Source organism: Mustela erminea, chromosome 2, assembly GCF_009829155.1.
Source record: "Mustela erminea isolate mMusErm1 chromosome 2, mMusErm1.Pri, whole genome shotgun sequence".
Classification (NCBI taxonomy): Eukaryota; Metazoa; Chordata; class Mammalia; order Carnivora; family Mustelidae; genus Mustela; species Mustela erminea.
The window spans coordinates 779,938-852,026 of record NC_045615.1 but is presented as its reverse complement, the minus strand read 5'-3'; the positions used below and the strand labels follow the sequence as shown (position 1 = coordinate 852,026).

The following is a 72,089-nucleotide window of genomic DNA, read 5'->3' as shown; positions in this document are numbered from 1 at the left end:
CACAGGTGTGCAGTAAGAGCCCTCTCTGGGACCAGGCAAACCAGAGACCAGGACTTTTAAGTCCTAAGACAGCCGACAGTGCAAAGCGCAGGCAGGCAGGTTGTGTTCTGTGGTAGGTGCTGGTGCTGAGGTCCACAAACCTCTTCCTTTTCCCCAAGGACTGGAAAATGAGGCAGTGTTCTTGGTCTTGAGATATTATGAAGGCATCTTCCAGTCTTCAGGTTAAACCATCTAATTTAATTATTTCCTTTGTTGGAATACACACACACACACACACACACAATGTATATGTGTATATATAAAACCAACTCCAAAAGTACTTACCTTCAAATGGATTAAACAATAAATATATTGTCTCAGCAAATGCTATTTACAAATACATGGTAACTGACATGCAGGAATTTACCTCTTAATAGGAGCTTTTCCACTTTCCCCCAAGCATTTACTTAGCTCTTACTGTCAAGCACCTTTTACACAGTATAAAAATATGTCATCTTAAAACTCCTAGAAGTCAGTACTGTGATTCTCCTCATCACACATACAAGGAAATTGAGCAGTTAAACAATCTGCCCAAGGTCAACAGCAGCTGGGTGGTAGAACTGGGATTTGAACTCATGCAGTTTGCTTTCAGTCTGTGTGTTTACTGTTCTATGTATACTGCATGTAACCATTTTCATAAACTGATGAAACCCAAATGATCATTCCTTCCCTTCCTCACTTTGCGTAGTGAGCTTTATCCCCAGTTTTTCTCCCACCTCAGAGTATGTGAGAGCCTCGCTGAACTGCCGAGGGTATATAAGACCACACAGGTCTTTCTAAGCTGTAAAGTGCTAAAAAAAAAAAAAAAAAAAAAAAAAAAAGCATTCATCACTACTTGTCAACTTGCACATTTCAGCATTGTTCTGAAGCAGAAAGGCTTTATCACAAAAAAAAGGGGGGGGGATTCCTTATTCCCCTCTCCTACCTGTTTATAATCTAAAATCCTGTATGTCTTTTCTTTGTAACTGGAGTATATCCACTTTTTCTTTTCCCTAATCTCTGACAAATGGCTCCAAAAGTGATTCTCTAGGGAGTGTTTAGAGCTCTCCAAAGGCACTACATCCCCTTCTCTCCATGCCCTTTTCCCGGGCAGACACAGTTTCTTGTACTCTGATACTTTTTATATCTCTCGCCAGAAGCTTGTTAAATATGCTCTGTGTGTATCTCTGCCTTGCCATTCACCTGCCACCCCCAGAAAATCAGTCTAAGAATCAGTATCCAAAAATTCTTCTTTTGTCTATTCTGCATCTCTCCATCTGCATTTTTAAAACTCTCTCTTCCTTTCCCGTCCCATATTTCTGGACTAGAGCAGCTTGGCGTCTTGCAGCACCACATGCAACAGGTAGGAGACAGGGGATTTGGTCATCACCTTTCCCCTACTGCTTCCCTGAGGACCTTGAGCAAAGCTTCTTCCCCTTAGCAGGTGGGGACAATTGGACTGACTGGGGTCTTTCCTAAGCCGAATATTCTATTCCTTTGGGCTCTATGATCTCATAGACCAGAAGTACTTGCTTTTCTTCTCCTCTGAAGTGCCATGAATCTAGTTTCCAGGATCCTTTCCAGAGGATTCATCAGACCTTTATCAGTGCTTCACAACTGATGTCCTATGGAGTTGCCATCTACAGCATGCTACAATATGTGCAGCGAGAAATGTGCTCCCTTTTGAAATAACTTTAGGAAATGCTGGTGAAGGAAAGGCAGTACTGGGGCCCCTAGTTGGTGCAGTCAGTTGAGTGTCTGAGTCTTGGTTTCAGCTCAGGTCCTGATCTCAGAGTCATGGGATGGAGCCCAGTGCTGGGCTTGACGCTCAGTGTAGAGTCTGTTTGAGATTCTCTCTCCTCATCCTTCTGTCCCTCCCACTCATTGCTCTCTCTCCTCTTTCTCTGAAATAAATAAATAGATCTTTTAAAAAATGGTAGTACTTCTAATTGTACAACCTAAAAGTGCTTCATCTATAAACAGATATCCTGGGACACTTGGGTGGCTCTGTTGGTTAAGCATCTAGCTTCAGCTCAGGTCTTTGTCCCAGGATCTTGGAATCGAGCCCTGCATCAGGCTCCCTGCTCAGTGGGAGTCTGTTTCTCCCTCCCCATTTGTCCATCCCCCACCACCACTTGTGCTCTCTCTCTCTCTATCTCTCTCTCTCAAATAAAATCTTAAAAAACAAAAACAAAAAACAGATAACCCAACACCCCGAAAGGGGCTGGAGGAGGGGTATGATCCCAGATTTTGTGACCATAACTTTGGAGAAATCCCTATTAACATCCATTAACAAGGAGAGCCTCTTAGACACAACAGTCTGAAAAATTGTTAGGCTCACACTACTACATCAGTGGTTATCTGTCTCCCCCTCCCCCGAAAACACTCTGGTTTCCCAACTGCACACTGTCCCATGAGCCCTTAGGTCAAAATCATATGACCATTTTAAGGAGTTAAGACCAGATACTTCCCCTGGATCAGGCAAACCCTACAATTTACCACTAAAGGAGGCAGATAATTCCAACAGAATAGGCACATGGATTGTTAACCACTGCACATTATCTCAAAAATATTTCCATAGATGTTACAGTTACTTTTTCTTCAAGGACTGCTGGAGAGAAAAGGTCAACATGAAGCTGTGGACAAACTTTTCTACTGTATAACGTGCACACGCACATGCGCGCGCGCACACACACACACACACACACACACACACGGGACTTTCAGAGTGCAGTTAGCTCCTTGAGAAAGGGAAAGAAAGGTTAAACAAGGCAGGTGACCACTCAGAACTTCCTGAAAACTAGAGGCCAGTTTCAAGTCTAGAAGAAAAAAAAAATGGCTTTGTGTTATGGAAATCTGCAGGTGGATATTGAGACATTTACTTAAAAACACCTGCTTTAAAAACATCTCTTGGGAAGAACCTCCATCTATACTAGAATTCATAAAACAAAGCACTTCTGAATGTGTTATTAAAATGTTAACATCAGAATCTGTGTGAGAGAAACCAGAGAGACTCTGGATACCCAAAGAGGCTTCAAAGGAGGGAAATCCCTGAACAATTACAAACCTCGATAAGCTTTATTTTTATGTATAAAAATACAGCAATAGTTGGAAGATCATAGATACCCAGTTTTAGATTGTTGAGAAGAATTATGGGCACAAGCAGCAGTAGTAGAAAGACAGGGAACGGCAGAAAGAAAATGAACATGAGCTGAAAAGTCCTGTACGATGTACCAGGAAACTTCAAGTCGTGGTGCTATGCCGCCCCAGCCGTAAGCCTGCACGGTAGGCAGGCCAGACCCCATTACTAGATGCAGAAACCCAGACTCTGAGAGGCTGAGTTGCCTATTTCCATGATGAGTGTCTGGCTCCAGAGGAAGCATGCTGTCTGCCTCGCCTGCACCGGCCAGCAGGACACGACTGTCTGAAGGCAAGTGGAACACGTTCTGCTCCAGCCTGGCTTCCTGAGTGGCATACTCAACATCATGAAGTCTTGGGATCAAGGCCACCTTCTTGAACAAGGGCCTACATGTGGGAACTACACAGTGAGTCTCGGGTTTCTTTAATCTGAGTTTGTGTTGACTCTGGATAAGTCAAAATCAAGGGGGAAGACAATTGTTCCAGACCCTCATCTCTGAAACATTTTAACATAGAAAAGAGAATATGAGCTCTGAAGCTGGATAAACTTGGGTATGAATCCTAGTTCTGCCACTTACTGGCTAGGTGAATCCAACATCTCTGGGACTCAGTTTCCATATTTGTGAAGGATATATGTGATTAAGAAAGAATATTAGTAATAATAGTTACCTTCTGTTTAGCACTTATTATGTGTCAATTTATTTTCTATCTTTTGCATGTATAAATATATTTAACATCTAACAATAACTTCATAATAGCAGTGTTCTTATATTCATTTTATAGATACAGAGACTGGGTTGCAGAGTTGTTAGATGACTTCGCCAATGCCATATGGATAATTAATATTGGAGCTAGAGTTTGAAGCCAGGCAGCTGGAACCCAGAGCCTGTGCACCTATGTCCTATGTGCCTCCAGATGAGATAATGCTGGGGCAGTACCAAGCACAGGGCCAGGCCCTTGGTGTTGGATATATCAGCAGCCCTTTACACTTTCCCTTAATTGTCCCTTTTCAGATTTGCCTGCCTTTACCTTGAGGAGCTAGGGCAGGAGTTAATTTCGATCTTTGAAAACCTGAATCAAGTGCTTGCAAGAAGAAATCTAGTCCAAGAATCTTTATTGCAATTCTATTAGAATCTGGCCACAGATGTGTACATCTGTCTAAGAAGCATGACAGCTCATTAGGGGAAGAAAACTTGGAGATTATCTAGTCCTTTCTGACAGTCATCAGTTAGGGAAACAAAGGCCCGGAGAGAACAAGTAACCCACCTCGCTCCTCACAGCTTATCTAGCATTGAAGCAAATCATAACAGGACAGAGTGCTAGAGGGTTCATAAGAGGGACCCTATGAAGGATGTGACTTATCTGGGATTTTAGTAGCTAAACTAATAGGCATGTGGCCAAACTACTGCAAGTACTTTGGAATGATCTTCATGAGAGACAGAATGAGCCTAAAATTCTCAGCCCAGCCTTCAGTTGTAAAGGACAGCTTCCTCTAGCAAGTTAACAAGGATGGCAGGTGTTTGGGTTCCAGATCCCCTGCTGGCCACTCCTTTTTTTTTTTTTTCCCCCTATCCCACATCATAGCTCCAAATTAGAGCCACATCTGTGATCTACTGTCCATGGTCTCAGAGTTATTTAAGGTAAACACTCCAGGATCTAAAAATGTTCTCACTTAGTACCAGCGTGTTCCAATAGATCTACAGTATATAAGTGAAGTTAAAATTATGAATGTCTGTTGAGGCCCTGAGACTCAAAAAATACATAATACACATATATACTTTCTATTTGAAATGAATTTAAAAGATGAGAAAATACAACTGCATCTAGAAATGCTTATTGGCTCAAGGGGACAAACAAAGGTCAGAGATAAAAACAAACAAACAAACAAACAAACAAAAATACTATAATTAATACCCCAGCCAAGGGCTTCAGAACATAAGAATTTTTTATATAAGTTTAATAAAAACATGATCATTTAAGGGAAAAAAACACTTAATGAGATAGTAATATCCATATAAATTGAAAAACAGAAGACCAACCGAAATAACTAAATCCACTAAATATTTAGTATTTCCTGGCTTTGTCTTCATCAGTCTTATTTTCTCTAATGAATCTGTGATGTTTTTTTCTCTTATGGCTCCACATTTTTCATATTAGACCTGTCCTTTCTACCTTGTACAAGTAGAGTAACAACTAACAGTGTTAGAGCCAAGCATGTTAAAAATAATATATATACTACCTTCTCTATATTATCCTTATATTATATTTCCCTATATATCTCCCTATAATAAGAGTTCAAGGGATAAGTGACTCATTCAAGATCACACAGCTTATGGCAGATCTAAACTGGAGTGGGTCTTTCTCCCCACTCTCTGCCCAACGTAATTACCCAAGTTATTGTTCTACTTTCCTGAATGTAGGTACTCACTTCTCCCTCTCTCTCTTTCTCTCTGACAGTCAGATGGATATAATGTCACTGGACAGGTTCCCAATTGACAGCTTGAGCTGGTCAGCCCCAGTAATTCATGTATCTGCAACACTGCAAATGCACAAACCAGATACGTGGTGAAGGGCCCCAGATTTTAATTATATCTTATTTCACAGCTGTAGTCAATTCCTGCTACAGCTTAATAACCAGGTTGCGCAAGCCGTGAACACTTTTTGTTGTTAATTTTGCTCAGGAAAATTGAGTTTTTACTATCATTTTGGCAGAAATGCTTATCATAACAATTATGATAAAGTGATGAGGATTGGAAACATCTGCAGGAATGAACTTGGAGACAGAAGGATGTCAGTTAGTCTGGATGTGCAGGAATATGTGCTATAGAAAATCTGGGTTATGGCTCTGTCACCTCCTAGCTAAGACCAACAGGATAGATAAGGATCTCAGGCCTCTCCCTACCTTACTGCTAGGATGCCAAGGAATGCCCTAAGGTTTTGGTGGCATGGACTGACTCCCTTGTAGCACCCATATTCTCCTACCACTTTGGGGGAGATTTGAAATTAGCAGGTGAAAGATCAGCCTGGGCTTAGATGTACAGATGAGAAAACCAAAACCACAGAAGGAGTGACCTTCCTAAGGTCATACCACTAATGAATGATATCCCAGCCTTCTGGCTCCTGTGTCACAGCTCCTTCTCTTATGTTTAAGATATACCCAACCAAGGCTTAAGTAAGGGAATGAATGGGATGCCTTAGGATCCCAACTATCAGATTGTCTGATAGGTGAGATACAGGATAAATGTGCAAATCAAAGAAATGTGTCACCATCTGTGGCATTGTTTGGGAATCAAGGCATAGTCTGTACCAGGGATGCAGGTTATTGGTGTCAAAGAGGAGTCTTTTGTGTCACCAACTTGGAGCAATAAAGGAGAAAAAAAACAAATGCAAGTATGCCAGATCCCATGGTTGCCTATGGTGGCTTCTTCCTGAACAAACCCTGGACACCCATGCACTTCACTATTGATGCTGTCGAAGAGGTTCATGAGAAGGGAATCTACTTTTCTCCTCCTAGAAGGCATATGATGGCTCTCACTAGAAGTTATTTAGTGCTATACAGTCAATTTTAAGACTGAACTATCAGTCCTCCTCAATTCTTAGACACTATCAATTGATAAGGTACATTATCAATTTAATAAGAGCTTTTGGCGGAGAAAATGAACACTACAATAAACATACACGTCCATCATGGGACATAACCCTATTTCAGAAATGTGAGCATAAGAAAAAGTACTCCCTGTGCTGTAGAATCAAGGATATACAATGCATAGTAGTCACATGTGTCAATCTGGAATAGATTGTCAGGAGATGAGGTAGAGAGAAGAAGAAAGACTGGCTCCAAGAAGGCCATGGAAAAGTCTAGATAAAAGAAGACACTTGAAATTTATTTGGTGGCTTTGGAAATGAATAAAGAAGGAATAAATGAGTGTGTTACTTTTCTATCATTGAACAACAGATGACCACAAAATTAGCAGCTTAATACAATACCTATTTATTGTCTTATATTTCTGTAAGTCAGAAGTCTGGACAGGACTTAGCTGGGGTCTCTGGTCAGGCTACCACAAGACTGAGATCAAGGTGTCAGCTGGGTCTGGGCTCTTATCTGAGGCTCAAGGTCTTCTTCCAGGCTCACTTGGTTGTTGGCAAAATTCATTTCCTTGCAGCTGTGAAACTCATGAAGATTGCATCTTTGAGGCCAGCAGGAGACTTTCCATCCAGGTTTGTTAAGATGGAGTGTTACATAAGCTAACATAATCACAGTAATAACTCTCTGATCGTAATGATAGTTCCTAAACATACTCAAGGGGAGAGGACCACTTAGGGCTGATGTACCAAGGGTAGGAATCTTGGGGGCCATCTCACAACTCTGATGAATGCAGTAGGGGAGTTATAAGAAGCAAAGAATTCACAGGACTTTGCTGATAAATGAAGGGAAGGCAACACTAGTCCCTATAATTAAAATATCTTATGGATATATAGGGACACTAATATTTTGAAGCAATTTCATGCATGTGAGTTCTTTTGATGCTTGAGATAATTCTATGTAAGAAGTAAATCAGGTATTATTATTTCTGTTTCACAGATCATTGTACAATAATATACATAGAAAATAGAGGTTCAGACAAGTTAATTCATTAGCCAAAGATCAACATGGTGCATTACTGGCCTAGCCAAAGCCAGGATTGTAAAGTTAATTTCCTGCCTATGAGTTCAAAACCTCTTCTTCTATACCATTCTGAAACACAGATGCTGATTTTACTGAGAAATGCTTCTATCCACGAAGGCTTTCTTTTCCTTTGACTGACTCTAGTCCAGGCATGGCTAGACCACAGAGACCATTACACCCCGCCCCCCTCCGCCGCAGGAAATCATGAGGAATCTGGGCTCTACCAAAGTGGCTTGGCTCTGCATTTCCCTATTACTCTCATGCTGGTTATGCTGGAAAGCACAATTCCCTTCCTGTGCTGGGAGTCCCTGGCTTGATGACACATAGCAAAAGCTTATCTCCAAATACCAGCTTTAGACAGGAAGTGCAAAGAGCATGACTTGACTCAAAAGATGTTATGACAGCAATGATGAGGCTGCAACCCTAGTATACTTTTGATAGAGTTACTGTTACCATTTCCAATAGAGAGAACCTCATTTGGGAATTTAGTGCATGATGCATGGACCACCAACTTCCTCAAGCTTCCTAGGATGTGCAGAGTGCTCTAGATGGCAGAAATCAATGGACAGACCAAAAAATAAATAAATAAATAAAATAAAATCACTTACGTTTGGTCTCTCACATTCATAGATACATATACACATACAGACACACAGGCACACACATACATGGGTCCCAGTCAAGTTCTCTGCATATTGACTTGTGAATAGTGAATTATTGGAGTTGTTACCCTCCATACCTTGTACAACCATACGGGCTCCAAATGGCAACAATTTTATCAACTCATTAAATGTACATCACTTAAAGAAATCTGTCATAAGGAAATTCAAACTATGTTAATGGTAAAATCTCTGAGGTGATCAAAACATATCATTGAAAACTTGATGGATAGAGGAAGAAGACAAAAGGATTGCCTTCTCCCTTTGGCTTCCTGCTGCTCTGGACTGAGAAATGAGAGAAAGACACTTTATTTTCCTGGGCTTAAGTGAGCTCACCTTTAAAATAAGAGTGTCTAATGTGGGAAGACAAAGATGGAATAGTGAAATGGGTTTTGGAATGAGACTAATTTATTCTACTGTGCATTAATAAGGATACTTAAAGAAAATTACTTAATTTGTCAGAACCTCAATTTCCTCAACTACGATGAATAAAAAGTGCTTAATTCATAAGACTGTGATAATTATTTATGTTAGTGTACATGTAAAAAAACAGCACAGAGCATGGCATATGGCAGCCATTCACTAGATGTTAGTTTCTCCTTTCTACCCTCGGGATCCATTCCTACCTCTTCCTTTTTTTCTTAATATTCTATAACCATCAATCTTTCTTTCAACACTTAAGTCATTCAAAGTATAAAACTCCACTTTAGTGGAGTAAACTTTTACTTTTTAAAGTAAAAAACTTTTAGTTTTTCTGACAGTCTGTATGTGACACCCTGACATTCTCCCATTCCCTATCCCCTCTCTTGGAATTATCTAAGAAAAAAATACAAATGTGTCTGTACTTATTTGTCAGCATCATGATCAGATGCTTCTTCTGGGAAGTTCTTTTCACTTTCTGGTGAAGACCATAGACATCCCTTCCCACTGGTGTCATTCACCAAGCAAGAGTAAACAGCATACTCTCATGCAAGGTTGAGGCAATGGCTTCTACCAGGATGAGCATTTAACAACTTAATTATACATAACTGTCTTGACTCTTGAGGATGATCTTGAAATGCTCTGAGTTACTCTATGAAGGCAGAGTTAAACTACTTCTTGGCCTGTGGGACAGGAATAAAGAAAAAGTATACATGTGGTCAAGGGTCCTGAGAAATGAGATTCCATGAAATGGAATTCCATGAAAAGGGATTCCATGAAATGAAACACAGAATTAGCATGTTTTATGAGCTATTTACTGCTGGCCTGATAGCAGAAGCTGTAGGGATGCTACAGGGTATCAGAGACATCTTTATAGGGGTCTGACAGTCCTGAGTTCTGGCATGTTTTCTCCATTCCCAAATTCCTCATGACCATAAAATTACAAAGGGACATTATTAAAGTGGGAATTCTTTCATTTTCTCTTCAGTTTAAAGATCCTTGATTAGTTTGTCTATCTATAACAACCACCACAAGTAAGAATGATGCTTATTGGGGCAAAATATCCTGAGAACCTGGGAACAAATTCCTCAGACTCAAAATTAATCCATTGTCAATTTTCTTATGATTTAAAACCTTTCTATAAGAGATTTATTCTTCAGACTTAAAAGATTAACATATATAAATTAGTAAGAGTCATTATCATTATAGCATGATTTGTTTATCAGATCACTTCCCAGAGTCAAGTAGCTGAAAATAGGACCTGTGTGTTCAGTATGAGACAAAGCATGTTTTATAGAAAATAATTAGCCCTGGAAACTGATCTGGAGCAAAAGGACAAAGGAAAAAGTCTGCAAGAAACAAGTTGGGATCCACAATTATGGAGGAGAAGAGGTGCTGAAAACATAGCCCTCAGGTCTACAGATGAAAAATGGCACTATACTCCAGGCTAAAAGGGGAAGGACCCTGTCCCAGAGCTAATCTTTTATTGGTGATTTGTCCTAGGGCTGCCTACCCTGGTGCTATCCAAGATTCTGAAGCTTTTTTGTTTGTTTTTGTCCCAAATGTTTACCCCCTCCTCTTCTTTTTCTCCCTTTATTCTACCGCTTGCACAGTAACTGTTAATATTTAATAACCACTCACAAAGTGAATGATATATACTGCATTATTAACTCACTGACCAATGCATACATACACTGAATTCAAAAACGTCTAGTCTGTGCTTTGTGGACTCACATATCATCATCGCGTCCTGAATTCAGTAACTCAGCGTTTCCTTTACCCTTTTATCCACTCTTCGATTCATCCATTTAATATTTATTAAACTCCCAGTATTAACCAAAATGCATGGAAAGGAGTAAGTGGCCCTTACCTCTGGCTCTATAACAGTCAGAAAACAGCAGAAAAATCATTTGGGAACTTCGTCCACATAGAGTTGGGAGAGATGTGGAAGAGAACTAAGGGCCCAAATATTACTGGGATAAAAATTCTAAATCAATTCAAGGATTTTTTAAGTGTTTAAAGTATTTAAAATTTAATTATGTAAAAAACAAAAAAGATCTGCCTGAGAAAGAAACACAATATACAAAGTTAAAAGACAACTGACAAACTCGGAAATATAATTGAAGCATGTATAAAAGATATATAAACAATACAATAGAAAAGAGAATAAAGTTCAAAAAAAATTTTTCTATAAAAGCTATTTTAATAACTCTTAAGCATGGAAATGAATGTTCAATCTTCCTCCTAATATAAGAGATGTGTGTTTAGATTACACTAAGATACCATTTTCTTCTGTCAGATTGGTAAAAGTCTGGGAGTTTTGAAAAGCATTAGGATGGAAAAGCTGTAGGGAAACAAGTGCTTTCATAAGATGTTTGGGGCAAGAGTAAATTACAATTTTTACAGAGGGTAATTTGGCAATATCTATCAACTTTAGAAATGCACAAAATATTTGACCCAGTAACCCAGTTTTAGAAATTTATCTTATGGATACTTCCACATACATGTGCAATGATATATGCATATGATTATTCACTACAGCATTTTTGCTGCTGGGAAAAAAGTTTAGAAATGAAATAAGTATCCTTCAATAGAGATTTAATAAATTATAATGCATGCATACAACAGAATATTAGACTAGTATAAAAATAAAAAAGAAGGGGCTATATATACTGATATATAATAATCCTTAAAATATATTTCAAGGGAAATAGCAATATAAATAACTGTCCAGAAAGAATGTAGAAATGATAAGAAAGATTATTTATGTATATTTGCTCATAAACACACAAAGTATTTCTGGAAGGATAAGAAGCTGATAATACTGGTGGCCCCTGTGTCAGGGATGTGGGGGAAACAACCCCTTATGAAACTTTAAGCTTTTTGGTATTTTTGGTATTTGGTATTTGGATATGTTGCTTACTAAAATAAAATAAAATAAAATAAATAAAAATAAATGTTATCTTACAAAGTGATTGTCATTCTTTCTGACTTCAGTATTGATCTTTCCCTCATCTAATTGTTCTTTCTTTTAGTGTTTGCACTACCTGTGTATTGCTGTAATGATAAGGTTCTCTGCTACAAGCTATACTATGCTATCTAAATATATATAATATCAATAAATAATGTTATGAAACTGAGTGATTTTATGCTTCCATTTTTTACATGAGTTTATCCTGTTTTTTCTTTTGAGATCTTTCCCTGAGTAGCATATGAAAATAAATAAATAAATAACAGTCATTGAGTAACTTTCCTGTACCCTGTTCTGTTATGATGTCTAATTTAATCTCATAATAATCCTAGTCCTGAACAGTATCCCTCTTCATATTATACAAAGGATAAATTTGTATAATTTATCACAGAGGATAAATTATACAAATTTATCCTCAGAGCACAGAGAGGATAAATGGATTTCCAATGGTGACTCAGCTAACAAGTGGCAGCTGAGCTAAGACCGGAATGCATTTTTCTTGGTTTGCTCAATACTGCCTCCTGTGCAAAAGGAAAGCAATGGTCTTTGTAGTTTCAGTCTGGACTACACATTGTAGGGAGGGATTAAGATTTAATGTAAATGCACGTAGCACATAACACGGCACCTGGGTGGTAATAGTTGTTTCATAAATGTTGGTTCCCCTTGCTTTTATATTCCTGTTACTATACATTTAGTTTTGCTCAAAAGTACAAGATAACTCTTTTTTTCCCCTGAATCAAAGAAATTGGAATAGTTCTATGGTAATAGAACTATCCCAGAGGAGGCATGCCAAAAGTAATCTCAAAATGTGTTACATCAAAGTCTCCTGGGATAGAAAGGGCAAGTTTGTTATGCTCTGGGATGTCCTCTTCCCCACCTGGTTTATGAGCTGAAAGGATCCCTTAAAGGGATCTGTCAAGACCGACTTGATAGTTTCATCCAGGTTGGGCATGAGCCATTTTATTAAGCCAAAGCAGCCGCTTATTGTGCCAGCTAAAATTGTACTGCTTCCATCCAGAAACAGGCAGGTCAAGTAATGTTTGAAATATAAATTCATTCCAGTCCACTGCTTCAGCAAAGGAGGTAAACGGTGACAGAGGGCACCACAGAACACCTGTAATTTCACATAATTGGCCAAAGGACTTCATTGTTCCATCATGCAAATGAAAGATCATTAATGGGCAGTAAAAAGGGGTGGAGGGTAGGAAGAATGAGGAACAGAAGATAGTTAATGTTTTCAGGGGAGATTGGCACATCAGAGCTCTGCTGGAGTATGCAGTTGGCTGATTTCACTGAGGTATTGAACAAATGATAGATGGGGATAGTTAACAGGCTCCATGACAGCAATAATGAAGATACTCCCTGCCGTGGAAGACCTCTGCTCCTGCTTCCCATTTAAATGACTTCTCATACCACTGAATACCCACTTGTCAGGAGTACTGGTTACCTATTCCCTCATGGCTCGGGATGAGATGCTCTTGCTCCAAAGGACTGTCTGGCTCTCTACCACCAATCTCCCCATTGCCCCCCTTCTCCTCTATTAATGTGATTTACCTAGGAAAGTGCAAAGCTAGGAAATTGAGCTACAAGGAAAATTGAACTTAAGAGCAGCACTCCAATTTCTACCCAGTTTGATGCTTTTCATTGCTTCTAAGTGGCTAGCGGTCTTCACTGTTTTCAGGGCACCACAATGTCAGGACAGACAGCCTTTATATTTAATTGACTGTCATTATGGTGCCGTGTTTATGCATCAGGAAGGTCAGATGAGATGTAGAAGGCCTGTGTAAGGTTTTCTAGAGACAAAGACCAAGGGAAACAGAACAGGCAATGGCATAGTATTGGGATGGAGGGGATTTCTGCTCGGATTTCAAGCCTTCAGAGACTGATTAGTAGGAAGGTGAATGACTTTCTAATGACAGGGAAGCAAGCCAAGACTACTTCATGAAATTTACACATACTATGAGTTTAGAATTATTTTAACCATCATTCCATTTGAGACCAGACCTAATAGGTGTAGTGTGTTTGTTAACCTTACAACCATTTTTATTTTCCCATTTCTCTCAAATAGGCAAGAATTCCACGATTTTGCTTAGATAGTAAATATGCAATATATATCTATAAATATATATGTTTGCATATTGCCATAGCACAAAATTATATTGCATAAAAATCCTTATATTATAAAAAGAAACCTGGAAATAGCAGTTTGATGCATGACAAGGAGAGTAAAGGTATATTTTAGACCTTTTCAAGCATAAGTAACTAAAAAAGACTCAAAAATGAAAGGAAATAAATGACCAAATGTATTATTAATGATATTAGTTTTCCATTTCGGAAACACAGAGTTCAGTGTTGATTTAAATCTGAATGAAATAGGGTTGCGAGGTCAACATTCAGATTTCAGGGGACTTACTTAATAATAGGGCGAGGAATACTAAAAATCATAGAGAAATCCTATTTTTTTTGGTCTTTGCTATCCCACCTGATCAAAGGAAAAGCATATCTATAAAACCTCTACTGTTTATGGAGTGTCTGTGATGAGCCAGGAGTTTGGGTCATTATTTGGAAACTCCAAAAGAACTTTGGGAGGTAAGTATTAGGATTCCTGCTTGGCCTTTGAGAATCCTAGAGTTTAGAGATGCAAGTTGACTTACCAAAGGTCATTCAATGAATTGATGTTTAAGCTTGGATTTGAGTCCAGTTCTATCTCCAAAATTTCTCCATTCACAGTGCTATACACACAGCAGTGTCAATATGACTCAGAGGGTCCAGATGTCTCTGATAATCTTGGTGACGTAACCTTCAAGGACTCTTAACAGAATAGCTTGTATTCCCGGCAGAGTATTCACAACAAGGTTTCCCTCTCGCTCTCACTGCTGCCACTCTTGTGATCTGGGGTTTCTCTTCCAAAACCACCTCCTGTCTAGCCCATCTCTCTGTTCTCTCCACTGTGCCCCTTCTAGCTCAATACAGTTAGTAAAATTTCATAAACGTATGCTCACAGTATGAAAACCAGGCATAGATTAGGTTTGCAGAGGTCAGTTACTCCCACTGTTAGAATATGGACCTGCATGGGGTGGTTTTCATACTCACTCCCACCTTCATTAGCAGTATCAGTGGGCCACATACCTACACAGTCCATCATTTGTTTGTGGACCTCCTCACTTTAGGGTTCATGCAGAGCCTCACAGGCAGACTTCTGGTGATGCAAGGGCCAAGTATAATCCTGTGAAGTGAGGGTTCTTGGAAGGAGTTTACTATCAGGAATCAGATCTTAATTCCCTTGGGTCCTAGGTCCTTCTTCCAGGCCCTTGTCAAAATCAGGCCTTTGTTAACTTTTCAGTATTGTTCCAGAATTTCACCTCTCCTGCTAATCTTTGCAGTTCTGCTTCCAGCTTTGGGCAAATGGGAGGTGTAACAGAGCAGAGGGGAAGAGTGCTTATTTTGCATATGTATTGGCCAAACTACCTGGGACAAGTTGCTTAAAACCTTCTGAAGCTTGGTTTTGGTTTTCCCTCCTTTTTTTTTTTTTTTTGAGAGAGAGGGGGAGACTGAGAGTGAGCACGGGACGGGCAGAGGGATAGAGAGAATCTTAAGCAGGCTCCATGCCTAGAGCAGAAATAAAAAGTCAGAAGTTTAACGAACTGCGCTACCCAGCTGCTCCTCTCTATTGTTTTTAGTAAGAAAAATAAAAGAGTGCCCACCTCATGAGTTTGTTATGAGGATAAAATGACATAAATTTAGAAAAGAAAGCACTTAATAAGGGAGAGTTGACACTATTCATATTACTATTATCATTTTTCAAAGAGATTTTTCTACATCTGCCTCTCCTTTGCTTCTCTCTCTTGCTTCTTGAAAACCTCCCAGTTCTTTACAACTTCCTGTCCCTCATCCCTACCTCCACCCACCCCAGCGGCTCCCGCAAGACTTCCAATCTCTTCTGCCTGGACTGCAAATTCTCCTGCCCCACCTCTCCTAGCTACTTATCTCTGGGACTATTGTCTCCTCTCAATAACAACATTAGCATAAAGGTTATTATCTCTAAAATCCAATTAATTTCAATTACTGAGGCCACAGACAAATTGCCAGTGCTCTCAATTCGTGGACGATTCTAAGAAAGTAAGTGTTGCCTCTCACTGCAATTTTACATGGCTATAAGGACCAGGAAAACAGATGTATAACCAGATACAGACCACCTCAAATCCCACTTACCCAATCACCCCAACTGTCTCAAGATGCAGGTTTTTCTAGATTGAAGACTTTTACAACATTGTCTGGCTTTAACTGGTGTCTGCTTGACATGGTCACACATGGCAAACAAATAAAATGGGCAAAAATGGTCAGCAAGAGGGATGGTAGGTGATGATCTAGCATGTACAACTGAAGAAGGGCTAACCAAGGGCTGACTGTATGTGTACCTGTCTTGAAGATCCTATAATTGCAATTTTACTCAACATATCCAATAGCAAACAATTGAATCTTGATTAGTCTTACTTGATCTATTTTATGAATTCCTTCAACATCTGCTGGGTGAATGTCCACTGTGCACCTACCATGGACAGGCATTCTGTTCTGGGCTAAGCAGGGGAGAGGACAGACAAGGTCTCTCTCAAGCTTTTATTTGGTGTAGAAGATAGATAGTCACAAGATATTTTGGTTATTATTTTAAATTACTAATATTTCTGTTAGGTCTCACCAACATCATACATGAGAAGATATGGTAGAAAAAGAATCTTTCGGTCTCGTTGATAATTTAGTATGTCAAGGCTATGTAGCCTCTGGGGCTGAGGAGGGCTTAGACTTTCTGTTGGTAGCTCTAACTCACAAGTTTACATTATGTTAAAGATAAGACAATAGGCTCCAAAGGGAGTCACTTATGCTAAGCTCTATATTACCAAACCAAGACTCAGTTACAGTTTCAGCTTTTACCAAAAATGGAATCTTAGGTGAGTCAATCAGGAATTACTGTTGGCACTAGTGAGACAGTCTGCCTGATAGAGCCCTGCCATCCCTTAAAGGAAAGAGACCTTGCCACAACCAGCCCATTCTTTGGCAGTCTAACTTCCTTGTCCCTCTCCCTTCTGCCTATAGAAGCCATTCATTTTGTAGATCTCCTCAGAGTTCTTTTCTTTTCCTTTTTTAAAGAACTTTTTATTTTCCATCAACCTTATTTCTGTTTTGTTACCTTTATGGAAGCCCACTTAGTGGTTGTTCCTACCCATTCAGTGGCCTGAGCCATGGGAGCTGCAGACTAGTCTTCAGTGGCTGGCTGAGTTCTCTAGTCTTCATTAGGGACCTACTGAAGACACAGAGGGCACCTGTACGCCTTCAGACTGAGAAGCAGTCAGCTCAGGAGTTGAAGCAGTCCATCCACCCTGAATTTCCTCCTTGGTCACTGCAGCAGCATGCTCTCCCTTTTCACTCTTTTCAGAATCTCTGTAGAAGAGAGTAGGCATTACTTCCTATGGGTGTTTATGGGAAATTCACACTCAGAATTTCCTAGGTCAGCATCTACCACATCAGACCCATTGACTGAGCTCCCTTGTTACTGCAAAGGATGGGGATGTCCACATAGTACAGGGGTGTCTGTGTTACACAGAACTGTGATAGGCAGGTTAATGTAAGAGGCCTCTGTGAGAGGCTAGTGGTCAGTCCTAGGATCAGTAACCACCAGAGGTCTTGGCTTCCAGAAGGCTGCCTGGATCTGGTTAGAAGTTTCCAGGAGGGAAGTGATCAGTGATAAGAGAGGTTTCAATAGCAGCAGCACACTTCAGCATAGCTCACTGGCCACAATTTCCAGATAATATGACATTGACATCAGCCAGGTTTTCTTTTCTTTTCTTTTTTAAAGATTTTATTTATTTATCTGACAGAGAGAGAGAGATAGTGCATACGCAGGGAGAGCAACAGGCAAAGGGAGTTGCAAGGACTCCACTGAGCAGGGAGTCAGATGCAGGGCTGGATCCTAGGACCCTGGGATCATGACCTGAGCTGAAAGCAGACAGTTAACCCACTGAACCACTCGGGCACCCCATCAGCCAAGTTTTTAACAGAAGCAATGGCATGAGCTGCCAGCAGAAGCTTCTCCCAGGTTCTCCTCAGATAGATGATGTAGATGCCATCACTCTTCCTTTTGTAGATATACTGCTCAGTTTGGAGGTCTAGCCACCTAAGTGGGTTCCTGCTGCAATTTGCAGGACATCGAGGGCTCTGGACATTGTGAAAACTTCCCTTTAAGTTACAATAGGAACAAGGAACAATGCCCTGTGAACCCCTCCCTGGGTAGCGTGGAAAGGCTTGGAGCTCCTTTCTAATTTGTTAGATGAATGCTACCCAATTCATGACTCATTGAATAAATCCTATAAATTTTTAAAATTTATTCAGTTGACTTTCTTTTTTTAACATTTAAGGTTGGCCCTTTAGTGTATGTAATGAGCGTTGTAACTCTATCAGTGGCCCTCTCTTCCCAGATAACATTGTTCTGCCCAGGACAGTGGCATATCCTAGTATCCCCAAGCAATCATCTTCAACTGACAGAGTTAGAACTTGGGTCATAGTTCCTGGTTCCTTTGTGTTCCCAATTTTCTTTTAAGAGAACTTTTTTTTTTCCTTATAGTTTTTCAGGAAGTATTTTAGTAACACTTCCACTGAGTACATAAAATGACAGGTCTCATGCTAGAAACATCGGATACATTTAAGCTTCAAACTGGACATTGTTATCCTCACTTTACAGAATAGGAAAGGGAGGACTAGAGGTACTGTGACATTTCCCTTGGTCGTTCAGTTTGTAGATGAGGAGGCTTGGACCACAGCCTTCACTTGGTACATGGAGTCAGACAAGCACACAGGCTGGGAAGAGACCCTAGGCCAGTGTCCTAGCCACAGGCTGCCACTAGCCAGCTGGGCTTAGTTACTTTCTTTGAGTGTGAGTTTTTGAGTATAAAATCAGTGTTTTGGCCTCTGCTGTACACGTAATATACATTTCTTAGGCGGCTAAAGCCTTCTGAAAGAGCCAAAGGGGTTAAAACCTATGAAGTGTGATGCTATGTCTTAACTCCCAAAACAAGTAAGAAGGAGATGGGGTCTCCATTTGTACAATCTGGGCATGCTGCCCCCACAGATGGTGACTCAGGATACAGGTTTCACATCTGGAACTCTGTGGAACTAAGTCACAGTGGCTTGGGAAAACCCTGATCTCCAGGAGACCAGCAGCCCCAGGATAGGGTCCAATATGAGGATATAACAGGGGGTACAAGCTCCACTAAAGCCCAAACACACTCATTTCCCCTTCTCTCTGTACAAGTGTTTACCTGCTAGAAAAACTCCTGGCTACAGAGAGGCAGGTGGTCAGGTTGGACACAGAGGAAAAACACTTGCTCTCTTGCCCCTCCTCCTTTTCCAGATTTTCAATGTTTCTCTTCTTTATTTTTGTTTATTCCCCTGTTGACCACACCCCTCCCCATTTCCTTTAGGGCTTCATTAAAGGCCAACCATCTGCCCCCAGTTAAATGGTTCTCTCTGAAAATTCAATCCCTGAAACAACAGCAGCAGGTTCAATTCACAAAGGCTCAACTGTTGCATGGATAATTGGGAATGGAGTCCTCAGGGCCCTCCAAATATATGTGGCTGGGATCTACCATGAGGAAGTACCGTTCCATGGGACCTCCAATAATAAATGGGGGTAAGTTGCTAGGGCCAGCAAATCCTACTCTTTGCGGGGAGTCCTGGAGCAACCTGGAGCTGCTCTTCCCCTGATGGACCCAAGGGGTTTTCTAGGCTTCAGGGGATAAGAATAAACTTTCCAGACCCTGGCCTGAGGCATCTCAAAGGACTTCCAGAATTAGAGATGCAGACATGAGCCCCCTTCCTGATTTTGGTGTATTCTGTTAAAAAGAGAACAATTTCCTCCTTCCCACCTCTAGGTTTGCCTTAGCTCTCTCCCCCAGAAGCCAGCTCATCAGCATATAAAGTAATTGTGATAGAACCCCTGTAATGCTTTCTCTCTCAAGGATTTTAATACCCTTCTGAGTGACATTTAATATAACAGTCTGTAATTTTGACATGAAGCTGTTTTCTAAGAGTTAAAGTCCTAACAGTCCCACTGATCAGATTGACAACAGCTTTCCTGATCATTATTAAATTCCCCCAGATTAGAAAATGGGCTGGTCCTATTGATTTAAGCTCTTAGAGTTAAGCTAAGCTTTAGAGGACTTGCATGAGGCACAAAAAAGGCATTTGGTATTGTATTTTACTTTCCCAATTAAAGCACTTTTCAAAGTACAAATAGCAGACAGGCAAGCATTAGGCCTGGGTCCAGGAAGAAGGGTGGGAAACATTTGTGCAGAACAGGGCACCAGAATTCAAGCCCCACCCCTGCAGACTCTGGAAGATGAGATACAAGGGCATGAGGTCGGACATTCCCATAGGCAGGATGCTTCCGACTCCCAAAGGTGCCTGGGCCAAAGACACTTTGAATGCAATTTCAAACCTCTTAAAGAGAAGTGGTTAGCTGTCTTAGAACTCCCAGTATAATTTCAATTTCATGGACGTTGTCCTGTGGTTCCCTCATAGTTGTCAAGCTTGTGTACAAATTTTGCATCAAGAAATTATCACTAAATCTCCAAAGGTTAATGATTCCAATCTCTCTTTTCAAAATTAGTAAGTGGGGAGAGATGTAGACAATAGTGTTTTTATGACAATCTAAAGCTCTAGAGAAAACAGGGATCCCAAGAGGAAGCTCTTTAGCAATTTCAGGGTATTAAGTACTTTCTGTCTTTCTGAGGGAAAGGCACTTGAGGTTTGCAGGTGTGCCTGCAGTGTTGCCCAGACAATAAGCAGTTTGAGTGATTGTGTTTGGGCCCTGAGCACTCCATCCCTTGACTGCATATCTTCTCTAATCCCTGCAAACCCCGGGAGAGCCCTTCTGAACCCAGTTGCAGCCTCTCTTGCTCTGTGGCCCTGGTGTCCAGGGTCTTCTCTAGTTCTGTCCATGAGGAGCTGAGTATCTTTGCTAGGAATCTCGTGGTGTGCATTCTGGTAGTGGTTTTGTTTGTTTGTTTGTTTTTATTATTTTATATATATATATATATATATATATATATATTTTTTTTTTTTTACCATGGTCCAGTAAGAAATACATTTTTAGCCCACAACCCAAGCTGGTCCATGACATATTCAGAACTTTCAGAACTGAAACAAAAATTTCACCCAGCACTACTATAGCATGATAGGTGCATTTTTAGGTCACAAATTGATGCCATGAGTAGCAGGTTTCTACCTACAAAGTGGAAACTCCTCTGTTGTGATTCTTATCAAGAACTATAAGAACTATAAATACTTATACATTAATTTATCTAATAAATATCTTGAGAGCACAGGGCATGTGCCCATTTATGGTACTGTGTTAGATACTTTGTGTGGAGAAAAGGAATACAGAATTTTCTCCCTGAAGCAGTTCATAGTCTATTTCAAGAGCCATAACTGACATGTGAGAAAATGTAAAGAACATTTCCGGGTGCTCAGATGCTGAATGGGTCTGTGCTGTGGGTGTTTCAAGGAGGGAGGGGTGGAGAGGGGAGATGTGCACAAGTAAAGTTGGGGAAAGCTGGGAAACTCCTGTTATCCTTGAGGGAGGGACTGTAGCTCTTGAATCACCCTGTATCCATCACATACTGGAACATCATGGCCTTTGAATAATTGTGCTTTGAATGACTCTGTGCTTAGATAGTAATAGACTTACTACTAGATCCAATAGTTATTATTTACTTTAGTAAATAGTAATTTAGTAAATTAGTAATAGTAACAATAGCTACTATTTATTGAGCAACTGAAGTGTGCCTGGCACTGTGCTGGGCATTTAACCTAATTTTCACCTTTACTCCTCATAATGAGCTAGTGGAACAGTGCCACTATCCCCAATTTATAGCTGAGGAAATCAATCCTCAGATATGATCAATGGCTTACCGAAGGTCACATAACTTAAGTAGAGGATCCAAGAATTCTTGAATCAAAGCAGATGCTCCTTCGACTCCTTCAAAGGATAAGATGGATATAGGTAGCTTTTATAGGAGGCCAACGAAGGCAGAGAGTCTAGAAAGGGCAGTAGTATAAGCACAGAGCATGGCACCTTTCAGGAACAAGAACACAAAAAATCAGCAAGTTAGAAGTGGAAGTTCCATTTAGGAGAGAAACAGTGAAGGACCAGGGCAGAGGGTGATGGAAAGGAAAATACAGCTTAAAAATAAGTTTAGATTGCCGAAAAATAACAATAAGAACAATACCAGTTACAACAGCAACATATTTTTGGGTATGCTAGGTACCATTTCAAGGTCTTCAGGCATTAGTAATCTCATTCTATAGTCAAAGAAACTTGGGCACAAAGAAAGCTGAATAACTTGCTCAAAAACTCAAGCATAATCATGTCTCATAATCCTAGGTAGGTATGAAATTGATATTGCCACTACCATTATGCTATCTTTGCCCCTCCATTTTTCTTAAATCCAGTTCCTCCTCCCTTGGTTGCTCAGTGGGAAGCACAAGCTTCCTGCATAACCACCTGCAGTGGGTACCTGCAGTGGGTACCTGCAATGGACAGGTGTTCTTAGATGCCTTCATCAGGACTGATTTATCTAGTCCCCAGCTGCTTAGAACACTGACTGCTGATAATTCATAGCTGAATCCTTCCTTCCCTGGGAATCGCCCTCAGTCATAAGGAATTGCCTTCTCAAGGTTATACTCCCCCTAAGAGACAAGCTGTGGCCAATGATGTGCTGATATGAGACTCCAAAGCCTCAGTACCTTTGCTTCAACTGGGGAAATACTGAAAGGCCAGCCTAGCTCAAAGTTCCTCATGGAACTGACTGAATTCTCAGTAGAAACTCTATTTGAGGTCAGTTGCTCCTCCTCCCCCTTCTTCCTCCTCTTTACTATTCTTGCCTTCATTGTTTTGTTTTGTTTGGACAGGTGTTTCTCCCAAGAGCACTTCTCAATAAACTGTGGATTAAATTTTCCATCTCATAATCTGTTTCCAGAGAACCCAATCTAAGTCAGTGATCTTAAAAAAGATCTTAAAAAGAGGAGTGATCTTAAAAAGTGGAGTGAACTTAAAAAGAATGATCTTAAAAAGAGGACTATAAAAGGTGAGTTTGGGGGTAGATACTCCCCTGCCAGCTGGAGATGTGGACCCCATCACTGGTGGTTGGTGTAGTATGGATAGACTCTGATGTGCTGTCACAGTCACAACTGTAAAATGTCTGCCAAAGCTAACGTGTTAGGACACCAGTGGAAGGTGATGCACTGTCTGGGATAATATCTCTGGAATAGAGGGGCATTCAGGGAAATAGTAATAGAACAACCATGGAATATGTGGTTGTTGATGAGCATCACTGATTCACTCACTGAAGACAGAACAATCTGACTCATAGTAATTTGCTGACAATTCAAGACAAAATAGGAAGGCAGGATTTCCTTGGCAATATTAAAGAACATTTTGAACTCTGAAGCACAAGGCCATCATCACGAGGGACTAGGTTCAGAACTTAACCATAGAAGAATAGTAGAGCTTTGGAGGAGGTTCAGTTCTTCCCTTGCAGGTTTCTTACACCAAGGTCAAGGTCATAATAGAAAAGATGTGGGGCTTTGAGACATAGGATGTGGTTATCTGAGTTAAATTAGTTGAGAATTTTTAACGCTTCACTTTTCCCAAACCTGTAAACTTGCAAAAGAAGCTTATTCCTTGTGATGGAAGATGGTGGGTACCTCCCTTCATGAGTATCAGTCAGAGGTCTCAAATGAGACAGGTGCCTTACAAGAATTTACTGGCTGCATTCAGGATCCCTGTTCCAATCCTTCTGTTAATCAGACCAATAGAAATCATGTTCAAAATCATGATCAAATCCAGATACAGGCAACAAGTTCAACTAAGGGAAGAGAGGAGCTAATAAATTCAGGAGGAGTTGGGAGTAGATTGTACTAGATCCTCAGGGTGATGGATCAAGGGAAGGAACGAAGTTGGATAAAAGAGAGTGTTTCACCTTGCAAATGTATTAAAAATGCCTCATAATAAAGAATTTAGCACTCCAGCAGGAATCCTGGGAGAAGGTACTGATAAACTACCAGGCTGAATCTGGAAATCTTGGAAAAACCAGTGGTCCACACTAAATAGATATACCAGAACTTCCCTAGCAGAAGATTGAAGATGGGTTCAAAGGCACAGGAAAGTGGGGATGATAGGGTGGAAATAGGCAGAAAATGCCTATGTCTGTCCTCTTTCAGTGGGACCTGACCATTGGAGATGCTATTACAGAATTGGATTCCAGCAATAGGAATGTCAGGATCTCAAAAAACAGATAGATCATGGTGGATGCCAATAACCAGAAAGTAGCCTCAATTGTAGCTATCATGCCAGATGTGGTACCTCTGTTAGAGCAAAATAACACAGACTATAGTACATGCTATGCAGACATTACTCTGGTAAAAGCATTTGTTCCCCTCCTTTTCTCAAGGAGGATCAAAAGCAGTTGCACTTACGAAACACAGTATACATTTATGGTCTTGCCCTAGAACTTTGTTAACTCACCTTCCTTCAAAAGAGAACTAAAACATCTGTATATTACAGAGCTATAAATTAGCCTACTGTCACCCAGACGGGTGACATCATATTAAATTGACCAGATAAGTAAGAAGGGACAGATATGTTGGAGGTCTTGGTAAAGCCCATGTACTCCAGGGGGTATAGATGAGCTCTACAAAGTTTCAGGGTCTTGCCAAAGCAGTGAAGTTTTTAATATCCATTGGTGCAGGGCATAGAAGGACATTTCCCCAAATAAATGACTTCACAACTCCCACCACTAATAAAGCATTTCACAACTCCCACCACTAATAAAGGAGCACAATGCAACTACTAGTTGGATTCTGGAGGGAGCATATTCTACACCTGGAAAACTGTTCTGATCCACTTACCAGGTGACATGAAAGGTTTCCAGCTTTAAATGAGGCCTAGAAAGGGTTCTGTAGCAGATCCCGGCAGTGACACAAGTAGTCCAGTCATCTGGCCATACAGCCTGGTAGACCTTGTGGTATTAGAAGTTTCTGTGTTTAGAAGAGAAATATCAAGTAAAGCTGATGGCAACCCCCAACAGGAATCACAATGCGACCCTTAGGGTTTTGGAGCAAGGCCATACCACCTGTGACAGACATTCCACTTAGAAGACAGGACCTAGCTTGCCAGGAGGCCCTAGTAAAGATGGACTATGTGACAATGGGCATCATGGCCCATTAGCAACCAGGCTCTGTTATACCTACCAAGTCACAAAGTCAGGCCAACAAAACACCAATTCTTTGTAAGCTGGGAGTGGTATATCTGGGGTTTGGCATGGGCACAATCTGTTAGTGAGCTATATAAGAAGGTGATCTCAATGTCCATGTCACCTCCCATTATTGCATTGATGACTTCCTCCCACAGCTTCTATTGCTGGGGCCAGGATGTCTAGGGGTGGAGGTTTGGGCTCCCTATACCCAGCTAATAGAAGAGGAAAAGGTCTGAGCTTAATTTATAGAGAGGTCATCTTGGTATGTCAGTGTGGGCTGAAAATGGACAGCTATTACACTACATCCTCATCAGGAGTGTCCTTAAAAGAGAGCAAAGAGGAGAAATTTTCCCAATTGTAAGGGCTTTGGGCAGTGCATCTGGACTTCCATGTTTTGGACAGACAAATGTCTAAAAGTGAAAATATTCATAGACTTAGGGCATCTCTCATTGGACTGACCAGCTGAACCAAATTCCTGAAAGGAGAAAGACTGAAAGAATTGGAACAATTTCTCAGGAGGCTCATCTAGATGACGAAATATTAATGAATATAAAGTGTGAATGATTTAGTATGGAATACTAAGAACCACCAAAGAGGGGCTCCTGGGTGGTTCAGTGGGTTAAAGCCTCTGCCTTTGGCTCAGGTCATGACTTCAGGGTCCTGAGATCAAGCCCCGAATCAGGCTCTCTGCTCAGCTGGGAGCCTGCTCCCCCCACCCCCCACCTGCCTCTCTGCCTACTTGTGATCTCTGTCAAATAAATAAATAAAAATTAAAAAAAAAAGAACCACCAGAGAGCACCCACAATGGAAGAGACACTAAACAGTCAAAAGGACAGAATGATCCAGTCATTTAACATCCACCAGTATTTTTTATGGGCTACCCTACCACTGATATGATAGGCATATGAGTGGAGTAATCATGGTGAAAAGGATGGGAGCTATGCATGGGTCCATTCGGATATGCTCCCACTCACCAAAATGATGCAGCTGCTGCTGCCACTGATTTTCTGCTCACCAATGACAGAAATTAAGGCTAAGCCCTGTATTTGGCACCATTTCTTAAGAAGATGAATTACGCACTTGATAGCAAGTTGACTACTCTGGATGCCTTTCGCCCTAAAAGGAGCAATAATTCTATTTGATTAATATCAACACATAATCCAGTATGGGCTTGCCTTTTCTATGCATAGGGCTTGCCATTACAACTATATAAGGACTTAAAGGGGATTTCATGAGCTGATTTAAAATCCTAACCTACGTTGCCTTAGGACAAAAGGCCCACTTATGGAGGAAAAAAGGTGCTGTACTGGCAGTGGATGTTTGACCATGGGATCCATTGGTCCTGCCACCTCCTGCATCCTCAAGAGTCACAAGCTCCAGAGAGTGGTAGAATGACCTCTTAAAGAAGCCACAGAACTATCGACTTGAAAATGATGCCATTACCTGGACACAGTACAGGTACAAAGTTAATAACCATTGTATCTACTATGTCTCGTATAGGTAGAATATATGAGTCAGAAAACTAAAGGGTGGAAGTAGGCATGGGCCCACTTAACCATCAATCTATATCCTACCTGGGTAATCCGTTCTCTCAATCCAACAACCTTGGGCTCTGTGGGTCTAGACATCTTAGTTCTCAGAGGAGGATACTTTGACATGGGTTCATTAAATTTTAAGCTACCACTGCTAGCAGTCACTTTGGATTCCTCAAAAGACCAACAGGCATGGAAAGGAACCATACAACAGAAGAAGAGGCTGCTGCTAGACAATGGGGGCAGAAAAGAATACCTCTGACAGTAAGTTCTGATCCCCTGGGACATCTCGTAGTGTTCACATGCCCTGCCTAAATTGTAAGTTGAAAGATATAGTAGTCTTGTCCTAAGAAGAACACAGTAACCAAGGGCTCAGCCCTCTCAGGGGTGAGGGTCTGGTTCACTCCACCAGGCTTAGAATAGTAAAAGTATCAGTCAAAGTGTATTTAGAATGGTGACAAAGTAGGAAGATGGTATCAGTTATGGCTTCAAGATCAACTATAACAGTAGAAAGTATGGTTTTTCTTCCTAATCCTTTGCCTATAAATTGCTAGAAAATGGGACCAATCAGAATACTGAAGGACCTCTTTCTGTTTGAGATGTAATATGTTAGTAGACCTGAGGGACACAAAACCTGTACTGTAGTGGATACTGCTGCTCTTCCCATGTTCCCTTTTCTCCTAACATCCATCCTCCTGCTGAAGGGATATTGCTGCATCCCTCCCTGGGTGTCAACCTTGGCAATAGGGAACTGATTGATCCAAGGTTACTCTCCCTCCCAGGAGGCAGCCCCTAGTCAAGGACTGGCTGGTGCAAGGACAAAACCCCTATACCCCTGACCCATTTTGGAACAACTCTGAAGGTCTGGCTCAGCTCCAGAGTTCTCTGTGGGATCAACTGAAACCTCAATTATAATAGCATTGCTGATCAGTTTTTCCCACTGCCTAATCCAGTTCTCCTGACTTTCTTACCATGTATCTCCTACGAGCAATCTACAGGAAGCCCTCTAGATGCTTTTCTTTGTCTCAAGGTCTGTTTCCAGTTAACTCAACCTAGGTCAGCACATATCATTTCCCTGTGTTGAGGTGTCAAATACACTTCCTTATAAAGGTGTGAGAATGTCTTCACCTACCCTATACTTCTCCTCCAGACTGAGTGAGAGTAGACACAGATTTCTGGGTGGATCCCACACAGATTTCCAGGGGCTTATAGGAAAGCTGCCTGGATTTAATCAGAATATATCCCAGTATGGTGGAACCACAAGGCTTTCAGACTGGCATGCATTATAAATGACAGTGTTGCTGAACTAGAGTGTGAGACACACATGCTCCCGCCCCAGAAAGTGGAAGACGGTAGACTTAGGAGATGGAGGGGGAGAAATGCAGGGCTTCTACAGAGAGATAATAAAATGTTACTACACACATCTCTGGCTCAAACAGCTGAGAGAAAAAGTTGGTGCCCCTGTCTATAAATTCACACCTGAACATCCCTGAGGCTCTCATAATGGAAGGAAATAGCTTATATCTGGGATTAAAGTCTGAGCAGGAAGATGTTATAATTTACCTCAATGGCCTCAGAATTTACTGAGTTATTACTATTCAACTAATAACTTCTTTCTCTCTGTTCTCATGATGCTTGGTATACTTTTAAACTTTAGAATTCACCATTGCTTCTCGGCCTTTTGGCTAAGATCAAGTGTAGAATTCACCATACTATACTATAGTTATTGGAGGGGACCATTCTTCTAACATACTGTGAGAACTTTCAGAGCAAGAACCAGATTATATTCATCTCCATATTCCAAGGGCCTGGATACATGAATGTGGTTTCAATGCCTAAGTCCCAGGAGGTATAATAGATGACCAGTCCACTCAAACTATCTCCAAACGGTAAGCATCAAGCTGACTGAAAAGGCTTTTCAAATATATGAGTGCGAAAAGTCTATATATTCTTTGTTAAGAACACGAAGTACATTTGTGGATAAAGGAACACTGTATTTTTATAGACTTAATTGTTTTATAATTTCTTCACACCAAAAAACATATGTTTTATAATATTTAAGTTTCTTTTTTTTTTTTAAAGATTTTATTTATTTATTTGACAGGCAGAGATCACAAGCAGGCAGAGAGGCAGGCAGAGAGAGAGGAGGAAGCAGGCTCCCTGCTGAGCAGAGAGCCCGATGTGGGGCTCGATCCCAGGACCCTGGGATCATGAGCTGAGCCGAAGGCAGAGGCTTTAACCCACTGAGCCACCCAGGCGCCCCAATATTTAAGTTTCTTAAAAGAAAGAAATAAACAGCAGTCCCAAGAGATTCTGCTCATTGTTCTAACAATAAATAGGTTTTCAGCCTGCTTTATGAAGTTTCCTTGCCTTTATACCCAGTGCTTTTGTGAGGATGTATAAACAGGATTGTTAGTGTTCTCCAAAGAACAGAACCAATAGGACATATCTAGATAGATGTAAGAGGATACTTATAGAAATTAGCTCGGATGACTCTGGAAAACAACATGGAGTTTCCTCAAAAAGTTGAAAATAGATAAATACCTACAATATTTGTTGTATATAAATAAATACCCTACAACCCAGCAATCACACTACTGGGTATTTACCCTAAAGATACAAATGTAGTGATCTGAAGAGACACATGCACCTGAATGTTTATAGCAGCAATGTCCACAATAACCAAACTATGGAAAGAACCTAGATGCCCATCAACAGATGAATGGATAAAGAAGTGGTATATATATACAATCTAATACTATGCAGCCATCAAAGGAAATGAAATCTTACTATTTACAACAATGTGGATGGAACTAGAGGGTATTATACTGAGTGAAGTAAGTCAATCAGAGAAAGACAATTATCATATAATCTCTATGATATGAGGAATTTGAGATGCAGGGCAGAGGGTTTGAGGGGTAGGGAAGGAAAAAATGAAACAAGATGGGATCAGGAGGGAGACAAACCGTAAGAGACTCTTAATCTGAGAAAACAAACTGAGGGTTGCTGGGGGTGGGGGGTAAGGAGAGGGTGGTTGGGTTATGGATATTGGGGAGGGTATATGCTATGGTGAGTGCTGTGAAATGTCTAAGCCTGATGATTCACAGATCTGTACCCCTGGGGCAAATAATACATTATATGTTAATAAAAATAATTAAATAAGAAAATCCACAAAAATTTAACCAACATTATTTTTATACCAGAAATGCACATGTCAGCATAATGAAAAAGACAAATAAAAGACAAATAATGCCTTAGTATTTTCATTAAAAAAAAAAAAAAAAAGAAAGAAAGAAATTGGCTCACATGATTATGGAGGCCAAGAAGTCCAGAGTCTGACATTTGTTCTATTCTGGTCCTCAACAGATTAGATGAGGCCCACCGACATTAGAGAGGGCAACTTTCTTTACTCAGTCTATTGATTCAAAGGCTACTGTCTTTCAGAGACACCCTCACAGACATACCCAGAAATAATGCTTAACCAGTTATCTGAGTATCCCTCAGCTCAGTCAAGTTAGCATATAAAATTAACCATCACAAGGTCTAAAGTTCTTTCAGGTTGAAATTTACATACAGCCTGCTCTAGGAGAGAGTGTGGAGACTCCTGGTGCCAAAAGACAGGACCAGGCTTGCATCTGGGAATAGCCCCTCTCTGTGCCTCTGCTCAGAAAAGCCGGTTCCCTTCTCTTCTTGTGCTATGACACTTCTGGTGGTCAGCATGTCAGCAACCCATAATCAGAAAATCAAAGCAAGAATTAAAATTCCACGGATCAAAACACATGTATTTCATATTTACATGTGTTTTGAAAAATGCTGGAGACATACCTAGCATGGGTGAATCTGGTTATGGGAAATTTCATTAGGAATATGTCTCTAATTGGATTTCTTTTTATAGCATATACTTTAATAATTCAATATTAATAGTAATAATAAATATATTTCATTTAGGAAAAATATATGGGGATAAGAGAAGTGGAAAAAGAATAAGTCCTGTACCCAGGGCTCCCCTACCTGCTGTTTACCAGGAGCCACTGGAGAAAGACTAATCAATAGAGTCAGCCTGACCTCTTACCCTGTACCCACTCACATTGCTGTGGTGATGGCAGTCACTGAGGGAGGCTCAAGGCACGAAGTCTCTTGAGATTTGAGTGGGGCAGCTAGGTGGAGTCCTGGAATGCTAGAGTTACAAGGGGCTCTGAGCACCATCTATTCTCACCCTGTGCTTTAGAAGTGAGTCAGCTGAGGCCTAGCTGCCCAGGATCACACAGCATCCCAAAGGCAAAGCCAGAAATAGAAACCCTGGCCTAATGGTATCCAATCTTGTTCCGTTTCACCCAACATAACTGTCACTCTCATTTGTAGCTGCTGACATTCAGAATTTTGAGTGTGATTACTAAACCTCCCTCTCTAAGCCCTTCTTCAAAAGAAAAGAAGGGAAAAGGAAGGAGAAGGGGAGGAAAGGAAACAAAGGAAAAAAGGGAAGGAAAGTGGGAACAGGCTCATCTTATTGCTTAGGTGAAGAAGGAAGAAGAGAGCCCCCTTTACATCCATCTGCGCCTCTGATTCTCAGATGCAAGCAGTCTCTTGTGACACTGTTTCCCCTCCAGGTGACCTCTAGTTAAGATGAATATCAAAAGTGGGGAAAGACAGAATGTGACTGTCTGTACAAGATGGCCAAAGTAAGAGACTCCCAGGGCAGCAGAAATAGGGCAGGACCCCAGGGGACTCTTCCTGGGATGAATGGCAGAGGGAGAGGACGCTTCTTGCTTGAACTGTGCTCACTTTGACAGGAAAATAACTCTTTCATCCTTCTTTTCCCCACTGTAAGCAACTCAGAAAGAGGATGGCATGTCTCCTTCATTACATGTGGAGGCAAACACTTAGTGCCTACACATGCATGTAGATTAATTTTTGCCACCTGTCGCCTTTGTGTTTTGGAAAGTCAGACTCCTTTGTGTAATTGCTTGATGAAGCTTTCAGATCCATTCTGTCAACAGAAATTATACAGTCAAAAAATGAATGCCACCCCCACCCCACCCATATATCAAGGAGAAAGCATCTGACTAACTCTGAGGATGTGGGCTTCCAGAAGCAGCACCCAAGTCCCTGGTCTCCTGCTTACCCTTCTGACCCAGCCCAGTCTCCAGACCCTACCATTCACTTTCTACCTTCCAAGGATGGTTGCTAGGAGACAGAGATAAAACTGGACCCATCCATTGACTGTCCATTTGGGGGAGTGGGAGAACAGGGCAGGCACGGCCAAGAAAAAGAACACACGGCCTTGATGTTACAGATGCTGTCAGAAGGGGACTTCTCTGTGATGAGTCTCTTGCAGCACAGAGAACGGGGCCTCTCACACTCAGCAAGGAGTCTCTCACTCATTCACTGATGGTGTTTCTCAGAGTGTTTGTCTAAAGTAACAGAATGCACACACACACACACACATTTTCTTCATGTTAATAAAGTCAAAGCACATTTATAAGCTCTCAGGACAAGGGGGGTATATGTTTGTATCTCCCAAGATTCATACATTGAAATCCTAACCCCCAAAGATGATGATATCAAGAGGTTTGACCTTTGGGAGGTGATTAAGTAACTTGGTCACTAAGAGAGCTACCTTAGAAGAGAGCCCACAGAGCTCCCTAAACCCCTTCCCTAACTCCTGTGAAAACACACCAAGATGGTGCCAACTGTGAACCAGGAAGAAGACCTGCTGGCACCTTGATTTTGGCCTCTTATCCTCCATAAGGTGAGAAATAATTTTCTGTTGTTCTTAGCCACCCAAGCTATGGTATTTTGTTATGGCAACCCAAATGAACTAAGGCCGTGTATCAGTGAGCTTGGGCTGCCAGATGGAGTAGCTTAAACATTTTTATCACAGTTAAGGAAGCCAGAAGTTCAAAATTAAGGTGTCTAATGAAGCCTCTCCCCTTGGTTGGTGCCAGTCACCTACTGTCTGTGTCTTCTCATTGCCCTTCCTCTTTGTGTAGGTATGGAGAGACAGATCTTCCATTCTTCCTCTTATAAGACTGCCAATCCTATCAGAGTAGAGCCCCACTTTCATAATCTCATTTAACCTTAATTATCTCTTAAAACCCCTTTCTCCAAATACAACCACATTGAAAGTTGGGGCTTTTGCTGTAAGAATTTTGGGAGGACACAATTTAGTCCACAACAGAGGGAAAGATAACCTACATTGGTCCTCTGGCCAAGTGATGAGTCAATTTTTTTATGTGAATATTATGGCCATCTGTTCTGTATCTTAAAATTCATGGCATTAGGACTTTTTAAAACTGGGATAATAAACACAGCTTTATTTTAATCATATACCTGGGAAATACAAATTAGGAAGGAGCTATCATTCCCTATGTGTTCTGGAACTTCTTCCATTTTACAGAAGGGAAGATTGAGGCACGAGAGTAAAAGAGGTGATTCCTTCTACCTTGCTAGTGCCCTGCAGCCATACTCAGTATGGCCAGGGAAGTGTCCTCATAAGAGCATGGAGCCCATGCAGGAGAGATGAACTTGATCTATTTCTTTACTGGGGGCCCGACATAGTGCCCCCCAACAGGGGCCCCTCACCAAGCCCTGTGGTGTGGAGAAAAGACATAATAAAGCATAGCCCCACCACATACTTTAATCTGCATAGAATTTTTCTTCTTTCCTCAGCATTGAAACCAAGATTTTGATAATGCTGGAACAGCCAGCATTTCCCACATGATGTGACATTTCTTCTTGTCCATTAAGCCCTCCACAAGTCTCCCTCTGCACAGCTGGCAAGAAACACAGAGAAGTAGGAGGGCTCTTGGGGCAGCCCATTTCTATCCCAGCCCAGAGTTCATTTCCCAGAACCCCTTCTAACTTGCTTCTGCTTGATCTGCCACTTCCCAGCTGTCTGGCTTTGGGCACAATACCTGACTTCTCTGAATCTCAGCTTTCTCATCTGTGAAATAGATACTAAAGTTCCCCTCACAGTGCTGGGATGAGGATGAAGCAAAGTAATGTATATAAAGAGTGTGCAGGGTGTCAAGTAGCAAACGAATCCTCCCTAAATAATCTTCCCTGGACACAAAGGGAAGTGTGCCAACTGAGTTGGAAGTAGATTACAGAATATTTGCACTTAAAAATGCAGTCCAGAGGGGCGCCTGGGTGGTTCAGTGGGTCACGATCCCAGAGTCCTGGGATGGAGCCCCGCATGGGTGGGGGGGGTAGTCTTTGCTCAGTGGGGTGTCTGCTTCCCCCTCTCTCTCTGCCTGCCTCTCTGCCTACTTGTGATCTCTGTCTGTCAGATAAATAAATAAAATCTTTTTTTAAAAAAAATGCATCCCAGAGCAGAGAAGCTAAATGGTAGATGGGGGCTGGAGAACCTGTGAGATTATCTAGCCATTCGGTGCACAAATACAGGCATGAGAACATTGCTTACAGAAGTAACATGGTTTGCTCAAAGTCACATAGCTGTCAGAGAGCAGAGCTGGGCTCCCATTTGGGCAAGTAGATTAGGGCCCCTCCACAGTCCTACTTTTAACCCAAAGAGATTGTGAAGGCAGCTATTATTGGAGATGTAGCAACAATTTCTAAGCCGAAACTACAGTGTTTCTAAATTCCTAACAGATATTAATCTTCTAGATTTGGAAGTAAGAAATCAGAATTCCCAAAATCATATTATTTTTAAATACTTCCAACATTCTTCATACTCTTTATTATTATGAATATATTTCTCAAGAAAGCTATTTAGTAAACAAAGAAAATTCAGTTTAGTAATATTTACAAAGAACTGCAGCCCATAGTGAATATTCAAACTCCAGAAAGCACCAGAGAACATTTCTGGGTAGTATTCAAATAACACAGCATCCAGGTCTCCCAGCCAGATTAATAACATTACATAGAATCGTATATCAAATTGCCAATTTAGGGAATTCTTTTATTTCCCAAACCTGTTATTTCTTAGGACATCATTCAAAGTACACTACACATATAAACTTAGTAATATGTACCTCACATGCATGAGTGAGTCACCCTTAGCAGCAGATGGGACCATAAACACAACCTTAACTTGACAATGACTACAAAAAAGACTGCCTAATCAGACTGTGACCCTATCTCTCTTGCCTTCTTCTGTCCCCACTACTAGACTATCCTCCTTAACCCTCAATTCCACACCTTATCATTTCTTGCTCATGCTTTTAACCTGATCTTAGTGGACTCCATCAGAGCTGAAAGATATGTATATCTTTCATTCTCCCAGGAGACTTATAAGACTTTCTCCCATTTCATGATTCTCAACTGATTTTTCTCAGGATTCAGGATTCAAAAAACCCCACAAATCTCCATGAGAAACACCAGAAAGGATTTCTCACATGAAAACCTGAGGCAGACATGTGACCTCCTTCCTGCCGCATGGCTTGTGCTCTGTGAGGGACTCTGGCTTGACACGGGGGACACAGAAGTCACACCATGGGACACGGAAGGCAGCAACATAGTTTAGGTGTTCATCTATCCAACCGAGTAGTATGCTGGACCAGGAATCCTCCTGGGGTCCAGCACACGGTATGAGTTTCCTGTAGCTGCCATTACCACAAGTGGGGTGGCTTCAGCAGCAGAAACATGTTCTGTCACAGTTATGGAGCCTAGAAGGCTGAGGTCAAAGTGTTGGCAGGTCACACTCCCTTGACGACTCCAGGGGAAAACCTTTCCTACAACCAGTCTCCCAAAGAAAGAACCTAGCTTTGTCCCATCCTAGCTTCCTAGCTCCTGCAGTCCCCGGCACTAGCTGGTACAGGTAATGTACTAGTACAGGTACCTTACTCTGGCCGCCATGGTCACTGCCACCATCTTCAAGGACCCTCTTCCTGCTGTGTGCTCCTCTTTCCAAATCTTTCATTCCTTAGAAGGAACAGTCATTCCATTTAAGACCCACACTCTCTCGGTATGACCTCATCTTATCAACTACATCTGAAAGACTTTCTGAATAAGGCCACATTCACAGGTACCAGGAGTTAAGACTGCTGGAAACACAATTCAACCCCAAACCAGCTCCAATAGTAACCAAGTCAAACATGGTTCTGGCTAGTCCAGAGTCTACCAACTGAAAGGGCAAGTACTTTCAGTGTAATGAGCATCACCTGGGGACAAGGGAAGCATGGACTACAAGTGGAGTAAGAAGAGAAGCAACTCACTCAGTGTGGTAATCAGGGAAGGGTTCCTGGAGGAAGAGGCATCTATATGGCATAAGCAGGATTTGGCATGTGGAGGGTGCCAGAAAAAAAATGCAGCAATGAATGGAGCCCTGGCATTAGAAAAACAAGGTCTTTGCATTTGCCCAAGCTGTCTCATTTGTTAGAAAGCAGGTCTCCAAGATCTTAAGGATGGCTGCCTCCCTCTAGGCCTCAGGCCTCCACTTAAATGTCATGTCATTGGAAAGACAGTCGCTGGCCAGATTTTATCCACTCTTCTCTATTCATCACCCTAATTATTCCCTTCAACACATTATCACAACCTGCTTTGGGTACTTACTTGCTCACTTATCATCTTCTTTCAAAACCAGAAGTCTGTTCCCTGAGTACAGTGATCCACCACCTGTCCCATACATACGCATGTAGTACTCAACACAGAGCCTGGCATATCATACATGATAAAAATGAATGAAAAAATGATTATTGAGTACATGAATGAACAAACCAGAATGTAGGTTCAATGTGGCTGGTTTGAAGATTTCAAAGAAGGAGGTGGCAAGACAGAAAACTGGGGAGTAAACTGTGAGCCAGAGTATTCAAAGCCTGTGGTAGGGAGAAGGGGTAGGACTTGTTCTAAGTCCAATGGAGAACAGGAGTGGACAAGGTGGGGTCGGGTGGGGAGTTCCTTTAAACAGATGAGTGTGTGGAGGGTAGTGCTCAACATCTAGCAATGGGCACAGATCCTGCGTTCTCAGCGAGAACAGATCTTGAAGAAGATTTGCACTTAGCAAGTGCATTGCACAAAGTAAATACTGACCGGTTGAATGAGTGAATATATGAACAAGTTTCATATACAAAGCCGTTCACTTCCAGTTGGATACCAGGAGTCAGGAAGAGGTCATAGAATTCCTGTTTTCCTAATAACTCTGAAGTTTTCTCTTCCTGAGAATTTTAGGAGGCTAATTTTTGCTTCATTTTCTTCTTCCACCCTCTTAGACCAAGGAGAAAGAGGCCTGTGCATTATTGAAAGAAGACGACCATACCCAATGGCAGAAGCTAAAAGAAGCAGGAGCCTGCAGGTGAGAGCCAACTTCACCAACTTCACCAGCTTCAATCAGCTCTGAGCGGGCTTCACAGGCATGCTCCTGCTGCCAGGTTACAGTACCTCCTGCTGCGGGAGCCCCTGGCAGCAGCTCTGCTTAGAGAGAAAAGCTGGAGCAGACTCTTTTGAAGGCCCTGTGCTTCACCAGGTTCAGAGGCCGCCAGCAGCTCCCTCCCACACTCCCCACAGGGACTGGAAGGTCATCAGACACCTGCAAACTACAGATCTCCTTTTGCATCTCCCCAGCATAGGGTTTTCAGGCCCCTGGGTATTTCCCTTCTTACTGTGAGCAGGAACTGAAAAAGACTAGGCTTGGTCTGGTTTTATTTTATTTTATTTTTTTCAAGCCAAGATGTTGTCACTGTCCATTGCTGCTCTTACTGATGTCACTGCTCACTGCAAAGACTGAATTTGTTGGGTGAGACCAGAGAACCTCTGGAATCCTAAACAAATCAAGGGTGTCAAGGATATGTTAGTTCATTTCCTATTGAGATGTGGAAGATATAATTCAATTACCAAGCATATTAAGTCCCTCCATGTGCCCTGTTCCAGAAGGCAGTGGTGGATGGTGACAGTGTGGCAAACCAGACCTTTCATCTACCAATAAGAGCTTAAGTTGGTGCAACATCTATGTAAAGCAGCTTGGCAGGACTTATCAAAATAATGAAAACATGAACCCTTTGACATGACTTTCCCATATCTAGGAACTTATCCTATAGATGTAGTTACACACATGTGGAATGTGAACCCAGCTTTCCATGGTTCAAAAAACACAGGCTTGGAAATAGCTGAGATGTCCATCTATAGGGGACTGGTTAACATAATGCTGAGTTCAGACAATGGAATACAAAACAGCTATAAAAAGAACAGATACACCCTCTATGTAATTCATGTGGAAGGATCTCCAAGCATATTATCTATTGTTGCACAAAAAATTCATTGGCTTAAAGCAACATTTACTATCTCATAGTTTCCATGAGCAGGAATTTGGGAGCAGCTCAGCTGGGTGGTTCTGGCTCAGGGTCTCCCATGAGGCTGGAGACAAGTTACCAGCTGGGGCTAGAGTTGTGGTCATCTCAAGACCTGACTAGGGAAGATGAAGGACCTGCTCCCAGGTCATCCTGTCACTGTTGGCAATGTCCACACTCACACAGTTGTGTGGCAGCCTCAGTTGCTCTCTTCACAACCCTCTCTCTGCTAGGCTCTTTGAGTGACCTCAGGACATGACAGCTGGCTTCTCCCAGATAAGTGATTCCAGAAAGAGTGAGCTCCCAAAACAGAAAGGGCAGTTTGTTTATAACTTCATCTCTGAAGTGACACCCCATCACTTCTGCTCTCTATGCACTAGAAACAAGCTACCAAATCCAGCCCATAGTCAAGAGGAAGGGAGGCCACCTCTTAAGAAAATGTGTATCAAAGAATCTGTGGACATGTCTTTAAAATCACCACACCAAGATAGATTTCTAGGCAAAAAAACAAAACAAAACAAAAAAAGTACAGCGCAGTTTGTATGGCCAGCTACTACATGTATAACAAGAGGAAATAGCTATATGTATTTACTTGCAAAAGCATAAAATCTCTCCAGAAAGATACACAATAAACTGTTAATGTTGGTTGCCTCTAGGGAGAACAATCTGGTAATTTAGAAGCAGGATGGAGAGAGAAGCAGCTTTATACTAGGTATCCTTGCCTACCTCTTCAATTTAAACCCATGGTAAATTACTTGTTTTTAAAGAAGAGAAATCACAATCATTCGATTATTCCATTAATATTTACTGAGTGTCATGGTACAAGACCTGAGGGAGTGTCCATACCCTTTAAGAATTTACAGTGTCACTCAATAAATGAGATTCCAGCAGAGTTGAAACCTTTGGGAAACAATTTGTTTCCAAAGAAGTTGAAGGTCAAGTGTACTTCCCAGATAGAAGACCCCACGTAGGTGCTGTTGGAAGACTCTGTTGGTGAGAAGTGCTTCTGTGGGCCTCCAGTGGAAAATGCAGGATGAGCCGAGAGAAAGGGTGGCAGACCAGTTGTGGGGGGTGGGGGTAAGACATGAAAAAGGGACCGAAGTGGGACTGTGGGGGTAGCAAAGGAGAAGGTGGGGCTCTGGGAAGACCAGCCAATATAGCTGGAGGTTTGTGTTCTTTGTTCATTACTTTTCCCTAACTCCTTAGTTCTATCCCTGACTCTTCTGCCTTTGAAGAGAAGCCTGTGGTTCTACCTGAGTCACCCCATGAAAATGAATATGATGTGAAAATTGGGCCTCTGCACGCTCCTGAACTAGAGAAATCATTCTGATGCTAGAAATAGATATCCATTCACTTCAGATCAAATCAAAGGAAGTTTCCAAAGGGTTCAAGGAATCTCACAGAGCCTGAGTAAAGCTGAGGGTTCAAGGAATCTCACAGAGCCTGAGTAAAGCTGAGCCTAGTGACATGAACTTGGAACTGGAGAGCTCTAATTCAAGATCTCTCTCTCCTCTCTCATCTTGGGCTGCAAGCTCTTCTGGGCCTGCCTCTCTCTCTCTATACCTGTGTCATGTCTCCCTTGCTACCCATCTCTTCTTGACTTGTTACAGTGTCTGCTCCCATCTTGTTTCGAGTTGAATTGTGCCTCCTTCCATCCATATGTTGAAGTCCTAATGTCCAGTACCTCAGAATGTGACCTTATTTGAAGATAGGATCACTATAGGCATAATTAGTTAAGATGAGGATGATTTTTATGATTATGGTAGGCTCTAATCCTGTATGACTGTGTCCTTACAAAAGGGGAAAATTTGGACACAGACACACGGGGAGAATGTCATGTTAAGACGAAGCTAGAGGTCGGAGTGCCGAACAGGAGCCAGAGAATGCCAACGAACACCAACGAACCACCTGAAAGGAGAGTAGAATTGGAACCAATCCTTCCTCATAGCCCTTAGGAAGAACTGACCCTGCTGACACTGTGGTCTTGGACTTGTAGCCTCCGGAACTGTAAAAAGTAAATTTATTTTAAGCAACCTGATTTTTAGCACTTTGTTATGACAGCCCTAGAAAACTAATCTACCCCTCATATTAACTTGCTCCTGGCTTTGATTTCCGTGGTAGACCTGCTCACCCTAGAGTAGAGTGTAGACAGACTATGGACTCCAAAGTCTGTTAGCCCACATTCCCACAAGAGAATCTAATGACCTAAGGTCATCTGTTTATGGATAAGCCATCCCTGAGCCTGGTCTCATCATCTAATTTCCCTCATCAGTGAGAAGAATGGATTACATCCTTTGCTATAAACTGGTCACCCAGGTTCCTGCTCACTACAGGGGATGTGGGAGGTGAAGCAGTTCCCAAAGAAAGGATGGAGCATCAAAAAAGTCAGACCCATAGGCAATATTCTTTTCTTTTTAACATATCCCCAGGGCTCCAGCTCTCAGCCTGAACAGGAGAATGATCAGGAAGAAATAGGATACTTAGGGAAGCCCTCACTGCTCAGTTCCCTTACCCGTGAAATGTTAAAAACCTGTAATGCTAGCTTCTGGGAATAAAAGGTTGAAGAAGACACTACATTTCTGAAGGAGCTCACAAGCAAGAGAGGGAGATGGATGGTAAAAATACATTTGTTTTACTGGATGCTTACTGTGCTTGAAGTGCTTTGCAGGCATGACACAGTTTGATCCCCTTAGTGGCCGGATGGGGTAGACCTCTCTGTCCATCTTCTACAGCTGAGGAAGCTGAGCCCCACAGAGATGAGGAAAGCTACCAGAGTCCACACAGCTGGCAGGTGGTAGATCTTGGTAGATCCCTCCACCTTGCTGCCTTGCACATAGACCTGACCGTGCTGAAGAGTCAGAACAAATCCTGTGTAGAGCTATGGCTGGAAGTGCCATGATAAACAGGGGTGCGCGGGCTGAGTGACGGGGGACTAGTGCATGTGGAACTGCTGAGGGTGCACCAGGGTGCAGAGGGTGCGTCTGGAGAGAAGATTTCTGGCATTGGTGGATGGTAACAGTCAAAGTGTGCTCTTGTGGAGAAAGCTGGACGGGAAGGGAAGGATCAGGTGAAGAGGTCAGCAGTCTTGAACATCAGGGTGAAGAATATGGAATGAGAATATTAGGGACCACAGGCTTGTTTTCAGCACAATAGCATGATCTGAGCAAATTCTAAGAAGATGCTTCTGGCATCTCTATGAAGACAAAACATGGAAGTTTAGAGATGTGGCATGGGAGAGTATGATGGGGAGTTGAAACAGAAGGAACTGAATTAAGGGCGTGACAAAGGGTTTAGAGAAAAGAGACTCTGGAGAGGTATAATACAGAGGATGTTTGTGAGAACCAGTGGGAGAGAGGAATCAAAATATCTGGGGTCTCTCCTGCATTTCTCCTGTCGGTAGCTCTACAATGTGCCTCTCATCCAAAATTCCCATTTCTAAGGTTATTCTTTCCACCCAGTCCCCCCAATTTGGCCTACACGTACACACACATGTGGACACACACACACAAACACACACTGCTGTGACCTGCTGTCATATCTAGCGCCTTTATTTTACTGGAGCGATCTCTTTTTCAGAAAGGCAAGAACTGTTTATATTCTTGACCTGATTCCAAACACCCAGCAAATCCCTGGGGAGCAATTAATTAAATGGTTATCTGTGTGTCTGGCTTAGAGATTTCTCCTATCCTCTCTCTTAGTCTTTGTCTCCGTCCTCCTCTAATCTTCGCTCTCCCCCTTCCCCCACATTGTAGCTACTGGTTAAGAAGCTAAATTTCATTTCCCTTGGTGGTGGAACATTGCTTTGTTTTCTAAAGACACTCACAATCTAAAAGCTTTATTTTTTTTCCCCTTTGTAACCATGTTGTTGCTATATTTAGTAATTTTATTAAGGAGATAATTTACATAAATTCCATACCAGAGCCCTGCTGAGTAGCAAACTAACTAATTCTATTCTTCTTATTAGGGAAAACAGACAAACCAAATGAGATTTAAAGACTAGACGGATGAATGTGCGTCTGAGCTAAAGTCAGGCCTGGGACCTCAGGACACGTGTCTGGGGATCTGAGCAACAGAACACTGTGTTCTATCCACCAGCAACAGTTGAAAGAAGAGGTGTGGGGGAACGGATTTCAACAAATGGATGCGGCATCAGGAATTCACTTGGGGAACAGTGGGACTCTCTTTTGGAAGAGCATCCACAGATCTAAAATGGAAAATGTCCCTCCTCCATGTCCCCTTGAGCAGGTTGCAACCACAATTTGTACGTGCCAATGGACAGAGAGAGGGACTCAGGGCTCCCCAAGTGTGTCTGTGTCTGTTTGCTCTCTGACATCCTTGAGCTTCACTTCAGCCCATGGTGTGAGGCACCAGGCCTATAAGATAGATTCATTCAATCTCTGTGTCAACACCAAGTCTGTATACATGGGCTTCTTAAATACGAGGGAACCCCATCCTCCACAAAGCCGGTAAATGGAAAAACGGATCCATACCAAAGACATCAAGAGGTGGTTATTAGCTTTACAAAAAGACAAACTAGAAAATTCTTTTAAATGCTCAGCTCCCTCAGCGCATTGGAAATGAGATTCAATTTAGAAAAAAATTCAATTGATACACAACTTTTGAGAATGCTCTGCTGGTAAAAAGAAGGCACAGCAGGGACTAGACACTGATGGTGATTAAGAAAAGGAAGCGGACATAATTTCCTTCCTTCCCAATAGGACTGATATTAGCATGTAGTAAGGCCCGGTACATGCCAAACACTTTCAAACACCGTCAGCATGTTGAGTCCTCCTGGTAACTGTGGGAGAAGGAGATTTGCTTTATCTTACAAATGAGGAAACTGGGGCTCAGGGAGTCTTGCCCACAAGCAGTGAGGGGTGGAATCAGAATCAGAACTTGAGTCTTTTGCCTCCAAGCCCTTTCTGCTATTCCACAATTCCCTCTTTCTCAGAGACACATCTCCATAGAATTCCAAGGCAGGCCTCCCTTCTCTAAACAAACCCAGCAACTGACAGGATAAGCAACTTCCCTCAAAATCAATACGCTTTTCTTCCAGAAAAGCAGTTGGATCATCCAGGACCGACTCCCCATCTGGGCTAGTAAAGACTCTCAGGAACTTTACAGATTCCTGACTTGTCTAGGCTCATTATCAAGGTCCTTCCCTCTGACTTGGATTTACCTGCATTCCTCTGCTCTGAAGATTCCTCCTTTCCTATCATCTTCCAGATGTCGTAGAAAGGAAGCCTCTGGCCCCTGCCATACTTACATTCTCCCTTCACCAACAGACTGGGGCTTTTTTTGGCTCAGACAAGAGCTTTTCATCCTTCTCATTTGCTGGATGTTTGGCTTTCTTGGCTAGTCTGATAATTACCTCAGATAATCTCCAGGAACTAAGAGAGAAGAATATTCATTCACCCACCAGAGTTTGGGCTGGGATGAAGCTAAAGAGGTACCAAGGATTAAAGTTGAAGGAGATGTTCTTTTGTGAGGCCCACCCTGTGCTTGTGTATCCCTGAGAGCAAAGTTTCCTTTGATTTTGTGCCATGTGCTTCTCTTGCTTCACCTCAGCCCAAGACTGACCAACTATATCTCAGATACTACATGCTCTTAGACCCAAAAATGCCTTTAAAGTCTGTCTAATGGTTTCTAATCTTTTTTTTTTTTTTTGTTAAGCAAACTGACATTTTTGTGGAAGCCCAAGTAGGGGAGTTTCTATGATGACTAAAACCAGTGGTCATGATACACAACAAAACTCATTACTGAGTAAGGATGGAGTCGTGACCTTCCCTGAGGAAGGATGGAGTCCTGACAGGTCATTGTCACAGAAAACGCATCTTCCACTACTGAAGAACACTCAGATATTTGTCACTGAATCTTCTCACACAGAAGACTCATGGGCTCCCTGGTACACAACCAAGACAATCTGAAACACAGTCTCCTGAAAACAATCACAAGAGTGAGGGACGAAGCCAGTGGGTAATCCATCTTTCTTGAAATACTTGGGAAACACTGCTTCCTGTCAGCTAACTTTCAGTCAGCTCCAGTTTCTTCCTTATGAAGACTTTAAGCCTTGTTGTGTTCTCCAAAAAGAGTGATCATGAGATGATAAAACAGTCTTCCATCCTATGCAAGGTCCACCCACATGGCTCTGTTTCCCAGGGACATCACCCTCTTCTTCACTCCCAAGAAAGCTAAAAGCCAAACCATGGGGGGAAGTCATACAGTCTTGTTTTTTTTTTATTATTGTTGTTTTTTGTTTTTGTTTTTGTTTGTCATTGTTGAGAAACACTATTGTTATCTTATTTCCCAATTTATTTTAAAACTACTTTTGAAGGTTGTTGAGCCATCTGCGGGGGGGGCAGGGGGGAAACATTCCATCAACAGCTAATCGACTATTATCCTAACCGGCTTTGTGCTTTTCTGTTCAAGCAACATTACTTTTTGTTTTGTTTTGTTTTGTTTTGTTTTTTAATTGAGCTGTGGAGGGGCCAGAACAGAGCTCAAAGAATTTAAGCAGGGAACTAGAGATTCAAGGCCTGGGAATTCCAGCCCCAGTTCTCTCTGCTGTATAAGACTTCTGGGTAAATCATTTCAACTATTTCTGCCTGTGTTTCTCCCTGAACTGGGAGATTGTTCTCTTAGTGCCAGTCTGGCCAGTAAGGACTTGGAAGCTTTGGAGTTGGGGTGGGGGTGAAACTGAGCAACTGGGTTGTGTGACAATCCTGCAGCCCAATGTTTCCCACCCCCCTCAGCCAGAAGACCTTGAAAACTCCAAAGTGAACTTAGTTTGACTCTAACCCTCATTCGCCTATGATACCTTGTCAGGAACCTCAGTTCCTTCATCTTTTGAGGAAGAGGGAGCAGTCACCTGCAACCGACAAGTAAAGAAAACATTTATTAAGCACATGTAGGGTCCTCAACACCCATATTGCTTGAGTTTTTTCATTCAATCTTCATAATTTTATAAGGGTGGCATTGTATCCTTCACTTTTTGATAACAGCACTGAGGTTCAAAGACATTATACAACTTACCCATAGCTTCATATCTATTAAATTGCAGAATCAAACTAAAGTCCTCCTTGAAAGCTCTTTAAAGTCACAAGAATAACAGCATATTACAAAACAGGTCTAGCCCAGTACAGACTTTAGACTACCTGTTTTCTCTGTAATTCCGGCATTAGCTGCCCATGGTTATAAGTTTCAATGTCCAAATGCCTCTTCTCTGACAGTCTTTTCTCACCCTTCCCCCACTCCCCTGCCCAGCAGTTTTTCTCTTCATTAGTCCCTAGACCTCCTGGGGTCTGGGCAGCCCTGGGGACAGTGGGCAGCCCTTCAGTACAGTCCAACTACACTTCTCTGTGTTCCAAAATCAATGGAGAGACTCCTGTGACTTTGAATAGCCACAAACAAACAAATCTGGGGGACTATGTTCAGAGAATATCTTTTCTACAATTTTGTTCCTGTGGCTTTCTCAGCCTAGAATTTCTATCTTCTTCTATTATCCTCACCAAGTATCCTCCTTTAAGACCAGACTCACAAAGCACTGTCTCCAGGAAGTCAACTGCAGGCTCCTTCCCATTGACCCCTGGCCTTCATGTGCTGTCTCCACTGGTTTCCTGTGATGGCTGGTATAGGCCTCCTCCAAGACACTCAGATGTACAAGAGAACCAGGCACAATGGGATGCCCTTATTGTATGGCAGGGACTGTGGTTGATTTTATTTGTGTACAACCAATAGGTAGAAGGGGAGTGAATATCACCTGTGATGTGGAAGAACTGATTCTGGACATGAAGGCAGGCACATGGCTTCCAGACATGAAGGGATGTTTCAGAAGCTGCAGGACCTCTCCAAACTTCTTCACCTGTGAGGACTTTACCACCAAGTTATTGTGAGATGAAGAAGCAAAAGAAATCTGAAAAAAAATACTGTAGTCCTTTGAGAATGATACTTTTTATAGGTATTTCTGTTGAATATAATAGGTGTTGGATAATAATAATAATCTGTTGGATATGATAGGTGTTCAGAGGAAGTAAGTTATCCCTTCTTATGGGGCAAGAACTGAAAACATGGTTAGTGAGAAACTCAGGAAGAGGTGACCTTGAAACAAACTTTGAAGTACATGAAGGATTGAGAAATGCTGGAATGGGGATGGGGTGGAAAAGGAAGAGAATGAGACCAAATGCTGAGAAGCTGGCATCTATTTAGTCAAAACATTTTACTGAGCAACTAATATGCACTGACCATTGTTCTAAGTGCTTGAGATACAGGAGTGAAAAAACTGACAAAGTCATTGTCCTCAGAGGGCTTACATTCTAATTGGCAAAGGTTGACAATAAATAATTAAGTAAGAGTTCAAATGATTTCTGATAGCTTTAAGTAACATGAAGACAATATGTTAGGATAACCCTAGGTAAGAGTAAAAGAGGCCATTCTGAGATGATGACATCTCAGCTGAGAAGATGAGATAGAGGAAACACCGAGTGCAAAGGCCCTGAGGCAGGACAAGCTTGGCATGTTTGAGAAACCAAGAAAATGGCCAGTGTGGCCAGAGCAGAATGCTCATAGAAAAGTAGGATGTGATGAAGGCTAAGGTCATATCCAGGGAAGGCTAACTTCTCAATCTGGACAGGAGTTGAGGTAACATGATCCTGGAAAAGTAATTTGCGAGTAAAATCAGGAAACTTCAGACACTAAATAAAAGTGGATATACTTTATTCTCCAGGAAAACTGTCTCATGAATGCTCAAGCCAGGTCTGCAAGGAAGATCCTTGGGGACACTCTCTATATATTTCTCATAAAATAAGGTGATTTTGGAGATGTCAGAGGCACTTGATCCAGAACACTAAGGAAACAAGGCAAAGGGAGGTGTGAGATTGCTGACTATGTTTTACTACAGAATATCTGAGCAGAAAATCATCCAACTTATCCTCCTCACTAAGAGAAGAAATGAAGCCCAAAGAAGGAAACTGAGGCCTGGGAGGGGTGCAAGTAGAAGATACAACTGATGTTCATCAACCCTGGTTCTCTTCTACCAGGGATGATAATGTGTCACTTCGGGGCCCAAGCATTTAATGGTTGGTGTTCAGCTCTGATCCTGCCATTGTAATCACTTGTTAATACAAAGGTGCTATAAGACAGATGAAGTGTGAAACACTGAGCCAACAGCTGGAGGCTGCTCCCCTGGAGGATGACCTAGATCCACGATAAATGTGCCAAAGAGAGAAATAGTTTGTGTTAATTTACTAATCTGGGTGGGATTGCTTGTTATAGCAGGATAACCTAACCTGTAATGACTAACACAGAGTTCAGGCAAAATAGTTCAACCTTCTATGACTAACAAGGTTTCTACTCCAACAGTTCTGTAAGTTTTTAGCATGCGTGTATATATGTGTGTGTGCTCATGGATATGTGTGCACTGTTGCATATGAGTAACTGTATGTGTCCACTTCGGGGGGCCTGTGTCTGTCTGAGCATCACCATGTTGCTAGGAGGACTGTGGTACCCTCCTCATTCACTCTGACCCCCTGGCTGAGCCTGAACAACTTCTAGGAAGCCTATCAGAGCATGCCTGTCAGGTACCACTAAGGCCTGTTCATGACTTGTAGAGCTGGAACCTGGAACCAAAAGGGGTCAATGCCCTTCCTGAGGGTCACAGAGCACTTGTAGGGTCCCCTGAGTTACTCATTTTTCAAAAACTCCCTCCAACCATTTCTAGCCAGGGGTCTTGGCTTCAAAAGCCAATTTAATGTGAGCTGCCTAAGAGCAAAAGGTAGAATCAGCAATGCTCAAGAATCTACAGATCTGAACCCTTTCCTCCCCCTGCCCGCCCTCCTGCATCCGTGGGCCTGGGGCCCTTTGTGCATGCCTCGGTAACTTATACTCACCACAGTGCTTCCATTTGTACCTCATTTTATAATAGGTCATTCCCAACTCACTATCTCCTCACCATAACTCAGAAAGGAAAGCCAGGCAGGAATGGGGACCACATTTCACTGGTGAAGAAAACAAGGTTTATCCCACAGGTGGAGATATTAGCTCCAACAGCTTGTGAGTGGAGGACAAGAGCCAGCACCACTGTGTCTTGCCAGCTCCAGTGTTCTTTCTCATGTACCTTCTTGGACTGACACCAGTTGGCCAGAAAAATAAATAAATGCTAAATTTTCCACTTGTCTGGAAACATTTTTGGTTCTCTTCTACATAATGCCAACAAGATGAGAAGAAAAGAAATCATTCCATCAATATTTCTGGCTTCCTTGGATACACTTCTAATTAAAGTTAGACTGCCAGGGGCCTTCTGGAAAGGGCTAAAAATAAACTTGGTATGGGGGAAGTTTGCTTGATGGGGGAGGTTTGGAGGTAGGAGAGTGGGGTAGAGAGTGCCATGGCCTAAGGAGACGAGGCTGGTAGTGACTTTCAGTGTAGGCAACAGCTGACCCCGGGCTCCATCTCTATTTATTTCTTTTCCTCATCGTCTTCTCTTTGAATAATGTGTTTTTGCTGCTACTTCAGTCTCAGCCCCTGTTCTCCGCATTAACATGTATATTGCTTGGTTAAGGGCTATCTGGCCAGTCGGTTCTAAATAACTGGAAAATGACAGGAAGGTGATGGGGGCAGGATGAATGAGCAGCTCATCAAAAGCTTCTGACTGCCTTTGTCATTTATAAATGAGTGCTGGACTAACTTCCACAATTCCATCTTGGAATGCATGCTTCTAAATAGAGTAGGGACAGCCCAGCCAGGCTTGCCTCCATGATCTCTCCCTCCCTGGGCCCCAGCCCCAGACCCTGGGGCCATGTATTTACTCACAGCCATCTGCCATACTTCTCCTTCCTCAGAGCCAGGCACTAAGAGTCACAGCTGCCCTCAGGGAGCTCAAGCCTCCACAGACAGATACTAAATCACTAAACCACAGCTTTATGTTCGGTGCATTAAGTGCCCAGACATGGCATGGGCAGGGCAGGGCACTCTGGGAACACAAAGGAACACTCCATCCAAATGGGTTCTGATCTGGGAAGGCTTCCTGAAGGAAGTGACCCCTGACTGGAGTGAGGATAAACCAAATAAACGTTAGCTTGATGAATTAGTACTCCAACCCCACTGGCCCCAAATCCCCTCACCACGGGGGCTGTTACATCATGCTGTTTACTTTCCCTCATGGTATTTTCCACTTGTATACACATATACACACAAACAAATAAATAAATTCAAAATGTGTACATACTTTGATTATTTGCTTTTCCTAAACTATATTTCTCTCCACTACAATATACTCCAAAGGACCAAAAACACCGCATCTTGTTAACTGCTATAACTTTAGCATCTCACATCACGCCTGGCATATAATGGCAGCTCAGTATTATATTCTGAATTGAAGGATAAGCAGATGGATGGGAGAGTGTTGGAGGCAAAGGGACCAGTATATGCAAAAGCAGGGGCCATGCAGCAGTGTTGGGGAGTTGGGGAATTGTGCAGAGTGTTCCTGTGACTGGGGTGAGGTGCTGGGAGGGAAGGAAACAAGCAGGTAGATGAGGGCCAGAATCTGCAGATGTTGTGAGCTATTTCAAGTTCAGACTTCAAAGGAAGGGCAATGGGGAACCATTGAAGGATTTTTTTTTAATTAATTAATTTATTTTCAGCGTAACAGTATTCATTATTTTTGCACCACACCCAGTGCTCCATGCAATCCGTGCCCTCTATAATACCCACCACCTGGTACCCCAACCTCCCACATCCCCACCACTTCAAACCCTTCAGGTTGTTTTTCAGAGTCCATAGTCTCTCATGATTCACCTCCCTTTCCAATTTACCCCAACTCCCTTCTCCTCTCTATCTCCCCATGTCCTCCATGCTTTTTGTTATGCTCCACAAATAAGTGAAACCATATGATAATTGAATCTCTCTGCTTGACTTATTTCACTCAGCATAATCTCTTCCAGTCCCGTCCATGTTGCTACAAAAGTTGAGTATTCATCCTTTCTAATGGAGGCATAATACTCCATAGTCTATATGGACCACATCTTCCTTATCCATTCGTCCGTTGAAGGGCATCTTGGTTCTTTCCATAGGTTGGCGACCGTGGCCATTGCTGTTATAAACATTGGGGAACAGATGGCCCTTCTTTTCACGACATCTGTATCTTTGGGGTAAATACCCAGTAGTGCAATTGCAGGGTCATAGGGAAGCTCTATTTTTAATTTCTTGAGGAATCTCCACACTGTTCTCCAAAGAGGCTGCACCAACTTGCATTCCCACCAACAGTGTAAGAGGGTTCCCCTTTCTCCACATCCCCTCCAACACATGTTGTTTCCTGTCTTGTTAATTTTGGCCATTCTAACTGGTGTAAGGTGATATCTCAATGTGGTTTTAATTTGAATCTCCCTGATGGCTAGTGATGATGAAGATTTTTTCATGTGTCTGATAGCCATTTGTATGTCTTCATTGGAGAAGTGTCTGTTCATACCTTCTGCCCATTTTTTGATATGACTGCCTCTTTTGTGTGTGTTGAGTTTGAGGAGTTCATTATAGATCCTGGATATCAACCTTTTGTCCGTACTGTCATTTGCAAATATCTTCTCCCATTCCGTGGGTTGCCTCTTTGTTTTTTTGACTGTTTTCTTTGCTGTGCAGAAGCTTTTGATTTTGATGAAGTCCCGAAAGTTTATTTTCACTTTTGTTTCCTTTGCCTTTGGAGACATATCTTGAAAGAAGTTGCTGTGGCTAATATCAAAGAGGTTACTGCCTATGTTCTCCTCTAGGGTTCTGATGGATTCCTGTCTCACGCTGAGGTCTTTTATCCATTTTGAGTTTATCTTTGTGTACAGTGTAAAAGAATGGTCAAGTTTCATTCTTCTACATATATCTGTCCAGTTTTCCCAGCTCCATTTATTGAAAAGACTGTCTTTTATCCACTGTATATTTTTTCCTGTTTTGTCGAAGATTAATTGACCATAGAGTTGAGAGTCCATATCTGGGCTCTCTACTCTGTTCCACTGGTCTATGTGTCTGTATTTATGCCAGTACCATGCTGTCTTGGTGATCACAGCTTTGTAATAAAGCTTGAAATCAGGTAACGTGATGCCCCCAGTTTTATTTTTGTTTTTCAACATTTCCTTAGTGATTCAGAATCAACAACAAATCAAACCAACTCCACACATAAGAAGGGAAATCATCAAGATTAGAGCTGAGATCAGTGAGGTAGAAACCAGAGATACAGTAGAACGTATCAGTGAAACTAGAAGCTGGTTTTTTGAAAGAATCAATAAGATCGATAAACCATTGGCCACACTAATCCAAAAGAAAAGAGAGAAAGCCCAAATTCATAAAATTATGAATGAAAAGGGAGAGATCACAACAAACACCAAGGAAGTAGAAACAATCACCAGAAGTTATTATCAACAGTTATATGCCAATAAGCTTAGCAACCTAGATGAAATGGATGCATTCCTGGAAAACTACAAACTCCCAAAATAGAACCAGGAAGAAATTGACAACCTGAATAGACCAATATCTAGTAACAAGATTGAAGCAGTGATTAAAAACCTCCCCAAATGCTTTCTGCCTGTGGACGCTGCCGAGTAAGCATCATTAAAGTCTCCCCTCCCACCGCCGTCATGTCTAAGTCAGAGTCTCCCAAAGAGCCTGAACAGCTGCGAAAGCTCTTCATCGGAGGTCTGAGCTTTGAAACAACCAATGAGAGTCTGAGGAGCCATTTTGAGCAATGGGGAACACTTACGGACTGTGTGGTAATGAGAGATCCGAACACCAAGCGCTCCAGAGGCTTTGGGTTTGTCACCTATGCCACTGTGGAGGAGGTGGATGCAGCCATGAATGCAAGGCCACACAAGGTGGATGGAAGAGTTGTGGAACCAAAGAGGGCTGTCTCAAGAGAAGATTCTCAAAGACCTGGTGCCCACTTAACTGTGAAAAAGATTTTTGTTGGTGGCATTAAAGAAGACACTGAAGAACATCATCTAAGAGATTATTTCGAACAGTATGGGAAAATCGAAGTGATTGAGATCATGACTGACCGAGGCAGTGGCAAAAAGAGGGGTTTTGCTTTTGTAACATTTGATGACCATGATTCTGTAGACAAGATTGTCATTCAAAAATACCATACTGTGAATGGCCACAACTGTGAAGTAAGGAAAGCGCTCTCTAAGCAAGAGATGGCTAGTGCTTCATCCAGCCAAAGAGGTCAAAGTGGTTCTGGAAACTTTGGTGGTGGTCGTGGAGGTGGTTTTGGTGGGAATGACAACTTTGGTCGCGGAGGAAACTTCAGTGGTCGAGGTGGCTTTGGTGGCATTCGAGGTGGTGGTGGATATGGTGGCAGTGGGGATGGCTATAACGGATTTGGTAATGATGGAAGCAACTTTGGAGGTGGCGGAAGCTATAATGATTTTGGCAATTACAACAATCAATCCTCAAATTTTGGACCCATGAAAGGAGGCAATTTTGGAGGCAGAAGCTCTGGCCCTTATGGTGGTGGAGGCCAATACTTCGCCAAACCACGAAACCAAGGTGGCTATGGTGGTTCCAGCAGCAGCAGCAGCTATGGCAGTGGCGGAAGGTTTTAATTACTGCCAGGAAACAAAGCTTAGCAGGAGAGGAGAGCCAGAGAAGTGACAGGGAAGCTACAGGTTACAACAGATTTGTGAACTCAGCCAAGCACAGTGGTGGCAGGGCCTAGCTGCTACAAAGAAGACATGTTTTAGACAATACTCATGTGTATGGGCAAAAAAACTCGAGGACTGTATTTGTGACTAATTGTATAACAGGTTATTTTAGTTTCTGTTCTGTGGAAAGTGTAAAGCATTCCAACAAAGGGTTTTAATGTAGATTTTTTTTTTTTTTGCACCCATGCTGTTGATTGCTAAATGTAATAGTCTGATCATGACGCTGAATAAATGTGTCTTTTTTAAAAAAAAAAAAAAACCTCCCAAAAAAACAAGAGCCCAGGACCTGACGGATTCCCTGGGGAATTCTACCAAACTTTCAAAGAGGAAATAATACCTATTCTCCTACAGCTGATTCAGAAAATTAAAGCAGAAGGAAAGCTTCCAGACTCTTTCTATGAAGCCAGCATTACCCTGATCCCCAAATCAGGCAAAGACCCTACCAAAAAGGAGAATTTCAGACCAATATCACTGATGAATATGGATGCTAAGATTCTCAACAAGATCCTAGCAAACAGGATCCAACAGCACATTAAAAAGATTATCCACCATGACCAGGTGGGATTCATCCCTGGGCTACAAGGATGGTTCAACATTCCCAAATCAATCAATGTGAAAGAACAAATTAATAAGGGAAGAGAGAAGAAGCACATGGTCCTCTCAATTGATGCAGAAAAAGCATTTGACAAAATCCAGCATCCGTTCCTGATTAAATGCTTCAAAGTATAGGGATAGAGGGAACATTCCTGAACTTCATCAAATCTATCTATGAAAGACCCACAGCAAATATCATCCTCAATGGGAAAAAGCTTGCAGCCTTCCCGTTGAGATCAGGAACACGACAAGGATGCCCACTCTCACCACTCTTGTTCAACATAGTATTAGAAGTCCTAGCAACAGCAATCAGACAACAAAGAGAAATAAAAGGTATCCAAATTGGCAATGAAGAAGTCAAACTCTCTCTCTTTGCAGATGATATGATTCTTTATATGGAAAACCCAAAAGACTCCACCCCCAAACTACTAGAACTCATACAGCAATTCAGCAATGTGGCAGGATACAAAGTCAATGTGCAGAAATCAGTGGCTTTTTTAATACACTAACAATGAAAATACAGAAAGGAAAATTAGAGAATCGATTCCATTTACTATAGCACCAAGAACCATAAGATACCTGGGAATAAACCTAACCAAAGAGGTCAAGGATTTGTACTTGAGGAACTACAGAACACTCATGAAAGAAATTGAAGAAGACACAAAAAGATGGAAGACCATTCCATGCTCTTGGATCAGAAGAATAAACATTGTTAAAATGTCTATACTGCCTAGAGCAATCTATACTTTTAATGTCATTCCGATCAAAATTCCACCGGTATTCTTCAAAAAGCTGGAGCAAATAATCCAAAAATTTGTATGGAATCAGAAGAGACCATTGAAGGATTTTTAACAGAGAGCAACATGATTGGATTTAACCTCAGGAAGACTGGAGGAGGAGGAGGTGTGGCTAGGTTGAAAGGCAAAATGGCAGCCAGTAAACTGAGAAGCTGTTTGCTGTCATGCAGGAGAGAAGACTGGGTGTCACCCCTCCAGAGGAAGGCCAGCAGAGCCATTTTGAGGAGCTAGTGCTGGGCTAGAAGTCAGCGCCTGGATTCTGGGCTGAGACCCCAGGCAACCTACATATGCTTGCTGGTCTGAAAGGAGAGAGGAGAGGAAAGAAGACACAATTTCCAGTTGGGACTGCACTGCCTGGGCACTCTTGACTGGGAGCTTTTACCTCTGAGTTGATGTCCAATTGTTTCCCCAACTTTAGCCCTCCGGGGCCAAAATAAGGGCTGTATTAAATCATCCTAAGCACTCTTTCTGTGCCAGGTACATGTTCCAGGCATTTGATACGTCTTATTTAGTCTCCACAACACACTCTGAAAGTATGGCTCCATTGTCAGCTCTCAGTACATAGCAGCTGTGCAGCCGTTCCTGCTGTTATCACTAACACTTATCACCACCCATCCTTGTAACAGACACGGAAGCAAAATGGGATGATGTTGTCTTCCCTCCCTTCACAGGTATAGAAACTGAGTTCAAAAAGCTCTGTGACTTTCTCAGAGGCACATGGTTAACAAGGAACAGAGTAAGTATACAACTCAGTGCTGCCTAAGGAAGGACATTCACACAGGCCAGGTGCTGGGCTGCCACTGCCCCATAGCTTCTCTCTACAATGCTTCACAAACATTCGCGTGTTATTATTCCCCTGTTCGTAGATGAGAAAACACATTTAGAGAGGCTAAAGGACTCACCCAAAGTCACACAGCAAACACAAGAAAAAGACAGAATTTAACCTTAAATTATTCTGCCTCCAAGGTTCATGTTCTTTTAATTCTTTCACACTGCTGGGATTCAGAGTGCTAACTCCCTGAATCCATCTGTCCATTTTACAATTACATATTCTACCCCTACCCCATGCCTGGCACTGAGCTCTAAACCTGAATGTTTACTCCTACCTCCTCTGACATGGTGCAGAGGAGAGGATGTTTCTGGCTAGGGTTGGTGGTCCACAGTGATTCTGATTTTGGAAGGTGGGGCACCCACAGGGCTTACAGGACAATGCTGGGAACCTTTCTCTATTCAGGGAGAAGATCAAGACAGTCAAGGTCACCACTCCCACTGGCTTCCCAGAAGAGCCACTGCGGCTTGTAAAACATTGTCCCTTGCAGCTTTCAGGCTTTAGGTGCAATGCTGAAGTTAATCTTCCAAACGCCCACACCCTCTACATCCTCTCAGCTCTCTGTGTTTGCCACCAGGCAGCACAAGACAGAGTGCCAAGTGCTCTCAGTGAAGCTGTAGTATGGGCTCAGACCCAATACCTCCTCCAGAGTCCTGGGCACGTCACTTTACCTCTCTGAGCTTCACTGATCTTCCTTGACATATAGAGGTAATAGGCACTCTTTATTGGGTGGAAGCCCACTGAAGTTGACTGCACTGATTTTCTGAGCACATGTAGAAAGTTCTTATTAATGAGACCCCTCATTTTTTCCTTATTGGGAGGTTTAGAACCTGCAAATTAGGCCCAGACTTGGACAAAAGTAGTGCCCATCATCTATCCACCCAGGATTTGGAGGGAATCTGTGCCATCCATGGATCTGCAATGCCAGAAATGCCAGTCTCTCCCTGGGCAAACAATGTATCTGAAGTGCCTGCCACCAACCAGCTGCACAACTTTGAGAAAGCCATAGGTCCCTTTGGTCTGTTCTCTGAGACAAGAATCTGGGGCTGATCTGTGTGGCACCTTCCGGATCACAACTATGGGCCAAGACCAGGGCATGGGTGAAAAAGCCCAGTGACTTTTCTCCACCCTCTTCTTTTAAAATAAGCAAGTACTCCTGGGGGAGGTAATGCATTACCTCATCACCCATTAAAGGACATTTTAACACTTATGGGGCAACTTCCTTTCAATCTTCCAAACAAAGAGAAAGAACAAGCTAAAGGAAGGAAACCATACAAGCCATTGGATTGACTCACTAATGGGATAGTGTTGAGTTAGTTCATCCTTATCACTTTCCTCCCATGTGGACATCAACAAACATTTAATGAGCATCTGCTGGGTACAAGCTACTTTGCCAGGTGTTAAAGAGTTTTTCCAGCCCCCAAAAGCCTATAGTCTAGGTAGAGCAATAGGACATATTGTCATGAAAAGAATTGCAAATGTGAAACTCAGTGCCTCCTGGGTGAACCATAAGAGCTGTGGACACGGAAGCATGGGGGTGTTTAGAACCCTCCTCCCTCTGCCCTTCTCTCCCTCCCACCAGCAATGCTGTCTCTCTCATTCTCACCTCCCCCCAGAGACTGAGGGCCTCCCAGCTTGGCCTTCAGCTTGCCCAGCCCATCCCTAAAAGTTCCCACAAGGAAGTTCATGCATCCAGTCTCATTTGAGAATAAGGTCTAAATTCCTTAGCATCTAGATTGCCTAGAAATCCTACTGTCAATGGGGACTAACCTAACCATGAGCACGACTCTATTCATGTTTGTCCATCAGGCTGCTATAAAAAACACCATAGACCATGTGGCTTAAACAAGACTTTTACTTCTCACAGTTCTGGAAGCTGGAAGTCTAGGATCAAGGTGCTGGCAGATTCAGAGTCTGGTGAATGCCACTTTCTAGTTTATACCTGGAGCCTTCTATCTGAGTCCTCACTTGGCAGAAGGGATGAGGTTGAAGGAGCTCTTTGGGGTCTTCTTCATAAGGACACTAATCCCATTCATTAGGGCTTTACCCCATGACCCAATCAGCTCCCAAGTTTTCCTAAAACCATCACCTTGCTCATTAAGTTTCAACATATGAATGTTGAAGGGACACAAACATTCAGTCCACAGCAGTGTTCCTCCAACAGCCTTAGAAAGCATACTTACAACAAACCTCCCCATCCTCCAGTCTCCTATTCCCCTTCCTTATTAAAATTCAGCACACCCTCAAAGCACAATTTAAATGACATCTGTGTCACAAAGCTTTCCTTGATCCTCCAATTCAGAATTAATGCCCCCCCTCCTCCTACTCCTACATTGTTCTTGTCTTTCTACCACAACTGCACCTTTTACTTTCATTGTAATAAGTTGTCTACACATCTGTTTCCCTCACTGGACTGAAAGCTCCTCCAGGGCAAGAACCATATATTATCTGGCTATGAATCCTACGCCCTCGCTACTCAAAATGAGTGAATCAGCAGCCTGGCAGACATGGGAGCTTGTTAGGAATGCAGAATCTCAGGCCTCTCTCTGAAGGCACTGAGCTGGATTCTAGTTTTAACAAGATCCCTGGGTACTTTGTATGCACAGTAAAGTGTGACAAACTCTGCCTAGGGAGCAACTTGTACACAGTGCCTTGCACACTGCGGTCATTCAGAGAGCATTTAACTGATGAATAAGTGAATGAATATTGAGAGGGTCATCAAAGGCCACTCACAGTATCACCCACGGCCATTCCTGAGACTTGCAGATCTTTCTTAGCTGTTTAAATAGAGTCATCTACAGAGGAAAATCCTCCTACACTAGCCTCTAACTTTATTTCCCTACTTCCTCCCCCAGAATCGGGCACCTCCCACCTCCCATGGACAGGCATGTCCCAAGCTCAAAAATATAATTCGAAAAAATAGTTTTTACGGCAGCTCATCCATAACCCACCCCAAAGCTGTGCCAGAGCAGAAGAGGCAGTCCATCAGGGGCTGTGAGTGATGGTCCAGCTGGAGGGTCATGTGGGGAGGGAGCCCTGCTCCTATCCATCATCCCTTCTCTCTTCATAACTGCAGACCTCACAGCAAGGCAGGATGGCTTCTTCCAGGTCTGCAGGTGGGCAGTTAGTCTTCATCAACCTCAGCACTGTTTCTCCTACATTCGTTACCCACCTGTGCAATTTCCACAAACACAAAACCTGCTAGGAAATCTCCATGAGACAGGCCTGTCACCAGGGTGTAACAAGGACACCAGGTAACCTCTTAACCACCTGCTCACCAGCTGTGATGGTTAATTTCATGTGTCAACTTGACCAGGCTAAGGGATGCCTAGATAGCTAGTAAAACATTATTTCTAGAAGCAATTAGCATTTGAACCAGTAGACTAAGTAAAGAAGATAGTCCTCACTTGTGCAGGGGGACATTGTCCAATCCGTGGATGGCCCAAATGAAATGAAAAGGTGAAAGGAAGCTGAATTTTCTCTCTCCCTGAGCTGGAACATCTATCTTCTCTTGTCCTCTGGGGACACTCCTGGTTCTTAGGCCTCCAGGCTTATGCTGAAACTAAATGACCAGCTTCCCTGGGCCTCCAGTTTACAGATGGAAGACAGCAGAACTTCTCAGCCTCTGTGTATGCATGAGGTGATCCCTCCAGTAAATCTCTTTCTATATGTCTCTATCATCACTGGTTCTCTTTCTCTAGAGGACTATAACACACCACGACACTCACAACTCAAGCACCTGGGAAACTATACAGATGAATAGTTTACCTGACAATAGAGCAAACTGTAATCATTGTCTGAAAATAAGTCAGATTTGTGTACTCATAGAGTCAGAAAGTTCAGAGGTCTTTAAGACCACATCCCCACATTTTCAATAAATCAGCCAACTTGTGCTATACATTATAAAGAATTTTTTAAAATCATATTATTTACATTACTTTGACTTTGTAGGATTTTCTACCCCTTTCAAATTGCTTTTATATTTATTATTTCCTGAGTCAGGCTAGCAGGAAATATTATCACCATTTTACAGATGGGGAGCCTGAGAACCAAAAAGGTTAGGCCTTTTCCCATTTTTTTTTTTTTTGTAATTTATACCCTCCTTATATTCAGAAAGTATTTTTGGCAGCTTAAAATAAATCCATATTAAAAATAGAAACAAAAGTAAAACCATATTTACATAATGACTAGCATTTGAAGTTTAATTATAGAAACATTTCCACATTTGGTCAAAAAGTATGTGTTGAAAACATGTCAATGACAATTTAAGTACTTCAACTTATGAAGAAAATCACCATTTTCAGGTTTTATTTGTTCAATAAACTTATATTGAACATTTAAACAACACTTAACTACTCATATATGTAGGAATATAAGATAAAGTATAAAAGAAATCCAAAACTATATAGGCAAAGGAGGAAAGATTATGCCAAGAAGCAGGAATGAACTCTTCACTAGAACAAGCTTTAATTTGTTTCTGGGCTTCCTGGCAGGGAGAGTAAAAAGGGGAACACAATGTTTCGCAAACTTTATTGTTAGAGGAAAGAGAGTATACTTACGCGGAAGAAACAAATATTTCCTAACACCGAGTTCTAAACAGAATTTGTCAGTAGAGTCTTATACAAATAGAATTAAGTAAGATATGAGGTCATCTCTTCAGCAGTGACTATCCAGATGATCCAGAAACATTCTTTATATTAAGGGTTTGCATTTGAATCTTAAAATTAGGTTCAGTGTCTTGCTTCAGGAGAAGTGTCTCATGGAAGCATCATAGATCCCTTGGTCTCCTATAGCTACTGGCTAACCTCCCTTCTTCCTCTCTCAATCCCAAATTTTTAAAGATAGTCCATTATGTACAGTTTTCACTGCCATACTTCCTACTCGCTCTTTAATTTACCAAAACCAAACTTCTACCCCAACTCTCCCCTGAGGATAGCTCTCCATAATGACACTTTGGCCACCACCAATAGGCATGTTTATACCTTTTATCATTTGATACTTTTAGTCTCATCCAATATGTTCCTGTCTTTGGCTTGGGACAGCCCACTCCTCAACTCTTCCTCTCCTGGAACCGTGTGGCTGTTCATTCTCCGGGCTTCTCTCCCTTCTGCTGTGCCTTTGGCTCCCAGGGGGAGCTTAGGCATTCTCAGCATATGAACCACTACTCTAAACTGAGGAATTCCAAATCTCCACCTCCAGCCAGAGTTTTCCACTTACACCTCCATCAGATTCTTGTACACACAACTGCCTGCTGGATGTCTCCCTTAAGTCCCCAGATTCTTGACTCAAACTTTGCAAACTAAATGACCATGGACTCTGCCCATCCTCCCCTTCCCACTCTCTTATGCATATCCCTGGATCCTACCAGGGTCTCTGTCTCAGCCTGGATCTTCTTCCTCTTCTTCCCCTTTCATGGAACCAACCAAGAAGTTTTGCTTCTTTGACTTCCTGAATACTCTCCCATCCTCTCTCCCCAGGAACTACTACTACCACTACAGTCTCCCAATTCATCTCCAGGCTTCCCCCAAATGCAACCCTCAAACTGATGCTAAAGAAAATACAAATCAGAATGTGCCCTGCTATGTTTAAAAATTTGTAACGGTTCATCATCATTTATAAGATAAACCCCAATCTTCTTACTGTGGCCTATGAAGTACTCTATGATCTGTCCCAGACTCGTCTCTGGGCACTTCCTGCTCACACATAGCAGCCATAAATCCACACACATGCCCATCTCCACCAAGCACAGCCATCCTCTCCCAGTATGCTCATGCCACAACTTTCTAGCTGTGTTTGCCTTTGTTTTGGTGGCCTAGCATACCTAGTGTGTCCTTCTTTTTCTTTTTCTCCCAGATATATTCTGTGATTCAGGTCAGTGGTCCCTCCTCAGGAACTTTCCTCTAGATCCCCAGACTAGAAAGGGGCCTCTTACATTGTTACATCCATCTTCCATCTGTCCCAGTGATACTACCATACTTCCTTGTTTGCTTGTCATGTGTCTGTCTCCCTAAGACAATAAGTAATCTCTACACTAAACTGCTCAACTGTCCTAGAGTACAAGTGCAAGTGTTTGATGAATGAACGAATGTATGAATGAGTGGTTTCTTTATAGAGGAATTGGGACTGGAACCCAGATATCTTTCAGTCTACTTCAAAACTCTTTCTCTTCTACTCCTCTGCCTCACAATCCATGCAGCCGCATCCTCTCTCTCTTCAACTCTTGCTGGAGAATAGGAAAGACAATATGTAGAGACCTAAAGGGATAATAAGAACAAGAAATATTTACCCAGCCCCAGCAGCATTCCTAGAAGACTTGAAGGAAGATAACACAAAACAGTGGGTGGTGGGATGATAAAAAGGCTAACCCAGGACTCTGAGGACAGGAAAAGCATGAAAATGTTCAGGCAGGAGGGCAGTTGCAAAGCAAGGGAAGAAGGCAAAACTCCAAAGACTGGGAAAGCAGTTTAGGAGAAGGTAGGCTAGTTTCAAGAGAGATGAAGAAGTAAGTTATGTAGAAGACTTAAAACTACAGCCTGAGATAGGACACAACAGTGATGTTCAAAGGAGAGAAGTATGACAGTGAGGCAGGTGTTTTGGGGACAAATGGTCCAAAGAGAGAACAGGAGTTTGGTCAGGTTGCCAGGTGACCATAAGAGCCAAGGAAACAGAAAAAACTCATATTCAACAAGGCCTTACTGAAGGAATTGTCTTTTTTTTTTTTTTTTTCCCTATCAACTTCTTTCTTTTCTTTCTTCCTTTCTGAGGGAAAATGTAGTAAAAACCTACTTGCCTCTTCTATTCAGCTTAGTAACAAAACTATATTAATAATTTACCAGTTCTGAGGAATGTGCACATTTGGGAGTATCTGGGTGCTTTAAGGAGTGTGTGGCTTAGGGACCCTGAGTGGGGAGACAATTACCATCACTAGGTACTCTGCTTTTCCAGGAGGCTCCTTCAACCAACTGTCAGCCAGACAGAAAGTTATTCAGGGCTCAAAAGCAGAGAATTAATCTCGGGCTGGAGAGATGCCCTGGTAGACTAGGTGGAAACTGGGAAATACTTTCCCGCAAAATCTATTCCTTTATTTTATGACAATGACATCAATCCAGACTCAAGAGACATAATTCCAGTCTTGGTTTTTCCAATAACTCCCTGCGATCTCAGCACTCCTTAACTTTGTATGAATAAGATGACATTACTACTATAATACCTCCAATGATGTTGTGTCATGGGGAAGATAAAGAGAGCTTTTGTTAACATCCTTTGAGACCTATAAGAAGTCTTTGCATTTCTCAGGGATATCACAGTGGCAAGTGTGTTTCCTGACTCTTTGGTCCTAAGACCACCTTTGTGAATCCTAGGAGAGGACCCTGCGTAAACCAGGTTGAAAGCAGACCTCTGATCTCACAGTGGTCTGGATGACACTGCAACATTGAATTTTTAATCAGTGACAATAAGATTTTTTATAATCACTGACTGAGTCTAATAAGGAATTTAAAATTGAGGTTCTCAGACCCTCTTTAGGCCTGAGAGCCTTAGGTGCACCTTAACCGATCCCTTGCTGGCATGTAAAGTGAAGACTGTAAGCACTGAGATGCCAGCAAACTCAACCTCACTGCTATGCTTGTCCTCGGATCCCTCCATTCTGAAATTTAATCTATAAGGTTCACAGTGTTGTGTGAAGCCCTGTAGGGGGAGGGACACACAGAGATGGGCTCACCAGCTATGGGTGGAGATGACACATTGGACATATCAGGAGGACGGGGAAGTGTTAGTCATTTGGTTCTAATGAACGATGGGTGGCCAAAGATCAATGAGTAGATTGAAGAGGGCAGGAACAACTTGAGAGGGGTTTGCAGAAAAGAAGTTGTCTCGGGCCTTAAACCATTTAGGTGAGGAGAAGAAAGAAGAAAAGCATTACAGGGAAGGGAAGAAGCACAAGAAAAAGCAAAATATTTCAAATGAGAACTTAGGAGGAATTAGAAAATGAGAATATCTGAGTAGGATGGAGCTCAGTTATAAAAGGCTGTAAAAGTTAGGCATGGGATTGGGAGACCCAAGACAGAGAGGAACATAGAAAGAACACTGATTTTGGACTTGGCTCACCTTGGTTTGAAACTTGCCTCAACCAATGGATAAACATTGGGAAAGTTATTCAACTTTAGTTGTTTGTTCTCAGATAAGCTCTTGATTTTGGTGTTTGTTTGTTTTTAAGATGCTCTATATTATATCTTATTGTCCCCTACTTCTTTCCCAAAAAACAAATCAGCCAATGCACAAGAGAGATTAGCTCCTGGTTTCTGGGTTAGATGAGACAATCTGGGACACTGGATGAAGGAAGAGTCTCAGGCTGTGGGCACTTACTTGGCCTTTAGCAGATGCCAGACAATTTGAATAACAAAGAGTGCCATGGATCTCATTAAGGAAGCTCTCAGTTTAGAAGAAATGGGCAGTGCCTGGACTTAGGGCCAGTTTAATGAAAATAGTAATGGTGATATGATGGTATATTAACAGCAACATGTCTTGGGCACCGGGGTGGCTCAATCAGTTAAGCATACAGGTTTGGTTTCAGCTCAGGTCATATTCTGGGATTGAGCCATGCATCAGGCTCAGCACTCAGTGCAGAGTCTGCTTGTCCTTCTCCCTCTGCTCCTCTACCTGAGCTCTTTCTCTCTCTCTCTCATAAATAAAATCTTAAAAAATAGTGTATCTTGTGCACTTAATATGCACCAAGCATTGTGCTAAACGTTATACATTAATTATGTCATTTAATCCTCAAGAGCACTTGTGAGATAAGTAGGACTGCCAACTTCATTTCATAAATAAGAAATCTAAGCCATGAAAGGTGTTAAGTAACTTGCTGAAGGTCACACATCTAAGATGTATCAGAGATAAATTTCAAACCCAGACAGTCAGACTTCATACTTGCACTCTTAACCACTGTGGTTTATAGATCAGACCAGAGCTAGACATGGTTCTGAGAATCATTTAAAACATGAAATTTCTAGGGTTTCCAATTGCAGTGAACCTTAACTGTTTGGACCAAGTACCTCTCCCCTTACCTTCTTACCTTCTCCTGTTAGCAGTACTATACACTGTATTTAGAGAACCACCCCTCTCCTAACTGACCCATTTGAGTTAGGGCAATCTGTCAATCTGCCAATGGGTAGGTAGTTCTCCCTACCCATCAGCCTTGGACTAAGACCCAGGCTGGGCCAATCAGAGTTCTTCCCTGGAATTTTCATTAGTTAAAGGTGAAGAACTGTTATTCCTTTCTCCTGGGATTTCCAAGTGTAAGGATATTACTCTAGAATTGCCCATTGACGTGCCCTTAACTATATTAAGAGTATGAGAAGGTTGCTGACACATGTGAAGACTGACTTGAGAGATGAAAAGAGACAGAAATAAAATTTGATAAAGAGGAAAAGAGAGAAGGAGATTTCTTCCTTTGCCTTTTATCCCTACACTTGCTTATTTGAAAATTGATTTTATATATTTTTATATATATATATGTGTATATATACACACACACACACACATATATATATATATATATATATATATATATATTTTTTTTTTTTTTAGTTAGTATGAACTTGTTTTCTGTCACTTGAAACCACAAGAGTCCTGAACACTATGCCAATCCTCCTAAAAGGTTTAAGGGCAGGGATACTTGGGTAACTGTCAGTTAAATGTCCCATTATTGTTTTTGGCTCAGATCATGATCTCAGGGTCTTGAGACAGAGTCCTGCATTGGGCTCTGTGCTCAGCAGGGAGTCTGCTTGGGATCTTCTGCCCTTCCCCTGGCTAATGTTTGCTCTTTCTCTCTCAAATAAATAAGTAAATCTTAAAAAAAAAAAAAAAAAAAAGTTTTAAGAGGAAATTCCATACCCAACAGAGCCCCATTTTTAAAAAATTTCTGTGACTATTACATGGGAGTACATACTTTTCAATGTCTTTTTGGAGAACAGAGGTTAAAATGATCCGCTAGAAGGTGATTCATGATTATACCTTTGATTTTGATGATAATAATAATAATGATATTGTTAATTATAGTAATTTTATTATCGTTGACTTATTGAATGCTCACTGCATGTCAGCTACCATGCTCAGAACTGTGCTGGAATCTCATATGATTCCAGTAGTCCTGTGTGTAAAGGGCTCCTATTATCCCCACTACACAGATAAAGAAACTGAGGCATGAGGAGGGTTAAGGGATGGCAGGCACATGGCACATCTGAAGTTCAAATTCAGATCCATATTACTCTAGAGAGTTCTAATACTTACACTCAATTCAGCCACTTCCCTGATAGCATCCAAATATAATATTACAACAAAGCTTATGACAAGCATTTCCCTTATGAAATGGAAAAAAAAAATACTGGAGGGGGCAATCAGCTGCCACCTTCTGAAGCAGAAAAAAAAAAAAAAAGAAAGAAAAGAAAAAAAATACTCAACGAGGAGCATCTTCAAAAAACAAAGCTCAGGAAACTAAACATTACAATAAGTTTTAGAAAAAGACCATATTTTGGAGAACCTATTATTTAAACAGTTGTTATTTTGCTAAGCCATCTGTCCAATTATGGGATATCAATTCTGTCTCAGAGCTCTGTGATAAAATGGACTAAAAGCAATGCCATCGAAAAGTGTCCCTAGTCCAGCTCTCTCCAGATGCCCCACAATAAGATGTGTGAGTACTCAGACTTTAAACATCTTCACCATGAAATCAAGATGGTCTTACTAAGCTGGGGATGGAGGTGAGGATCATGGAGGTTGGAAAGGAAGCCCTCTGAGAAACCCCATATGATGGATGGGAAACTGTTACAGATTGTTTCCTCGGGTGACAAGACAATGTCCCTTCTTTACTTGTGTTCTCCTTCCACCTACCACACATACACTGGACCTCCTCTACCTGCCACTGTTGTGGCATGGTTTACCACTCCTATCACTGCATTTCCTCATGTCTGGGGCCTGTGTTTAGCCTCTGTTCCTGTTGAATTGCTGTGAGAAGGCATCATGTGTTCTCACAGTATACAGCACCTATCAGAGTCTCTCCTGCCTTGGAAGCCAGGAGGGAGGATCAGAGGGTAAGGACACATTCCCATGTAAGATCCTAGAACTTTTCCTGCATCCTCCATATGCCAAGCTACCAGGTAGTCCATGTAAAAACACCTCCAATTAGCCATCAAGGACACACCTTTCCCCAAACTAGCTCAAAAGAAGAAAAGACAAGTCTTTAGGATCACATCATGAGATTCAGAAGCTTTTGCCATCTGATAATACCAACTCTTTGTTGCATTTATTTATAACCTCTTTTGCTTCCACCCACTCCATATTTTCCTTCATGGTGACTTCTACATTCAAATATTTGATCCACTTAACACCCTAGTTTCTTAGTGCCTGACATCACTGCCAATGATTAGCTCAGAAATCCTCTTAGCCCATCTCAGCCAACAATTTCCATGCCCATAGCCCAGTCTATTATTACCAGTTGCATCATCTCTAATATCTTGATATCAAACATGCATCTGACCATCATCACCAATATTCGTTTACTCTCTACTATACCTAGTTCAATAATATTTGACCCTCTAGAATTTCCAGATCAAAAAACCTATGCTTACTGTTTTCCTACTTTTCATGTTTTCACTCTATCTTCCTTTATTAAAATCAATCCTTTGTATAGACCATCAGTTCCTTTTACTTTTCATCATGGAAGCCATCCTGGACGCCTCTAACCTTTGGTTAAACCCAACTCTCCATCTGCCTCATAATTGCAACCAGCTGAATGGAAATTATGAAAAAGATGAAAACACCTTGACTGTTCTCATCTTAAATCCATGACCACAGACCCCAAGGAGAACAGTGTTCTTGCTTCATTTTTCTATTCATTTTATCAACATAGTAATTATTTCACAACTTTTCAATTCTCGAATCTTTAATACCTTTTCTTATGTCTTCACTCTTTGATGTTGGTCTATTTCACTGAGAACAGGGAAGCAATAAGAGAAATTCCTTCTCTTCCTACAGCCACAGTTCCCAGGCTCTGTGCCAACAGGCTCTGCCTTTTCTTCTGCCAGAGGAAAAATTCTTCCTAGAGGTCAACCTTTCCACTGTCCAGAGAACCCTGTTTCCTTTCATCTACAATATTTTAATCCCTATAGTTATTCTATCACTCTCTAAGAATAGCATATCACACAGGAACATGCTGAAACAATACGTATCTTTTTAAAGAAGCAGCAGTTCTCACAGCTACTCTTTACTTGTTCCCTTTATAATAAAATTCCTGATTATATATATTTTTGGTAATTCTTATCTTCACTAATTTACCTTCCAATTGATCTTGAACTCTTTTTGTAGAAGACTGCTAGTGTTCTCAACTATTAGCTCCTCCTTTCTGTAAGGCTCTTGGTGCCATGTGAGAGGCAGTGCCTCCTGCAAGTGGAGTATACCTCTCACAATCATCAGCAGGCTTGGCTGCTTGGCTGGCTTACTCAATAGAATGATAGTAGACATGATATGAGCTATGTTTGAGTAAAGTTTTAAGAGGTATGCCAAATTGCCACCAGCAATCTTGCTCTTCCTCTAAGCTACAATAACTGCAACCCCCTGATTGGAGCTATTCTTTCAGCTTGGGTTTTAAAATGAGAAGTTATAAGTTATAAGAACTTTAGCTGACCCACAGCTGTCAATAGGTAACATAAACAACAAAACATTACCATTTGACAAGTCCTTGAGAGTTGTTAGTTGATCATTATGGAAGCCTTATTCAGCAAACTCTGACTTTTTTTTTTTTAAGATTTTATTTATTTGAGAGAGAGCGAGCGAGCACAAGCAGGGGGAGAGGCAGAGGAAGAGGGAGAAGTAGGTTCCTCACTAAACAGGGAGCCTGATCCCAGGATCCTGGGATCATAACCTGAGCTGAAGGCAGACACATGACCAACTGAGCCATCCAGGTGCCCCAAATTCTGACTTTCTAAACAGGCTTGAGTCCCCATCATTCCATGGAAAAACGACACTTGTCAAAATCAGTTCCGTGTTGCCAAATCTAGTAGTCAATTATTGGTCTCCTTATTGAGCCACTGATTATGCCATCCTACTTAAAACATTTTCATGTCTTGGCATCAGGAAACTCACTTTCTCTCTTTTCCTACTGCTTCACTGGACCTTCTGTCATTTTGCTTCATTGGCTCCTCCTCTTCTTGAGATTTAAATGTTGAAATTCAAAAATAAATCTATTTTGTACCATTTTCTCTATATCTGTGGCTGGGATTCTAAAACTAGTTTCTCTTACCCCCACTTTTCAAGCTCTTCAAGCTTGAGAATGTAATTTCTTATTCAGTATCTTCACATGCATGTTCAAAATGGTACTCTTAATCACTTCCAGCCATCACTAATAGACCTGCTCATCTCTATTCTTCCTTATTTCAGCAAATGGCACCACCACCACATCATATCCAGTTGCTCAGCCCGAAAGAGACTTGATATTATCTATATTCCTTGCTTTCTCCTGCACCCCCTATCCAAAGCTTCCAAACTTGAGCACTTACATCATTATCATTCTGATCTAGTCCCAGATTATCTCTTGCCTGGACTTCAGCAGTAGTCTCCATTCTATACCATATCCCCATTTCTATTCTAGTCGTCTTGCACTCCTGCCACACACTGAGCATCCAGAATAGTTCATTGCATCTAAATATAAATTAGATCCCATTATTGCCCTTGCTCAAAACCCTTCAATGCTTTATCATAATTCTTCAGACAAAAGCCAAAACCCTTACCGTGAATGCCAAGGCCCTATAATATCTAGCCCTGGCTATCTTTACAATTCTGTCTTCTGTCTTTTTTCCCCTTACTTATCCACTTGGAAACCAACCATCTTGATACTAGTTTTTTAAAAGTCTTATTTAAGTTGGATTTTACTTAGTCTGACTCACCCTCCCCCAATCCCAGTATTACTTTATCATTATTTTGAATTGATCTTTAATTGATAACTTTTCACTTGAAAATTTCCTTTCTCTCAGTATTAAACAAGATAAGATCAGGGAAATTGATATTTCAGTTCTCTGACTGAAATAATCATTCTCTAATTTGTCTGTGTATGAGAGTTTCAATGGTCACCTCTTTGATGAGGTGAAGTGGATTATACTATCCTTTAGTATGTAACGTGGCTGGTTACAATGAAAATAAATGTCATACTTAAAATGATGACTTGTGAGTTTCTGAATCTTTTGCTGACTTCCTAAATCCTAACTACAACCTGGTCTACAATTAATAATAATCCCTTATATAGCATTTAGTGTGTACAAACACAATCTTTTCAAACCCTTATTTATTTCATCTTCAGCACTATTCTGGCACAAAAGAAGAGGCCCTTATCATTATGTTACACTTCACAGAGATGAGAAGGGTCCTGAGTTAGGTCATTTGGATCAAAGTACAGTACCAGGAAAGAAAAGCTATTTACCACAGCTGGTCTCAAATAGAAGGTCCCCAATGACAGAGACGATAGAGAAGCTCACAAGTTACTATATATAAATCATGTTCAATGCTATGCTGCTGGGATTTGCACTCCTCTTTCATAGTACCATAGACCCAGAAGCTGTTCAATTCTGAAAGACCTCAGAAATTATTCTGGCTAGCACCCTTTGTCTTTCCATATGAGGAACCTGAGTTTATTAGCCAAGGTTATGCTAGTTGTTGTAACATATAAACTCTCACATCCCAGGGGTTTTACATAATGAAAGTTTCTCTCTCATAGTGGTGATTCTGGGACCCAAGCTCCTTCCATCATGGCTCCACCATCTTCAGCATGTGGCTTGTAGGGGCTACTGTGAGAAAAGAAAGAGCATGGAAGTCATGAGTGAGAGGTTCTTAACAGCCAGGCCTGGAAGTAGCACTTATCACTTCTACCCACATTTCATTGGCCAACATTCAGTTCTTTGATCACCCTAATGTCAGAGAGGCTAGGAAATGAAGTCTAGCTATTAATCTAAAAGGAAGGGGAAATGTGACTAGTGAACTGCTGGTGTCAGCCACCCCAAGCAGTTCCTGCAACTGTCTTGAGCCGCCTCCACCCAGTCTACAAGTAGTGGATGAGGTTGTTCCCAGAACCTCTGTTTCTGGATGTGAATGCCTCCTACTTAGCTACTCTCCCCCTTCTCTCCTGCTCTCCTTAGTACGCCAGCCTTCATTATCTGAGTTCTCTATTGTTCCTAATCTCCAGTTTTCCTTACTCCTGGGGATTTGTAAAAGAAACCGGGAAAAAGGGAACAGGAGCTGCTAGTTATCCAGGTGCAAGAGCACTTCAGTGGAGAGAGAGTTAGTACTAGAAAAAAGGAAGTTGTTCTTTTGGAATCATCTTGCATCCTGCTCCCAGCTGTAATCAATTCCCATGTTTCTCCCAATGGCCTGGGTGATAGAATATTAGAACTGAAAGTCCCTCAGAAATAACTAACACCGAGGAAAGAAGATGCCACTGTTATTAATACGGAAACTTAAGCAACAACCCTGGGACTCTCAATTTAAAAAGTGAGATAATGCCTCACATTAGGTTGTCATAAAGATTAAACATGATAATGTTAGCCAAAACTCTCTGGCCCAATGCCTGGAGCATAGTAGGTTCTTAATCAATGCTAGTTGGCTTTGAATCCGAGTCAAGTTTAAAGTTGTCATTTTATAGAATGTTTTGTGCCCCCAACCACATGAGATTAATTTGGTGCACAGGTCTCTTAGGGCTCCCTGGCATAATTCCAGTATGGGAGGGGGAGTCCCTACACATGCAACACGGAGAAATTCTCAGGCACTGGCAGAATTCAACTCAATTCTGATACTCTTCTACCTGCAGATAGCACCAGGTTACACAGGTTAAAGGTTCAGTCTTGCAAAACTGCCCTCCTAACCCCCAACCCCTACCCCAGTTCAAAAGCCAGATTGCAAACCTCAGGCCCTTACCTGCCCTTCTGACTGACTGGCTATAGTTCAGGGGTACCAATGACCTCCTCCTTATGTTTGATTTATTTGCTAGAGCACCTTATAGAAAGCAGGGAAACACTAACATTTATCATTTTATTAAAGTATATGATAAAAAGGAAACGAATCAACAGCCAGATGAAGAGATACGGCAAGGTCCTAAACAAAAGAGTTTCTGATGTCATGAAGTTTGGGGCCCCACTTCTGGCACCTGGGAGCATTCTTGATTCCACAAGCACAGAAGTTCTTTGAAAAAGGACCAGGAAACTGTTCTCTTGGGTTTTCATGGAGACTTTATTATATACTCACGACTGGTTAAGTCAATGGTCATTGCCAATTAATTGGACCTCTAGTCCCCCTTTCCTCCCCAGAGATCAGGAGGTGGCACTGAAAATTCTAACCCTCTAATCAGAGTTGTCTCCACGGGCAACCAGCCCCCATCCTCAGGCACTCCCCCACCAACCCAGTCACCTCATTCACATAACAAAAGGCACCTTTGTCACTCTCAAAACTCAGGAAATTCCAAAGGCTTTGGGAGCTGTGAGCCAGGAACTGTGAACAGACCAAATATATGTGAGAAATACATATATTGGTCATCTAAATGAGCAAATGTATTTTTCTTATAAATCACAATATCACAACAAGCTAGAATATGATCTGTTAAATGACCCAAGCGCTGTATCAGGAAGCCACAGTCACCTGGAAAGATCCAGGAGCTGCCTGCTGGGATTGAGAGCAAAGGCTGGGTCCAGCAAGCTGCTTTCACATACCTTTTATTATACTAGAGCTAACACCAAGCCTGGGTCTCCCCCTACCCAACTCTTCCTCCCTTTCCCATCATTCCCTCTAATCAGCAGACTCAAAGCCAGGGAAGCTCTCCCTAAGGAGCATCAAAATCCCATCATGAAACCCACCCCATCACAGATAAATTCTCATTTACATTTACATTTCCTTGCTATGTGACTTTGGACATTTAATAAATGGTAGTTATTATTTTTATTATTGAGTTCATTATTATTTCCAGAGCACACTGATGTTACCACCCTCCGAGGGTCTTCACCGCCTCCTGGAAAACATCCTGCCCACTACCAAGACCCAAAAGTGTATTGTTTTATATGAGAAAGGCAAGTGCATTAACACTTGCTGCTCCTGAGCATGGGATCCAGCCAAACTTACCACACATACTCTCAAACTGGTCCTTGAGGCATGTAAAGATGATTTACCACAAGAATGAACTATCTGTCATGACAGAGTTCACTGGTGTCCTGATG

General features: G+C 41.9%; 1 protein-coding gene and 2 pseudogenes across 1 annotated transcript; 2 read left to right on the top strand and 1 right to left on the bottom strand.

Annotated features, from left to right (window-relative positions):
• Positions 1–17,039: 17,039 nt before the first annotated feature.
• LOC116584107 lies at positions 17,040–18,090 on the bottom strand (annotated as a pseudogene).
• Positions 18,091–27,372: 9,282 nt separating this feature from the next.
• LOC116582865 (heterogeneous nuclear ribonucleoprotein A1-like) lies at positions 27,373–52,541 on the top strand. The gene is made up of 3 exons (XM_032330683.1): positions 27,373–27,378; positions 35,482–35,484; positions 51,545–52,541. The coding sequence occupies exon 3, from the start codon at positions 51,565–51,567 to the stop codon at positions 52,525–52,527; it is 963 nt and encodes a 320-aa protein (XP_032186574.1). The 5' UTR covers positions 27,373–27,378; positions 35,482–35,484; positions 51,545–51,564; the 3' UTR covers positions 52,528–52,541.
• On the top strand, positions 28,377–28,453 carry LOC116585328 (annotated as a pseudogene).
• Positions 52,542–72,089: the final 19,548 nt, after the last annotated feature.

Coding starts and splice junctions, on each gene's coding strand:
- LOC116582865 (XM_032330683.1), top strand. CDS start 51,565: ATGTCTAAGTCAGAGTCTCCCAAAGAGCCTGAACAGCTGCGAAAGCTC.